The sequence below is a fragment of the Helianthus annuus genome, chromosome 11 (assembly GCF_002127325.2).
Source record: "Helianthus annuus cultivar XRQ/B chromosome 11, HanXRQr2.0-SUNRISE, whole genome shotgun sequence".
Taxonomy (NCBI): domain Eukaryota; kingdom Viridiplantae; phylum Streptophyta; class Magnoliopsida; order Asterales; family Asteraceae; genus Helianthus; species Helianthus annuus.
The window spans coordinates 89,691,215-89,763,303 of record NC_035443.2 but is presented as its reverse complement, the minus strand read 5'-3'; the positions used below and the strand labels follow the sequence as shown (position 1 = coordinate 89,763,303).

At 37.4% G+C, this 72,089-nt stretch overlaps 1 protein-coding gene and 1 long non-coding RNA gene across 2 annotated transcripts; both read right to left on the bottom strand.

Moving 5' to 3' along the window:
- Positions 1-45,891: 45,891 nt before the first annotated feature.
- Positions 45,892-46,737, bottom strand: LOC110870831. The gene is made up of 2 exons (XR_002553280.2): positions 46,581-46,737; positions 45,892-46,042 (listed from the first exon to the last, which is right to left on the bottom strand). It is a non-coding gene; the product is annotated as an uncharacterized LOC110870831 (long non-coding RNA).
- Positions 46,738-51,631: 4,894 nt separating this feature from the next.
- On the bottom strand, positions 51,632-52,408 carry LOC110869566. The gene has a single exon (XM_022118809.1). It carries the CDS (start codon positions 52,406-52,408, stop codon positions 51,632-51,634), a length of 777 nt encoding a protein of 258 aa, XP_021974501.1.
- Between the last annotated feature and the right edge of the window lie 19,681 nt (positions 52,409-72,089).

Here is a 72,089-nt window from a genome sequence, read left to right as displayed (position 1 = left end):
TGGGGGTGATTCATATGTGCCTATTATTATTTTCAAGATTTCAAAACATTATATATATATATATATATAGTACACTTTCAAGTTGTATGAAACTTGATGGTGCGATGAACTCGACAATGGTACATTCATTAACTTTGATCAGGCCGACCGGTAGTAGATTATAGCGCCATAGAATTGACAGTCCCATTTTTGTGACAACTGGCAGAAAATCGGTAATTTTCGTTCAATTTAATTAATACTTGATAACTGCAATTATGTGCTTAAATGTCAACATTGTCTGATTACACATTATACAAGTGAATTCAAGCACGTTTTATACTACAAAATATTGCTTTATGCTAATGAATAGCGTTGCGTCAGAAATACTAGTAAACTCACCAGTAAGACACATTGTGTCAACAAATCTGCAGAAAGTAGTCAGACAATAGAATTGGGGCCTAGGTGTAGGTCCAACGTCAAGAAGACATTAAAACCCAAGAGTACATACAAGGGTTAACATATAGACTTTCCGGAAGCTAAAGTACGCACTAAAAAGCACCCGAAACACACTTTAAATGCTGAATTTCACATATTTCAGCAAAATTCAGCATTATAACAAGATTTTACCATGCAAAAACATGACTAAATGGTCTAGAATACTTCCCTAAGTGAGGGAAATTGAAAGTGTCACAAAAGAGTACATAAAGGACACTAAACGGTGCAATTTAGCACTTTAACGAACCGGTATCTAACCGAACAACCGGACATTACCCGAAACACCAAAATATAGCTAGAAGCATTGTTTCACTTTTTCTGAGCTAGTTATGGTTCCCGAACACTCTAATATACTACATAATACATCTAATACATGAAACACTAGACTTTTACCTTTAACTTCCACTAAATTACCTACTTACCATTTAACTTTACATTTAACCCCATCCCCCCACATATGGTAATCGGCCCAAAGAGTGGCCCCACTCCAAGATTTACATAATCTCCCTTGATCCCCATGAGATCTTGATTAGATATGAGAAGATAGTGTTTGTACTATTAGAAACATTAAGACCTTTGGATAAAACTCTAAGTTGGATTATAAGTAACCTTAATATCTCACCATCTTCACCACTCCATCTCTTCTCCTCCTCCCTCAAAGCTCTCTGCTGAAACCCCCTTCCCCACCATCACCATTTTCGATCATCATTCATACAATCCAAGGTTATCTCAAGGTGTCACAAGGTGTCTAAGGAAGTGTGGAACTCTCGGATCTTGAAGGACCTCCTTTGTTTGCTTTTATCCACTCCATATTCACCATTGTTTCTTCCCTAGCTTGAAGCTAGTAGTAAGCTTCTTGTAACTCTTGTTACTTCATATTTTTAGTGGATAAAAGATATAATATGTTGAAATAACAAGAACACTAAAGACATGAACATAAATCTTAAACATAAGCTAACATATGATGAAATATTGATGAAAGGATGTTGTTTAGGGTATGAATGATGTTTGCTTGTTGTTTACTAGAGATTGTGATGTTGATCATTATATGAAGCTTGCTAGATTGTGATTAAACACATGATCTAGGAAGTGAGAGGATGATTATGTGACATCATAAGCTAATCATCTTCTAGTGTAGACATGAACTTGGAAATAAAATGATTTCTTGAAAAATGATAATCAAGTGGGTTGTTAAACTTATAAATCTAAGACTTATGAATGGTTTTCCTAAAAGAACCAAGTCCAAAAGATGATTTCTAGAAGATCATGGTTTTTACTTAAACCTACACTATCTTTAGTGGAAAAACAAGTGTATAAACACTTATGAAACAAGAAAGATACAAAAGAAATATTTTTAGAAAAATCATCTTACAAGTTGTAAATGACTAAATCTTTTAATAAAGAGTGTTACAAACAAATAACCATGTTTTTAAGGGTAACTAAACCTACTAAATAACATGGTAAGTCATTACAAGTTTTTACAAAAACTTCAAGTTCATGATGTAGTGTAATTTACTTGATCTTGGCTTGTGGTAAGTCTTGATAGTGTTGTTGATGTGATGATGATTTAAAAGAAAATAAACACATGTTTTGAAAACATGGGAAACCTCCATTTTTAGGGGAAGCTATGTCAAAATTTCTATAGAATTTTGACACTTAGAAAAATATAAGTTTCGATGAAATTTATTCCCTAAAAATTTACCTAAAAATATTTACCAAGGTTTCCCTAATTTTTGTGTAACCTCCAAGTTAAGAAATGACGATTTCTTCAAAATAAGAATTGATATTAAGTATGTATACTTTTGAGAAAAATATATATATTTATTGATCACAAAATTTTGTGCTAAGTGTATGTAGTATGTATTATGTGTAAATAGTGTATTAGGACTTGAAAATACACTAAATACTCCTGAGGAGTGAAAATACAAAAATACTCATACAACATGCATAGACAAATACAAGAGAATATATTTATGAAAATATATTTCTTAAAAGATTATGTAACTTGGACAAGTTATAAACTTAAAAGGTGCTTTTGGACAAAATACATAACTTGGGTGAAAAATACAAGATACTTATATTTATTTTTGAGAAAATAATATAAGTAAGATATATAGTTAAAAATATAAATTATTTTTAACACAAGAACACATACATAAAAGATGGTGACTTGTACTTGTGTGATACAAGTCTAGTGACTAACGTTAATAAAACACGTTTAGGTCACGACGCTATATAAGCAAACCCGGTGAAGTTTACGGCGCAAGAAACGCAAAGTTATGAGTTCATGCTCCCCCTTTTCTTTTAACTGTTTTCAGTTTTATAACTTCGGGGGTGAAGTACATGTTACTAAATGTTTACAGAAAAGTGTGTTCGTGTCCCCACTTTTAATCTTTTACATACTTTTTAAACTTGGGGAAAATACATGTGTTATGGTATGTTGGATCCAAGAATTACGGAATGATACTTGAAATCGTGTCACGAATAGGGTACCAGAAGCACCATTAATTAACAATATACCTTGACCGCAGAACAAAAGGTTAGATCTAACGGGTTTTCGGGCAGCCACACTATTGGTGAAAACTAGTACCAAGTAGTGCTTTTGTGTCTCAGTCGTGAATCGACAACTAGAAAAATGCCTATGGTTTGGATGCTTCTTATGTCGTGTCACATGTTAATGGCCTTGCAACCCATTAACAACCTCGATACATATAGAAATACTTGATTTATACAAGATACATACCATGATTTCAAAAAGTATACAAGTGTTCAATACAAAAACTGCATGAATTCACACCAACATTATGTTGACGATTTCCAAAAACTCACATGTATTTGAGGTAACTAAAGTGGATGTGCGCGCGGTCTTACTCTGCTCTTGGATGTCGTTTATGTTTGTCTTTGAATAATGTTCTAAACTTTTCAGACAACGTATTATGATGCAATGTAAACCCCAAACTTAAACTATGTTTTCAGTTATGTAATGTATTTGGCATTTGAAGTTATTTTTACGAGCATGTAGTATGTTTACCATTCGTATGCAATGAGAACCTTTCATGATCACACCTCGTGCTTCCGCCTAAGAAAGGGGTGTGACAATTTTCCCACTTCCTAGGTATGTTTGGAAGTTCCTCTGGGAATGACCGAATCCGAGAAATCCAAAATGATATACCCTTTTTAGGGATTATCCGACAGTCCACACAGGCTTGAATGTACTCACCATGAATTTGACCACAAAACCTATGTTAAGGTTCAAGGCTACAAAGATTTACTTATAAAATCAACTCATGTAGTTGGTTAACCCTTTTTTCAACACAAAACTTGTAGTCATGAATTTGACGACAAAACCTATGTTACTCACCAGCATTCATTGTTAACTTTATTTTCACATATATTTCAGGTGTTAATACGTGCGATGATTATTTAAGTATGCTACACGTAGGAACGGACTCGGGCCTTAGTCTTCTTTAATTTAAAAATAATTACTTGAAATCTTTGTATTGAAAAACAATGTAATATAATGAAACTTTAGTACCATGTGTTATGGGAAATTTGTAACGTAACTCCCCGACGTTTCCGCCGCTGGTTATTTTTACGCGGTTGAGATGTTACAGATTGGTATCACGGCACTGGTTATAGGGAATTAGGTTATTAGAATTCTTTTGAACTAGACTATAACCTTCCTAGGGACCCAAACATGAGTTATCATTAGGATCTCTATCCTAATCCCCATCCTCGTCTTTATCCTTGCCAAAACTATTCTATAACTTCCAAATCATCTAGTCTTAGATGATTTATCTTAAATCTCTAGACTTTAAGCCTCAAAATGTTTTCAAAAAAAGAATCTTATATCGGGTTCTGATAATGTGAACACATGCAATCTGGAAGGGTGAATGCCTGTACTCTGAGTTTTCTGTCTAAGGCTAGAGTGTTCGTACAAATCCACATAATCAGATCACTCACTCTTATCTGGGAACTCTTGGGGTACGTGTCCACTTATAGGCTAAAGCATGTCTTCCCAAAACATTATGAAAACCTATTTACCTTGTTTAGTCAGCCGTTTTCAGAACATTACAACCCTTGTGTCATTGCTTCACCATATTACCTTCTGTAATATGATTTTAACGAAAATCTCCGAAAAGAATTACATGAAGCCTCGCAACTCTTTGTATTCCTATTGTGTTCTCAAGTATACCTCTTTGTTTACTTCTCTCTTATATTTACAAAATTTTTATCGTTTGGACGAAAATTTTAAAACTTTACTATTTACATATATTCTTTATTCAAATAATTCAATTACATAATTTTTAAAGATAAAAGATTTAGAAATTGCACAAATCGTTAACTTGGATTGTATTTTCTCATCCAAAATTAAAGAAAAAAACTCATCTATCAAGCACTCCTTTTTTCAAAACAAATTTGCAACCATGCTTTCCTAAATCCGAAAACAATAGTTTTTTTCTTACTCACAAAAATTAAATTGTTCACTTCATTACCTTATTCTTTTGATACCCCATGAATCTCACTCAATTTCTCTTGAATTTGTCCTTATTCCTTAATATCTTCCTCGACGCAACAGTACTCGAAGTTCTGAATTTGGCTACTATAATCATCCAACAACTAGCTGCGATATCCCCAACTTTTGTGACTCAACTCAATCATGCAAATGCAGGCAATGATAAAAAAAATGTACCCACACCTTGTAATTTCAAACCATTCATTTCTACTAACCCTATCAAATACTTTGGGTCATTTGGCTAACACTTTTCGTTTTTCTTCTACACTACCAAGTCCAACTTTTGCAAATCTTGTTCAGCTTGCCGCACCTCCTCCACATACGTTAACTATCTGTCCCTTCTATCCATATGAAACCTGCTTCAACTGTGGTGATCCTAAACACTTGAAACATGTGACATTTGTGCTTTTCAATCATTACACAATTCCGAACAATTTCGAATTCAATGAAATCTTGTGTTTCATTTCCGGGATTGTATAATAACATGTGACTTTTTCACGTTTTAGTCTTTGTAGAACTTCAAACTCTCAAACCTTTTCTGTAGTGAAATCATAAACTATTACGCAAAACGTAATCAGTTTAACATGATGTACACTCCAGAACAATGGCATAAGCTAAACATACCCTAAATACCCTTTACGTAATTTAGAAATAAATTTGAGGGGTTCGTGTCACACCCCAATTCCCGGTGGGCCCGGATGGGTACAGTCGTGACGGTTAGATACAGTTATCACAATATATTGATATGCAACGGAAGTATTGGGGTAAAATAAAAAAGGCCTGAATATATATAAATGTATTACAATTCTTCGATACAAGCCCACAGGCATGATCTAAATAAACAGAGCTTTAGACATCATAGGCCTTAAGCATCAGGAGTAACAAATTCCTTAGCCTTCATTCTAGCCGACCCGTATTCCCAGCCTCTAATAAGGTTCGGTACCTGCGGTTTAATCTTTTGAAAATACATCAGCCAAATCTGGTAAATACAATTAACTGACTCTTTGGAAAACAGTTTTTCGAAAAGAGTTTTATACATAGAGAAAACCCGTAGGTGATCTTTTAGAATATTTCTTGGGATTTATTCTTATTACCAGATTTACATACTTGATTAACCCATTGGGTCGTCCGGAGACGGTACCACTAACACCCAATCATTTCAATTATCAATTAAAACGGAATAAACCGGATTTTTACATTTTTGCGCAATCATATGCAACTTACTTATGTAATACCCGCTCCAAGTGGTATAATTTCCATCCCAAGCTTAAAGACTAAAATAAGTTAAGAGTATTTACCTTTCTGCTAGCTTCCAATCAATAAGATTATAATTTGGCAAAAAGCTACAAGTCTAAGTACTATTGACCCAAGTCCGATTATCTAGGGGGTATTATAGTCTGGAATGAACAGATTTAATATCTGTTAGATTGTACACTGGCCAAAGGTAGTCCTTTTAGATATGACCTGATACTAAAGAATAGGTTCGCTGGATTAAGCGTATACCAAATAGAATGTGGTTTAAACCCAACACGTACTAGGACTTGTATAATATGGGTAAACAAAGTACATTCTGGATTTTGAAGTGAAAATGATAAGGTTAAACCCGTTTCGGTAAACTTATCTAAACTAGTTATGCAAGTCTAACCGTACACGCAAAAGCGATATCGGGTAACCGGATGAGTTGTGCACAAGTTCCATATGCCAAAAAACTTTAAACAAGTTTTAATATCAGTAGGGAATCAACTTGTATGCCTGTTAAGGTTCTAAAATCAAACTATGCCTCATAAGGGTGTTTTGGTCATATATCGACGTATAAAAGGAACTTACTTATAATTTGATGTTACGGCCATAAACATCTGTGAAAAGAATTCATTTATGATATAATATCAGTAGGATATCAAACATATGTGTGTTTTATAGTTTAAGACCAAACTATGCACCGTAGGGGCATTTTGGTCATTTCACACATAGTTTTAAAAGCTAATTTGGGATTCTGAGTTTATAACATGTACCTACTATAAAAACATTTTAAATAAGTTATAAAATTAGTAGGCAATAAGTCTTGGTTGGTAAATATGGTTAAAAACCATACTACGCGCCGAAAAGGCCTTAAAGTCGTTAAATGATGATATTCATGATGTTTTATGAAAACTGATGTTATGACCAGGTTTATATGATCAAGATATGCTATTTAGTATAACACATCAGTAGGTAAAAGGTTTTATATGAAGATTATGCTTTAAAACCATTTTATGTGCCATAAGGACATTATCGTCATTTAAGAACGTAATACAAGAACTTGTATGTAAACTCAGTTTATATATTGATTGATATCCCAAAATATCCTAATTATGATATTACATCAGTAGGTAATGAGTTTGGTATAAGAAATTACGATTAAAACCGTTTTATGCGCCGAAAGGGCATTTCGGTCACTTTAAGCGTAATTTACGATATTATACGAAAACTTGGTTTATGAACAGATTTGTAACATCAAACAATGATAAACATGTTAACATATCAGTACCTAAGTCATTTGAAAGTTTATTTGTGATGAAAACATTATTTTTACTAAAAAGGGCAAAATAGTCAAAGTATGGCGTATTAACGGAAACTTGCATAAAACTCATATTACTATTATGATCGTGTAATATAACCTCTGAGGATTATGCTACATCATATTACGATTATAACGGAATCTTAAATCAGTAGCATACTAGTCTAATTTGATTCATAATCGAAAGTCAAAGCAGAAGTCAAACTTCGCGACTTTCAGTTGCGAACCGACCTTAAAGCTGGAATTGACGAGCCGAACATGTTTACACATGTTCTAATAATTATTACCAAGTTGTTTATGTGTTAAAAAGTATTTTAGAACATCTTTAAACTCAGATCGTAATTACTTCAAAATCTGACCCGTTGACTTTTTAAAACATTAATATGTTGACTCGTCAATTGACCAAGCAAACGTGATTCTTAGGAGGTGCCCTTTTGAGGGATTAACACCTACTTAATTACGATCACGTAGCCATGTTCGTTGCGAGCAATAGCTGGACCATTAAGGTCTAAACCGAAAGTCAAGGCATTTATCGAAAATGCTCGACTTTCGGCTTTAAAAGCCTATAAAATGAATAAGCCATGAAAGGAAGACTTACAAGTGGTCGTAGGGACTGAATAAAACTCAAAGGAAGTTCCCAATTGCTCAGGATCCTCCACAAGAGAAGTATAGGAAAGAAAGAGGGAAAGGTGCAAGTTTTTCAAAGAAAGCAAGCACATATTTATAGTGTTGGAAGGATTTATGGATGATTTACAGGTGTTGGAGGCTTCCTAGGATCACTACAAGTGTCCTAATACATGTACAATAAAACCTACAAGCCCATAGATTCGATTTGGAGGTTTTAAGTTACTTAGTGTGGCTTCCAAACATAAAATCGATCTGTAGGTCAACCTTACAGACCGTAAGGTCTACCATTTGCGGTCCGCATGGGTTGGTATTCAGCAATACAAATTTTACTTGTTGACACGTTTGGCCCCTAAACTTCCAAACTTTCATGTATGGTCAATTATAGTATAAAAAACCATCCTTGACCAATATTAGGCACACCCAAGAGTATGACTAAGCATCATAAAACTCTCGGTTCGTTAAAAGGTCATTCAGAGGTATAAATTAACATGTTGACGCTTTTAATCCCTTTAACTTGCAAACTTGCGCGTATTATCACTTAATGGCATAAAAGCCCTAAATGGCCAATATTAGGCATTCCCGAGAGTATGATCGAACATCATGAAGCTCTCGGTTCGTTAAAAGGTCACTCAGAGGTAAGAATTTACATGTTGACGCTTTTAACCCATCGTCGCGCAAACTTTCAAACAATTACGCAAACGGTTCCATTAATTTCCATTAATTGTAGTAATTAAATATATATATTTTATCACGTGTCCAATTCCATATAATTTCCATTAATTGTAGTAATTATATATATATATTTCTCTAAATACATATTTGTCCATATACTTGTCCAAGTGTCCAAAGTCCATAAATTCAATGAGGAATATATATACATAAATATATATTTTGGTATTTTTGCCCAAGCACCCATGTATGGGTAATTATGTGTATATTATATATAAATACTTCCTTGTGTATTTTTAAGTGTATTCGGTGTTTATACTCCTTGGGAGTATTTAGTGTATTTTAAATTCCTACATGTAAACTAATATATATTTACACATAATATACACATAGCACCTAATTTTGGTGACCACTAAATATATATATTTTTTCCTAAAAATATCCTTATTTATAGTTGTTTTAATTTTTAAAGAAAATTCTATTTCTTAACTTGTATTTTTGTATAAAAATTCGGGGAAAACCATGTTTAACTTTCTTGAACATTTTTGTAGAAAAAGTCTTGCAAAACTTTAAATTTTCTAACTATCAAAATTTTATAAAAAATTTGACATAGTTTCCCCCTAAAAATGGCGGTTTTCCCATGTTTTCAAACATGTGTTTATTTTCTTTTAATCATCAAAACTCAATCATCAACAATTTTTCAAGTAATAATCACTAAATTCATCCATACTTTTTCATGAAATAAACTTGAAGTTCCACAAACATTTGTAGCAATTTAGATCTATACGTTAAACATGTAGATCTACTTAAATCAAAGATCATTTGTTAATTTTTGTAAACTTTGTTGAAACTTTATTTTGTAAACTTGTTCATCCACCTGATTAATAGGTTTAAGAGCATGAATATTTCATTTTAAAACCACTTACAAGTTCATTTTTAAGATCTTCAAGTTTACTAACATGTTTCATCATGGATCTTTCAAGATCCATGCTTACACTTGTTAGATCTAAGCTTCTAACAAGCTTACATATGATGGATCTTAACAAAATCACAAAATAAATAACAACAACTTCATCACATACTTCAAACAACACTAGAAACACTTTATTTTCTTTAGATTATGTTGTTTCTTTAAATGTTCATCTTTTAAAGTTACGTTTTCTTGATGGTTTAATTTGTACACATGTAACATACTACTAACAAGAAGTAAAATGAAGATGAGAAGGCATACTACTAGCTCCTGTGGCTAGGGAAGTGGCAAGAGAACAAAGAAGATGAAGGTGATGAGAAGAAGGTGGTTAAAAGCTTCCAAGAGAGGTCCTTCAACTTCTTGTGCTTGAAACCTTCTTAACTATGCTTGAGACACCTTTGGATAAGCTTGGAATGCTTTGATGATGATTGAAAATGGAGGTGTTATTGAGGTGGTATGTGGCCGTGAGCAAGGGAAGAAGGAAGGAGAAGAGAAGTTTGAATTTTTGGTGAAATGGTAAAGTGAAAGATGATTGTTGGTGATAAGGTTTTTATAAACTTCAAATAACCATTCCTTCCATCAAATATTCTTATTATCCACCAATACCTTCTCCAATATTGTGAGACAACATGAGAGCATGTGGGGCCCTCATGTTGACCGTCCAAGGCTTAAAGTGTCACACCCTGATATTTCCACACATTACCGGTGGGCCCGGTGGGGAGTATCGTGGCGTAGTTGATATTATCATGATCAAACATACACAGAATAGCACAGCGGAAATCTTGGAATATAAAATATTATTACAAACTCAAATGTCTGAAAATATCAAAGTATTTATTATAGACGAGCCTGTAATATCAAATCCACAGGAGGATCATTACAGAATGTATAAAATGAAGCTTAGCAGACTTTATGGCATTTTTAAGGTTTTGCAAGATCCTCTTTTTCGACACCGAGCAACTCCCAACCTATTACGAGCAGTACCTGCCACTTAGTCTTTTGAAAATACGCCAGTTTTCACTGGTAAATACAATTAACTAACTCTTTTGAAAAAGAGTTTATGAAAATTGATTTAAGTGCACGGGGCACAAATCCTTTTATCACTTGGGACAATTATTTAAAAATAATCTTGTATACAGATTTACTTGTTTGTCATACAATTGAGGCCGGTTGGAAGCCGGTCATGATTAACCGACTCACCACTTATAGAACCCACAAAGGAGTTATCCCTTACATGTGGGTATATATTTTATTTAGCAGTTGCATCTGTCAGGTTTATGCCTACACCCCGTGCATAGGTCGTGGCCATTTTCAAATGAAATGAGCCGAGGATATCCAAGACACGGTCGAATTAACCCCCAATGTTTATGTTATCAAACGAGAAAGATTAAAACGGGTTATGTAAATTTATTAATCACAATCCGATTAAATGATTTCATACCCGACCAAGTGGTATTATTGTAATACCATATCCCAAGCCCGTATAAGGGAAAATAAGTTAAAAGTATTTACCTGAGCTAATACTTGATTCACAGCATAATAACTCAGTCGTATCCAATCTCTCTAAATGCAGTTAGCTTTTACCGGGTGGCTCTAGTCTGGAGTGATGGTAATATATAACCAATTCAGATTGGTAATGGTCTTATTTAAGTCGTAGACTTAGACCGGCTAGCTTAAAGTATCTAATATGGTACGATACACTAGATTAAGCGATGACCGGAATTGAATGTTATTTAGACCCAACAAGTACGAAGACTTGTATAATATGGGTAAACTAAACACATTCTGGATTTTGAGATAAAAATGATAAGGTTAAACCCGTTTCGACAAACTTACGTAAACTAGTTACATAAACCAATCTGAACGCGTAAATGCGTAACGGGCAACCAAATGAACCATATACATGTCCCTTATGTCATTATGCTTAGAATATGTTAATACGTCAGTAGGATGTTAACATATATGCCCAAAAAGTATTTAAAACCAAATTAAGTCCCGTAGGGGCATTTTGGTCATTTTACCCTTTATAAAAGAGGTTTCAAAACAATCTGAGGTTTTGGTCTTTTGTAATCAGTAAAAATATTTATTTTATCACATTACATCAGTAAGATATCATACATATGTGAGGTTTACTATTTATGGCCAAACTATGCCCCGAAAGGATATTTTGGTCATTTCACATATGCTTTTACGGACATTTTTGGAAGTATGAGTTCAAGACTTATACCTACTGTAATAATATTAAAATTTGTTTAAAAATTCAGTAGGTAACAAGTCTTAGGTGTTGATTATGGTTTAAAACCATACTATGCACCTAAATAGCGTAAAAATCGCTAACTGACGATAATTAAGGGGTTTTATGGAAATCTGAGATTTTGATCAAGTTTGAATGCTCAAAATAATTTATTTAATGTATGAAATCAGTAGGAAGAGGTTTGGCATTCAAATCATTTGTTAATCTCATTTTATGCATGAAAAGGGTATTATCGTCATTTATCGTCATCCCTAAAAATAATATCTTAATAGTAGGTAATGAGTTTTGGGTCAAAATCCAAGTTTAAACATGCCTTATGCAAGATATCACAATTTAATTAATAAAAAGCTTCTATTTACGATATCAAGCATAACTCCTGTTTGAGACCAAGAACGGATGTGAAATTTTCGGAACATACTTATATATCAGTAACAAAGATTTTTGTCCACTTACATTTCTAAAAATCTCATTTATATGTCAAAAGGGCAATTATGGCATTTATAAGCATAATAACAGACATGTGCATATAATTCAAACTACTAAGGACCAAGCAATATAACTTTAGGGGGTTATACTACTATATAATACGGTCCTAATGGAAGCTTAAAACATGGAAGAATCAAGCTTAATCGGGCCAGAACTGAAAGTCAAAGCAAAAGTCAAGCTTTTGCGACTTTCGGTTGCGAACCGACCCTAAACTCAAAATTGCCGGGTTGAACATGCTTAGACATGTTCTAACAATAATTACCAAGTTATTAGAGTGTAAAAATATAATTTATAACCCCTGTATCATTAGTTTTAATTATTATTTATAAATATGCCAAGTTTGACTTTTTACTTAAATGGTTTGACCCGACAATTAACTAAGCAAACGAACGAATTAGGAGGTGCCCTTTTAAAGGTTAATCACCTACCTAACTATGGTCACATACCCACATTCATTTCGAACAGTGGCTGGACCATTTGAGTTTAAACCGAAAGTCAAAGTTAATTTACGATAACTTAACTTTTCGATTTTTAAAACATAAAACTAAATTATAGAGAGGGCTAAGACACATACAAATGGTCCTAGCTATCTTTTCTACTAAGAAAAATTCCCAAATCAGATCAGGAGGCTCCAGAATGAGAGAATAGATGAAGGAATGAAAAAGGTGCCATGAAATGAATGAATACTTCATCTATTTATAGGTTTTGGATATGATTTGGATTAAGACAAGTGTTAGATGGATCTTTAGGATCATGGCAAGTGTCACAATAGCTGGTATAATCTCATTGAGGTCCAAGAAAATCGATTTGATTGGCTAGAATGTGATATGAGTGATGAACAACCAATAAAAAAATATATATGTGCAGATACGGGCTACGCGGCCCGCGTAAGGGGGCAGCCCAGGCCTACACGGCCCGCCACAAGGTGTGGCCCAGATTATAAGTTTGGCAGAATGTCAAGATAGGTTCCTTTCTTTCATAAATGCCACTTTTAACTTTCTTTTATGACATTTTTGGCACAAAACTTCCTGTATATTATGTATTATGATAACATAGGGTATAATTATCATAAGTGACTAATCTTAGGCATGTCCGGAAGTACGATAAATCATTGCGGAGTTCCCGGATCCTTTAAAAGACCTTCAAACGCGTAGTTTCACCCGTTGATGCGTTTAGTCCTTTTAACGCGTAAAGTGACGCGTAATAACATTTATCGATATCAAAATCTTCCCAGGCCCATTCTAGGCATTCCCGAGCGTTTGCTCATTTATTACGACGTTCCAGTTCGTATAAAAGATCACTCAAAGGTGTATTATCCGACGTTGACGCTTTTGGTCCCTTTTACGCGTAAACTTGCGCATATCGCCGTTTAATTGCATCAAAGCCCTATGTAGCTCATGTCGAGCATTCTTGAAAGTATGATTGTACATCATAATGCTTCGGGTTCGTTAAAAGGTCATTCATAGGTGTAATTAAACATGTTGACGCTTTTAACCCCTCTAACTTACAAACTTGCGCGCAGCTTCACTTATTGGCATAAAAGCCTTGCATAGCCAATATTAGGCATTCCCGAGAATATGATGAAACACAATGAAGCTCTCGGTTTGTTAAAAGGTTACTCAGAGGTAAGAATTAACATGTTTTAACCCTTCATCACGCAAACTTTCAAATAATTACGCAAACGGCTCCTCTCTTCCAACAAGTGGCTCGTTTGAGAATACGGACACCGTATAAGGTCACACGGAGGCCTAGTTTAGGCATTTTGACACTTTCAGTCCTTCTATAATCCAGGTTTTCGATTTTTGACGAAATTAGTCCCTCTTAGTCAACGTTTGACTTTATTAGGGTTCATTACACGTGTCAACACATCATTGGACACGATTTTTGCAAGGTGTTACATCCTCACCCCCTTAAAAGAAATCTCAACCCTGAGATTTGCTCAAAAAGATGGAAGTAATTTCTGTCGTATAATGGACTTAACTTCCGCGGTATATTGGGGACCTCTACGGGTATCCCAATTGACCTGTTCAATTGGTACATGCTTCTCTTTGGAGCTTCTTACCCTGTCGATCCCTGATCGATATAGGTCCTTCAATAAACCTCAGGCTTTCATCAATCAATATATCTTTATGAGACATTGCTAGCGATTTATCAGCTAGGCATTTTCTTTAAATTAAAGATGTGGAACACATTGTGACTTCCACTAAGCTCCTTAGGCAAATTTAGCCTATAAGCTATGCTGCCGACACATTCGATGATCTCGAATGATTTTATATATCCAGGGCTTAACTTGCCCTTTATACCGACACGTATGGTACTCTTTCATATTGATATTTTCAATGGAGTCTTGTTCCCTATTGGGAACTTTAAAAGATTTCTGCCTCTTGTTCGCATTGCTCCTCTGCCGATTACTGGCAGCTTTCAAACAATTACGGATTCATAATATCTTATCCGTCGTCTTTTAAGACAAATCTCAGATCCTGATATTTGGGCTTTCCCAATTTCCTGCCCAACAAATGGGCGTTGGCTATTTTTCCCAAACAAGGTCTCCAAAGGAGCAGCCTTGATGCTTATATAATGATATTAGTTATAGAAGAACTTAATTAGGCTGAGCTGTTATTCCAACTATTACCCGAATCAATCTTAAGGAATTAACTACCCTCATGGTTAGTTGAACCAATTGATGATCCTGGGCAGCTGATAATGATTCTTAATCATTTCCTAGTTAGGTTGCAGTAATCAATGCATAAGCGTATTGCATCGTGCTTTCCTTTATCAACCATAATCAGAGCTCTTAAGATGATGAGCTAGGCTGTACAAGCCTTTCTTTAAAAACTCATCTGGTCAGCTCTCAGTTCTTCCATTTCCGTTGATGCTAACCGATATAGAGCTTTTTGTAATAGATACAGCTCTTAATAGGATGTAAATCCTAATTCCATCTTGCCCCTCAAGAGGTAAAACAAGGTAGTTCTACTGAGATGAGATCAAGTTATCCAAATATGATAGAGGTAGCTTCAATCTTTGACCTTGGTCCACTTACCGTCGCTTGTGCCATGCAAATGACACATCTGTCTTACGAGTGCATGGATGCCTTAAGTAGAGACGCCTACTTAGGCATTTGTATTATGGATATCTTCTTTGAATACCACTAGCTGACTTTAGTACAATATGACTATTGGTATATCTTAGTGGTTCCATGCATTAAACCTCCATACTGATCAGGCATGGAAGTAATCTAAGGGACCCACTAGGTTACGCCAATCCTCATATGGCGCTTTTATCAAACATAGTTGGCACTCGCAGTTGATAAAATCAATGAGGAAAATAATTAAAATAATATATATTGTACTCTATTCAAAGAAAGAGTACTCTTAGATTTTACAGAAGGATTCATCACCGATAATAGAAGAATCGGTTACTATGTTTTCCTTGGTAAGTCATATCTTATGCTTAGCCTCTGAAGCTCTTATGAGTATCATCATAAGTTTGCCAAGCTTATGGTCTATGAAAGACTTGTTATTGCCTGTATTAAAAACAGGACACTTAGCAGAAATTATCATTGATAAATGATAAGGAATGTACTTGACGACATCATGCACTGCCTCTTAGCATTCATCAGGTGAGTTCAGGCATTTCCTTCCTTAGCCTTTCCAGACTTAGCTGCACCTTCTTTGGCAGCTTTATGGCATCTAGTTCTGATGTGGCCCTTCTCACCACAGCCGTAACAGACTGCATTCTTTATGTCCCTACATTCATGGGACTGATGACCAGTTCCTTTGCAGATGCCACACTGCTTTGGTCTTTGTTCTATTCGACACTCTCCCCGGTGTCTTTTATAACAGGTCTTATATACAGGCTTCTTACTGAACTTATGTTGGTTCTTATTAAGCCCGTATTTGCTCTTTTTCTTAGATCTCTGGGAGTATCCTCCTTCTTTGGTTCAGCCTTCACATTCGAAGTGTAAACATAGCTCTTTTCATGAGCAATTGAATGTGGTTTTGAAATTTTGAGCGAGTAGCATTTGGCTCTTTGAACTGTTTCATGACCCTTTTCCATGGCCTTTCCAACTGCTGCGTCAACCACAACTTGGAGATTAACTCCATTAATATTGAGGTTTATGTTTGTAGCATTATTAGCTTTTGTCGCATTGATATTATCGCGACTGTTGTCTACCTCATCTGAGTTTGCCATACTCGAAGCTTGGTACTAACCACCAAACTAAAAAATTGTTAGTCATCATCCTGATGACCTGTCATGGATTAGCCACGGCATCCATAAACCGTATAGGCTATTATGTTCCGAACATTCCTAATGAATGTTATTTGAATGTATATCCATTACATATTGCCCAGGTCACAAAAGGACCATTAATGGTATTTAAGGTTTGGAGCGAGTCCATTACCTGTTTGACAGGGGATCACAATGTCACAACTGTCTTTGTCACAAGGACGATTATGAATAGCTCGAAAGCTAGCCTTACATGACTTTTATTATATATATATAATATGTCATAGAAGTCCATCGCGAGGGACATAGAAAGATATGGCATAAAGCCTAGTCATGTAGGATATAAATGATCATATGGCACGAAGGCCGTGTCGCAAAGGACATTTAAATATGACAAAAATGGCCTTGTCACAAGGACATTATAAGATATGGCACCAAGGCCTGTCACGGAAGACATTATAAAATCTGACACAAGAGGCCTGTCATCAGGGATGTTAACATTTAGTATGTTAACTTATCACGAACGACAATTTATAGCACATTGGCTTGTCATGAATGACTTGAAAACATAACTTGTTGATTTGTCACCAAGGACATCAATTTATAAGCCGCAATCTTATTGGATTAGGGGCTTCTAGGTTTGAACATAGTTCTTCACTTTTGGACAGAGAGTCATTGACTACAACTGTCATTGTCTTGGAAGACGATTCATTCGGCACAAAGGTAAACCAATTGACATCACTAAAGGATGTTCATATATCATCATCGTACTTGATGATATTAGTCATGATCACATTGATCATATGGACTATTAGGGTTAGGTATAACCCACCACTTTGAACAGGGGATCACAAAGACCACCTCTATCTTTGTCTTATTGACAATAGAATAAAGTATAGCCCGTAGGCATTTCATCACTAGGGATGTTAATATTATGATCATCATACTGATGATACTAGTCAGGATCGCAATGATCATATAAACTATGGGATTTGAGCATAGCTCACCCCCTTGGGCAAAGAATCACAAAAGATTACAATTGCCTTGTCTCAATTGGACAATATAATATAGCCCTTAGGCAAAACATCATTAAGGATGTTAAATTTAATCATCGTACTGGTGATTTTAGTCATGATCGCATTGATCATATAGACTATTAGGCTTGAGCACAGCTCACTACCTTGAACAGGGGATCATAAAGATCACAATGTCTTTGTCACAAATGGACAATATAATATGGCCCGTAGGCGAAACATCACTAATGGATGTTTATAATAGGTTCATCATATTAAATGATATAAGTCATGATTGCATTAATCATATTGACTCTTTGGCTTGAGCATAGCTCACCACCTTAGACAAGGAATCATAAAGATCACAATGTCAATGTCTCAAATGGACAATATATTATAGCCCGTAGGCAAAACATCACTAAAGGATGTTAAATAATATGATCATCGTATTAGATGATATTAGTCATGATCGCATTGATCATATAGACTGTTATGTATGGACATAGTCCAACATTTGTAGACAGGGGTCATAGACCACAACTGTCATTGTCTTATTAGACAACAAGTATAGCCCGTAGGCACTTCACCACTAATGGATGTTTATGATATGATCATCACATTGATGATACTTGCCATGATCTACCCTGATCATATAGGCTATAAGGCTTGGACGTAATCCAATACCTTGACGGCTGGTGTGGTTTCTCACGCCACACTGCCAGGAGTGTTAACATGTTCTCAGATGTTAACAAAGATTAATTATCTTAAGAGGGTTTTTACCATCATAGCCATGTTCATAAACATATAGGCTAGGTTATACCATTTAGAGGATCTTTTGAAAATTTTCGGCTGAACGATAAAGTTCGAGTAAAATTCAGAACTATCGTTGGATAAAGGACGAAATGAATACCTACACAAATGTTGGTGCATACATCTGTCGTCTTCGTCTTATGTCGAGTCTTAGTTTCGGTGCGGATCTGAACAAGTGTGACATCATCAATATGACATCACAAGTGACATCATATTGATGACATCACAAATTGTCATCATTACAAAATGCACGTGAAGTCAAAATGGATTGCATGAAATATGAAGTAATATTGACTTCCGTTTGAAGACCCAACCGTTTGAATTAGATATCGTTTGAATTATCATGTCCGTTTGAAAGGGTTCCGTTTGAAGGGTGGCATGTCACCTTCAAACGGAAGGGTTGGCCTATAAATACCCTTCAAACTGTCATCAATTGTAACGGTCTTGTTTCCGACGGCGAAGCTCTGTCGAAGTGTCTCCGTGACTGTATTTGCTTTATAATCAATACAAGAGACAGTTAATAGTGAATCCAAGCTAAACGAAGACCAAATCAATGTATTCCGCCTCTGATTAGGTCTGAGCACTCTTCTAACCGACTCGTTAGGTCGTTTCACGATCCTACATGTGGTATCAGAGCTCAGGAGGAAGAGTTCTTACCGTTTAGCTCGTTTTCGCTAGCAAATTCTAATTTTCTACATCTTCTTTCACAAAATTGATACTTTTCACGGTTAAAAACGGCTGATTTTCACATATAATATACATAACAGTGTTTTAATCAACCCTTGAAAATATCAGATCAAAACTCGACGTAAAACTGGTAAAAATGACTTGAAAATTGGTGACCGTTTGAACGAAACTACCATTCCGTTTGAAATATCGTTTGAATATTGGCACTTCCGTTTGAAAATCATGATTTCCATTTGAAAACCGACCGTTCCGTTTGAAAGCATCGTTTGAAATTGACCTTGTCCGTTTGAAAACTGATCTTGTCCGTTTGAAATTGACCTTGTCCGTTTGAAAATTGAACTTGCCCGTTTGAAATTGACCTTGTCAGTTTGAAACATGGTTACCGTTTGAAAGTATTTTAGTATTTCACGTGATAGTGCATTGAGTAGTGTGAACCTATTGAAAGTGCATCGAGTGTGTGAAATATTAAATGAGGGTGTCAGTGCATGTGATTTTATCATTTCGGGTCTCGTGCTTGTATTGATAAAAATTGTCGAACATTGAGTATTTTTTAATATTGAATCATTAATTGTGTAAACAGATTGCATGTGATATACATTCTCGGCCCATGTGACTTTGTTTTTGGAGGCCCAATCACAAAATTATATTCTAAAAGTTGTCAACTTAGTGATTGTTGGGGTCCAATTGCAATAGTTTCGGTCTAATCAACATTTAAAAAAAAACAATATTGCATGTGTTGTTGATTAATGTTGTCGACATAGATTTATGGGAAACATCATTCATGTCATATGTAATAAATCGGTCCAATCAACTGATTAGTGGGGTGTGTGCATATCAACCTATTAATGGGGAGCATGTGAAGTAACATAAGTCCACTAATTCAACCGATCATATTTTGTGTTAAAAAGTAACGGTTCAATCAAGTGTCAGTTTAGTGGGGTGTGCATAATTTGTCAGGTTAGTGGTTGCGGCCTAATCAAAGCTTAGTTCATAATTGGTCCAATCATATTTGAGCTGAGAATTTAGTTGTTGGCCATTTGATATATTCACAAGAATTAAGTCAAACTGGGCTTTTGAAGTTGGTGAAACTGGTGGGTCAAGATCAAAAAGTTTGAGTTTGAGTTTGGTAGTTTTTTTTGGGTTGTATACTAAGTTTGTTTTGAGCCGTGAACGTGTTAAAGATGTTTGAATAGTTTGTGTTGGAAAGATGGCAATGGTTTTTGATGAAAATGAAAACTATGATCTTGAAAGTTTAAATAGGGGTTATGGTTGGTTTAAAATGAGCACATATGAACAAAATGATGAGAAGATTTAGATGCTTGGATTTAAAAATTTTGCATGCCAAAAAGATGAGACAGTGAAAGAGATGGAAAGGAGATTTGATTACTTGATAGACAAATTAAACATGTTTGAGATAAAATTGACAGAAGCTGAAAAGATATCAAAATTTGCAGATGCTTTACCTGCCGAATGGGATGATGTTTTAAAAAAATTAAAACAAGAGCCTAAATTTTCAAAATTACATTCATCTGATTTCATCAATAAACTTCAAACACACAGTTATGAAAATTCTGATAAGAAGAAAATATTGATGAATAAAATCAAAGGAAATCTAGATAAACTGAATTTGGGAAATCTAGACAAAATCAGTTTGGATGTAATTACTGAAATTGATAAAAGAATATGTATGTGTTTCGTTGCAAAAAAGAACATGAAATATGACTTTAAAAGGGGGTGTTACATTGATACAAATTTAAAACCTCTTGATTTTGTTAAAATTGTTTGTGTAGGAACATACAAGACAGAGACAAAGGAAATGTCAAAGAATGAAGAATCTGTGAAGAATGAATCTTCAAGTTCTGAATCAGAGTGCTCCAAATGTGACAACTTTAAGACTAACACTGACAAACTTTTGAAGGATGCAGAAAGTTTGGCATTGGAAGTCAAGAAGTTGAGCAATGAGAAGCAAGCTGATATTAAACAGATTCTGGATTTACAGGGAAATTGTGAGAATTTGAAATCTGATAATGTTAAACTGTTAAATGACTTAAACAGTTTAATATCAGAAAACAAGGTTTTGAAAGAAAAAGAAAAAGACTTTGAAAGCAAAAAGAAATCTTCAGAAAATGAAGATTTCTGGATAAAACTGGAGAACAAAAATTTGAAAGCAAATGAAACAAAATTTCAAGAACAGCTAAAAGTTTTGGAAAATGAAAAAACTGTTCTTGAAAACATGAAGAATGAGAATGAAAAAACAATCAAGTTTCATCTTGAAAGAATATCCCAGCTTGAAAATGAAGCTGAGAATTGAAGAAACAAGATTGATGAACTTGAAAAGAAATTGAAAGGTTTTGTGACATCATCTGAATCTTTGAATATTCCCTGTCCAAAGCCGATCAATTCCATTCCAATAAGTGACAGTGTCACAAACTTTGACAATGTCAAAGTTGAAGATTGTGATGAAAAATCTGATGATGAAAAAGAAAAAATTGAAAAACAAAAATTGTTTTTAAAATTAAAAGAAAAATTTCAGAAAACTGTTCTACAATCGACTGAAAAGGGAGAATGCTCTAAGCAAAAACCTTTGAAGAAGAAAGTGGAACAGAAACAAAAAATTAAAAATTTGAAAAATGTTCAAAAAGATAATAAAAGCTCATCAGATCGATCATACAATCAAAATCAAAAATCACAAAAATTGAAAAATGAAAATTCAAAAACTGTTGGCAATAAGTGGTGCAGGTCGGACCACAGTGCTCAAAAGCCAAATCCAGCAAACATGAGGAAGGAATATCACCAAGCCAGACAATGCTATGATCTGAGTGTCTGGTGTGAACATGGTACATGGTACGATAACAGAGTGTGTTACCGATGCGGTTATCAAGGACACATTGCTGTTAACTGCCAAAGTTGGAATTATAAGATGAGAAGATGCTTTAACTGCAACATCAAAGGTCACATTGCCAGAGATTGCCCAAGGAGATCGAATGACAAATTGAGGGCTAAGTCTCAGAAATTGGCAAAGATTCCAGTCAATGTCAAGCCCCATGAACAGATGGTTCTAAAACCTAAAGTTCAAGAACAGACAATTCAAGAAAAGAAAGTTAAACTTTCACAGGGGCAGAAAGACAGACTGAAGAAGAAGAGGAAGAAGGCGAGAGAGTATCTTGAGAAGATCTTGTCCTCAGGTTCATCTGTTGGTAAAAATAAGAGTTCTGATGAATCGACTTCTTCGAGTACAAAGTCAAGTAAGACGAATTCGTCAGATATAAATCTGAGGACGAAAGAAGAAAAGAAGAAGATGAAAGTTGGTAGCGATGAATCTGACGTGTCAAAGTCAGACAAGCCACCTTCTGGCGATAAATCTGACAGATCAAAGTCAGACAAGCCATGTGCAGGCAATGATTTTGGTTCGTCAAAGCCAGAAGAGCCTGGTGTTGAGGTAAAAAAGGAGAATTCGGGTTTAACAATGGATGATGCAAACTTTCCACCATTGTTGAACAAGAAATCGAAATCACCCAAGGACCGTCAGGCTTGGGTGAATCTGTTTAAATAGAAAAACCTGACTTGCCGGAGATCTCAAGTTGGTAATCGTGGATCAAGAATCGGCATCATTCTTTATCATGTTTGTATAATGTGTTTGAGAAGTTTTGCAGGACTTGCCGGAACTCCCAGGTTTGTAAGAGTGGAGTAGGAATCGGCACCTTCAGAATTCAACCAACAGATGGTAATTGGTTGAAAAACAGGTTTGAGTTGTATGTTTGTGATTGTTATAAGTGGTTCAAAATGTGAACCAGGGTGTTCTTACAAGTGGTTGATCAAGGTCATTAAGTTAAACTTGATGTAATCCATATTCAAGTGATTAAAAATGGGGATCAATTCATTATAAAAAGTAAAAAAAAACAAAGTGATGATCTTGCCCCAATTTTACAAGTGGTAAAATCAATAAAACTTATTTTCTGGAAAAACCATTCTTATTAAAACAAACTTGAGTGTTTTGAAATCATTATGGGAAAATAGTTTGTTATGAGGGGGAGTTCTGATTGTTTAAGCCAAACGGATGGAGAATTGAAGCGATTCGATATAAGTTATCATGTTCTGTACAGTTTGTCTTCAATTTTCATTAGATGTATTTGAATTTTAGGGGGAGTAAGAAATTTTAGAAAATCCAAAAACATCTGAAAATTTGAAAAAGCCAAAAACATGATAAAACTGAAAAATGAGTTTTTGTTGCATAAAAGAGGAAATGATAGTACATCAGTAGACTGGCACAGTACGCTAAAGATTTGTAATGTATAAATGCAATTAAGCAGTCTCGCTAAAGATGTGCCGATAGGTTTTCATAGATTTAGTAGATCAGTTTAGGATATAAACAATAAGTTTCACTTGCGTCTACATGGGGAACACCTCCAGGATATATAGGTAACCCCTGAAATCCTGTTTGAAGGGTCCCATATTCTGAGATACTAGGTCTTTATGCTCAGTGATATCTGGGGTATTATCCCGGGACTTCTGCTGTATGGAAGTACTGACCTAGTCCCCGGATAATACTTTCTGCAAAAAGCTTTGAAATATAAGCTCGCCCTCAGCATGCTAATGGAACAATAAAATTGATAGTCGTTGCTGTTGTAAATAAAAGATCCTCTAAAGGGGACACACCTTAAAGTAGAAGCCGTCATCTCTCTGCGTATACGGAAGTATCAACCTGAGCTCTCACGGCCCTCGCATCTACCCCTTAACAGATATCAGCTGTGGTATACTCACCTGTAAGACTGAATATTGGGGTCTGGATATGGGAGTATATACTGAGGTGGGACACATGTAGATGTTTAAGTTCTAAAACAATAATTCAGTATCCCGAACAGGTTGAAAGTTTTGTGAGAATTTAAGTGGATCAGTATATCGGCAATCAACGCGAGCTGTTTAAAAGCTTAAAATGAAATAACAGCTTAACGGTGCTAGTGTTTAGTTGGCAGCTGATATGATCCTCTTGCACGAACTCACAAAAATATGTTTGTACATATTTCATTTTTGCATTTATGTTTCATATTTTGAAAATTCCAAAAAGAGTTTCGACAAATGATGTTGGAGAGCTGATATTCAAAATCTCAAAGGCTAAACATGATGAACAGATGGTTTGGTTAAGTGTTTTGAAATGTTGAATCAGAGTTTGAAATGTTTCAAATTGTGATAAATTTTAAATGTGAAAAATTCTCGAATGTTTAGTTGATTCATTAAGTTGAATCACAACTTTGTTGGTTTGTAATAGAGTGTTTGAGATGTGTAGGTTTCTGATCCTGCTGATACGGAAAGTCAGGAGATACATCAGAACCTGAGAAGAGCTTAAACAGAGATAAAGCTAGGATTTGATCTCAAGGTGATAGCAAATTCCAGTTAGCGATCCCATCATGATGAAAGGGGGAGTCTGACGAGGCTAGAGCCAAAGAGAAGATCCTGGTATATGCTAAGAAAGAAAAGAGACTGATAAAGACTGAAGATGCAAAGACTCGACACTTAAGACTCGTCAACATCTGAGGGGGAGTCTGTTGGTGCATACATCTGTCGTCTTCGTCTTATGTCGAGTCTCAGTTTCGGTGCGGATCTGAACAAGTGTGACATCATCAATATGACATCATAAGTGACATCATATTGATGACATCACAAATTGTCATCATTACAAAATGCACGTGAAGTCAAAATGGATTGCATGAAATATGAAGTAATGTTGACTTCCGTTTGAAGACCCAACCGTTTGAATTAGATATCGTTTGAATTATCATGTCCGTTTGAAAGGGTTCCGTTTGAAGGGTGACATGTCACCTTCAAACGGAAGGGTTGGCCTATAAATATCCTTCAAACTGTCATCAGTTGTAACGGTCTTGTTTCCGACGGCGAAGCTCCGTCGAAGTGTCTCCGTGACTGTATTTGCTTTATAATCAATACAAGAGACAGTTAATAGTGAATCCAAGCTAAACGAAGACCAAATCAATGTATTCCGCCTCTGATTCGGTCTGAGCACTCTTCTGATCGACTCGTTAGGTCGTTTCACGATCCTACAACAAAATTTTCAAAACTTTCCTAAATCATTAGGAATTTACAATAGTGCCTTAATCAGGACTTTTAGTAATATATTTGTCCACAGAGGACTAAGAGGAAAAATTATAAGTCCGTATAAGGACTATAAAATATTACAAATCTATATAAGGGTTATAATGAAATATCAATGTCCTCAAAGGGACTATTTCGAAATAGCGTATTCCCAAAGGGATTTTAATGAAATAACATGTCCATAAGAGGACTATATTGGTACAGCGTGCGCACAAAAGGGCTTGGCTGTATTAATGTCCTCACAGGGACTTTAAGCAACTCTAGTCCACGCAGGGACTAAAAGGAAATATAAGTCCATAAAGGGACTATGAGATATGTTCGCATAGGGATTAATATGATATAACATGTCCATGAAGGGACGTTAATAAACAATTGTCCTCGTAGGGACTTTATGTCAAAAGACACGTCCTCACTGGGACTTACTAATGAAACAATACGTCCTTAAAGGGACTTATGAAAAAATATCATGTCCATAAGGGATCTTAATGTAATAATTTGTCCATAAAAGGGACTTTGATGAATCAGCATCTCCATGAAGGGACTATGATGAAATAATATTTCCTTGAAAGGACGATGATGAATTATTATGTCCGCCAGGGGACTTTGATAAAATAATATGTCTACGAAAAGACTTTTAATGAAATACTATGCCCATGAAAGGACTACGATGAAGTATAATGTCCATGAGAGGACTATATTGAAATATCAAGTCCACGAGAGGACTATTTTAAAATAGTGTATCCACAAAAGGGATTTTTAATAAAAACACACGTCCATGAAAGGACTATATTGAAATTGTATGTCCTCCGAAGGACTTTATTGGAATATAATGTCCACAAGGGACTATATTGAAATATAATGTCCATGAAAGGACTAAATAGCAAATGCCCATATAGGGTCTTAAGTCAAAAGGTATGTCCACTCAGGGACTAAATAGAAGAGATAGGTCCTTATAAGGACTTAAAAGACAAAGAATATTATGACAGAAGGATTTTCTAATGCCTTCCTTGCTCCATTTCGATTGTTTCTCTTCTTTGTTTACCATATACGGTAGGGATACTGAAGACCTTAGTGAATAAGGTAAGTATTTCAATCAGGATCCGTTATAGAAGTAGAATTCAAGGATTCAATGGTTAAGGAATGATATGGATCACGGATTGGGTTTTGACTGATATAATCCAAGTCTGGGATTCCAAAATTTAGAGGTAAGAAATAAGGATCATCAGCATTTACTAGCATTATTTTCAAAATGGGAGCCTCAGGGACCACCTGGTATGGACTCCACTGGCACAGACTTTAAAATTTGAGCCTCAGGGACCTCCAGTATGGACTCTAAAGTCTGATTGCAATTCAATAGATTTGGTTTTAGGAATGAGTCCATGAAGGTCTTTCTTCTACACTAGTCGCACGCTTATTCTAGCCGTATTATGAAGCTTGCCATTCCTTGGCTTCGGATGAGGAGAAATTCCATCAACGGCTTCCTTGCTTGGCGACTTATTTAAAATACATAAAATCGAAAACAATGCTTACTTAATAGGGATGAGAGCATTCCTATGTTAAGTCTAGACTCAAAAGGTCTAAGGAATATGCTACTGTGTCATTGAGATTAAACACAAAAGATTAGTGTTTAATTCACTCAATGTTGGCTCTGATACCAACCTGTCACACCCCAATATTTCCACACATTACCGGTGGGCCCGGTGGGGAGTATCGTGACGTAGTTGATATCATCATGGTCAAACATACACAGAATAGCACAGCGGAAATCTTGGAATATAAAATATTATTACAAACTCAAATGTCTGAAAATATCAAAGTATTTATTATAGACGAGCCTTTAATATCAAATCCACAGGAGGATCATTACGGAATGTATAAAATGAAGCTTAGCAGACTTTATGGCATCTTTAAGGATTTGTAAGATCCTCTTTTTCGACACCGAGCAACTCCCAGCCTATTACGAGTAGTACGTGCCACTTAGTCTTTTGAAAATACGTCAGTTTTCACTGGTAAATACAATTAACTGACTCTTTTGGAAAAGAGTTTATGAAAATTGATTTACGTGCACAGGGCACAAAACCTTTTATAACTTGGGACAATTATATAAAAATAATCTTGTATACAGATTTACATGTTTGTCATACAATTGGGGCCGGTTGGATGCCGGTCATGATTAACCGACTCACCACTTATAGAACCCACAAAGAAGTTATCACCAACATGTGGATTTATATTTTATTTAGCATTTGCATCTGTCAGGTGTATGCCTACACCCCGTGCATAGGTCGTGGCCATTTTCAAACGAAATGAGCCGAGGATATCCAAGACACGGTCGAATTAACCCCCAATGTTTATGGAATCAAACAAGACAGATTAAAACGGGTTATGTAAATTTATTAATCACAATCCGATTAAATGATTTCATACCCGACCAAGTGGTATTATTATAATACCATATTCCCAGCCCGTAAAGGGAAAATAAGTTAAAAGTATTTACCTGAGCTAATACTTGATTCACAGCATAATAACTCAGTCGTATCCAATCTATCGAAATGCAGGTAGCTTTTACGGGGTGGCTCTATCTGGAGTGATGGTAATATATAGCCAATTCAGAATACTAATGGTCTTATTTAAGTCGTAGACTTAGACCGGCTAACTTAAAGTATCTAATACGGTACGATACGCTAGATTAAGCGATGGCCGGAATAGAATGTTCTTTAGACCCAACAAGTATGAAGACTTGTATAATATGGGTAAACTAAACACATTCTAGATTTTGAGATAAAAATGATAAGGTTAAACCCGTTTCGGCAAACTAACGTAAACTAGTTACATAAACCGATCCGAACGCGTAAATGCGTAACGGGTAACCAAATGAACCATATACAAGTCCCTTATGTCATTATGCTTAGAATATGTTAATACATCAGTAGGATGTTAACATATATGCCCAAAAAGTATTTAAAACCAAATTAAGTCCCGTAGGGGCATTTTGGTCATTTTACCCTTTATAAAAGAGGTTTCAAAACAATCTGAGGTTCTGGTCTAGGTAATCAGTAAAAATATTTATTTTATCACATTACATAAGGTATAATTATCATAAGTGACTAATCTTAGGCATGTCCGGAAGTACGATCAATCATTTCGGAGTTCCCGGTTCTTTTAAAAGACCTTCAAACGCATAGTTTCACCCGTTGATGCGTATGCGTTTAGTCCTTTTAACGCGTAAAGTGACGCGTAATAACATTTATCGATATCAAAATCTTCCCTGGCCTATTCTAGGCATTCCCGAGCGTATGCTGATTTATTACGATGTTCCAGTTCGCATAAATGATCACTCAAAGGTGTATTATCCTATGTTGACGCTTTTTGTCCCTTTAACGCGTAAACTTGCGCATATCGTCATTTAATAGCATGAAAGCCCTATGTAGCTCATGTCGAGCATTCTTGAAAGTATGATTTTACATCAGCTTCGGGTTCGTTAAAAGGTCATTCAGAGGTGTAATTAAACATGTTGACGCTTTTAACCCCTCTAACTTACAAACTTGCGCGCAACTTCACTTATTGGCATAAAAGCCTTGCATAGCCAATATTAGGCATTCCGAGAATATGATGAAACATAATGAAGCTCTCAGTTTGTTTAAAGGTCACTCAGAGGTAAGAATTAACAGGTTGACACTTTTAACCCTTCATCGCGCAAACTTTCAAATAATTACGCAAACGGCTCCTCTCGTCCAACAAGTGGCTCGTTTGAGAATACGGACACCGTATAAGGTCACCTAGAGGCCTAGTTTTGGCATGGTGACACTTTTAGTCCTTGTATAATCAAGGTTTTCGATTCTTGACGAAATTAGTCCCTCTTAGTCAACGTTTGACTTTATTAGGGTTCATTACAAGTGTCAACACATCATTGGACACGATTTTTGTGAGGTGTTACATAAAGGGGGGGTAATTTCTTAAGTTTTGAAGTTAGGGGGCTAGGTGTAAGTTTGATGTTTAATTATGTATTATATGTGTTTAAGTGTTTCTAGGTGTTTTAATATGTTATATGACCATAACTAGTTTTAAAACATTGAAACAATGCTTCTAGTTCATTTTTGGTGGTTTTTGGTAGTGTCCGGATAATTGTTCGGTTTTCGGTTTGTTAAGATGCTAACTTGTGTAATTTTTACGGTATGATGTACCTTTTGTGCCATGGTTTCATCCTTGACACTTTTCAAGTTATTCTGGATGTTTAACATTACTTCTGAATGCTATTTTAGCTATTAAATGCTAAATTTTTGCTGAAAATGCTGAATTTATTATTTATAGTCCGTTTCGGACAGTTTTTACGGCTTGATTATGTTTCCGAAAAGTGTTAATATAAACCCCTGTTCTCCCACTTGGGATTTAATATATTTTTTTTTATGTCGGACTTGCATCTAAGTTCTAAATCTATCATTTAACTGAGTACTGAGGCTGTGCTGACACAACTTGTCTAATCGGTGAGTTTACTAATTGTTTCGACGCAAGGCTTAAATTGTTTCACAATGCGATAAATGAAATGTGTAACATTCATGATTTAAATATGACAACTGTCAAATTTGCATGCATCCGTACATTTAATTAATATTGATTTATGCTTAATGACTGTGCTTAATTACAACTGTTGATTATACTGCTTTTTGATTTCTGTTACATACATACACATGCATCACATTCATACTGTCACTCCATTTATTACACACAAACTTTAGTGACAAACTTGATGCACAGAGAACAATTAGCACAGTGAGCGGATAATCCAGAGACATGCTGACAATGCCAGCACCTAAACAGACATTGTTTTTGAGGCTAGTGTGAGCCAGGAATAGAATACTACACTAGTAGAAAGTGTAGGGAAGTGAGGATCATAAAACTGTGTCACTAGGTGATAGTTATAGTGCCCGGAAGTGCCTAAAACATACTTTAAGTGCAGAATTATGCACTAAATAACCAAAATTCAACATTTAACAATGCTAGTAAAGTGTAAAAACTTGGCAAAATAGTCCTAGATATTTTCCAAAGTGTTGGGAATTAAATGTGTTACTAAAAGTAATATAAAAGACACTTAAAAGATTAATTTAGCACTTTAACGGATCAACATCCAACCGAACAACCGGACTTTACCCGGAACATAAAAATATTGCCAAACACATTGTTTTTACTTTTCTGAGCTAGTTAGGGTCCCCGAACACCCTAACACACTTTATATTATATAACACACAATAAACTACTAAATTAACCTTAACCTCCTAACTAGTTAGTAACTAGATCAATTGAAACCCAACCCCATACCCCCCCCCTCCTTCTACGGTTATGTGGGGTGGGACACCCCCCACAATTCTTTACAATATTTTATTAAGTTGCTAGTGGATTAAGGATCATGTTGTATGGTGGTTAAAGATGAATTTGGGTTATAAATAAATACAAAGGACATGGTCCCTCATTCACAAACATCACAACACTTGCAAACAACTCTCTCTTCCTCCTCTTTGGGTTCGGCCGCCACCACCACACCACCATACCACCACCATCAAGCTTCCTTCAAGCATTTCATACATACCCAAAGGTGCAAGAGACACTACAACTAAGCTTGGTGTGTTCGGAAGCTCAAGGACCGCTCTCGTTTTCTTTTATCCATCACGTTTACGCTTTGAAACTCCCCTAGCCTTGTGCTAGTAGTAAGTGCCTTAGATCTTCATCTTGTACATATTTTTGGTGTTTAATAGTGAAAAGGATGATGAAATGTTAAGAACCCTAAAGAACATAATCAAGGTCTTGAAGTATAAACTAACTAAAGATGAAATATGATTAAAGTAGTGATGAAATCATGTTGATCTTATGTTATTATGCTTGTTGAATGTTGTTTGTTAGATAGAATGATACGGTTCATCACATAGACTTGCTAGATCATGTTTAAAGACATGAACTAGCAAGATGTGAAGGTTAAAAATGTTGTGGATGATGAAATCATCCACACATAAGCTATGAACTTGATTGCATACATGTTTTCTTGAAAAATGAAGATCAAAACGGGTTGTAAACTTGTAGATCTAAAGATCTACGAGTGATTTTTCGAAAGAACCAAGTGAAAAGAAAGATTTTTGTGAAAACTTGGGTCTTACATAAACTAATCGCATTTTTAGTGGATAAACAAGTGTAGGACCACTTGTGTAAAAAGAAAATTTCACAAAGAAATATTTTTAGAAATTTTGACTATAAGTTGTGAAAATACAAATTCTTTAAAAATAAAGTTTTTAACGAACCAATTACGTTTTTAAAGGTAAGAAGACTTACTAAGTATGTTAGTAAGTTACTACACGTTTTTATAAATTTTTCAAGTTCATAAGTTTATGATTTATGCTTTGGTAATTAGAAATTTTATATTGTTGGATGTTAATTGTTTGAATGATTTTACAAAAGAAAATGATATGCTAGTAAGCGTGGACGCCTCCATTTACAAAGAAAACTCTGGCTAAATTTTTCTAAAATTTCAACACTTAGAAATATTTTTCTAACAAGAGTTTGCAAATATATTTTTAACTTTATTTTTCTAAATAAACTTCGCCATCATTTTTATTTCAAAATTACCAAGTACCGGAGGTGGATTTTCGTAAATATGATTTGATAAATATATATTTAGAATATATATTTTATACTAAAACGCTTGTGTGATTGTTTTTTATTCTGTGCACTAGATATATTATTTTAAGGGTAAAAATAATATAAAAAAAACCATGAAATTACGACTCCAATATAATACCAACGCTCTCACAAAATAAATATTTAAGTTACACAAGTATTGTTGCTTTACGACACGCTAAAACGTAACTTATGTATATTTCGGAAAATACTCTCATACGTATATTTTGATAAAGTATTATTTTGGAAAATGTATGAGGTAAAATATAATATTTTTGGGAAAAATATATATATTTTGAAATTAAAATGTTTTAGACAAGTGATTAAAATATATTTTCTAAGTGGGACTTAAAATATATTTTTCGAAATTATAAAGCGTACATGTATAAATACCCCCACCCTTGGGAAGGAAATACGAAGTTAAAATACTTGAGAAGTAGGAATACGAAATATTGATTAACGATTATTCCAAACGTTAACTATAATTTAAAGTTAAAATAAATATTTTAACTAATAAATATAACGTGGAATAATTTTGGAAACACAAGAAGCGTAACTCAAAAACCTTCATTCTAAGCAAAGGCACGGCCCGTTTGTCTAATAGACGTTAGTACGCTGTAGGTAGTTGTGTTGGCTGAGGAGACTTGGGTTACACATACTGAAGACGCAATACTGTGAGTTCATGTTTCCCCCTTTTCTCTTTACTGTTTTCAGTTTTATACTTCGGGGGTGAAATACATGCGACAAATATTACAAACATTTATTACATGGTATGGTTAGCGTAGGGAGGGTTTATACTACTTAGATCATGTGAGTGGGTAGGTAGAACTTAAGGCCATTAATCCTCGTTGTAGGACCGAGGGACATGAGTGATAGATCTATTCGGGTGTAGCGAGCCCCACTCCTGAGTCCGCCGAGTGGACCATGAGGTGACTATGTGCCTGACGCCAAAATCTGCTAGGTTTGAGTCTTCCTGCATCACTTCACCCATATCAATGGCCTTGCAAACCATTGGTGATCTCTTTTTCCTTATTGCTACGTACCAGGGACTTACATACATACTTACAACATTTTCAAAGGTTTATACATACACACAAACAAACACATGAACTCGCTCAACTTTTGTTGATGTTTTTCAAACTACATGTATTTCAGGAAATTTTAAATGGATCTGACGGGCGTTGGAAGTTTTTATGCTACATTAACAATAAAGATGTCATCCATGGTCTCTGAGGTTGGACGGTGTGTCTTATTCCTAGACGAGACATGTTTTTCCAAACCTTGGTATTATTTAATAGCTTTTGGAAAGTCTTTAATGAACTTATAAACATTTTATACGATTTGTAAAAAAAAAACTAGAATTTGTAGTCTACTTTTTAAAACGATGTTGTTATGTTTTAAACTTATTTAATGGATGACAATCCTATGGTTTTTATCATATAGTTGATGTTATGATTGAATGCAATGATATTAAGAAAGTCACACCATAATCACGCTTCCGCAAAAGTCAGGGTGTGACAGCTTGGTATCAGAGCTTCGATCGTAGCGAACTAGGATTCTTTCTCGAGTCTAGACTACGATCGTAAGGGCTCTCACGAAAATGTTTTCACGACTTATTTTTCATTGCATACACAAAACGTCCAGATCCAGGGAACAAACATTTTTACAAACAAAAGGCATAAATACACATTTCAAAATTCATATTTATAATTCAGTCTTAGAGACTGAGGGAGGTTCAGTCTTAGAGACTGAGGGAGGTTCAGTCTGTGAGACTGGGGGAGGTTCAGTCTTAGAGACTGAGGGGAGTTCAGTCTTAGAGGCTGAGGGAGGATTAGCCTTAGAGGCTGGGGATAATTAGTCTTAGAGACTGGGAGTTGGTCTTAGAGACCAGGGAATTAGTCTTAGAGACTGGGAGTTGGTCTTAGAGACCAGGGAATTAGTCTTAGAGACAGGGAAGGTTTGGTCTTAGAGGCCAGGGAGTTAGTCTTAGAGACTAGGGAGTTCAGTCTTAGAGACTGGGGAGGTTTAGTCTGAGAGACGGGATGTGTTAGTCTTATAGACTGGGGAGGTTTAATCTAAGAGACGGGATGTGTTAGTCTTAGAGACTGGGGAGGTTTGGTCTGAGAGCGGGATGTGTTAGTGTGAGAGACTGGGTGGTTTAGTCTGAGAGACTGGGAGATTTGTCTGAGAGACTAGGAAAGATAATGTGAATACCTTACTACGTGATAAAGTACTCTTATTTGTATACGTTGATTGCTAATAATTATTATGGATATACGTGTTATGACTACTATGTATCGGCACACACGTCACCTTTCTCAGGGAACGAATTGTCAAATAATGATGACCCTACGGCCACCACCAGGGATGATGAGACTGTACCTGCGCCGGAGATATTTACGACAGACACTGAGAGCGACCCTGACATGCTGACCAAGGACGAGGACGACTTCTAACCGTCCGTGCTGCCAGACTTTGGTGAAGAATTACCCTTGCTGATGGTTTGCTTAACGAGAATCTTCCTGTCACTCTTGATTCGGTCCACGACCGCCTTACCATTTGGATACTTCGGTGGAGAGCACCTCTTGACTCCAATCCTCGACAATGCGCCTCCTGTGGACATTCCTTCTGAAGGTTGGCTGCTCAACGAATAATTGATGATGACATTGGCATGTTATTTATGGCCCTTCTGATAACACCTATAATGATGGAAAGATTGACGAGCACGTTGTTACTAAGTTCACCTTTTGAGATCCCTGTTAACAAGCTATCCTCTGATTCTAGCATACATTCGATTTCAGACCCCTTTTTGAGCCTGTGACATCCGCAGCCTTACAGACAGCCAGATTACAGCTTTCTACTACTGACTCAGACGACGACGCCACTCGAGGCACCACACCGTCACACGACCCAGAACCTGCTTCAGAGACAACACTGTTTCTTATGCGGTCAGCCTGATGTTGTACCTGCTAAACCTGCACCCTTACTTGATCATGACCCTACTTCTTTTGATTTACCAGACAATGCATCCCTTATACCCGACCTAGTACCTGCACCTAATGATCTTCCTATCGGTTGAGACGTTTGTACCTGCACCTTCACCCGCTGATGTTGCTCTCGTGAAGACCGACGTCCAATGCGCCAACATGCCTATCGCTTTCTTTCAAGATATACCCACACCCTGGGAAGGTACTCCAGGTCAGCACCTGCACAACGATCCATTTTACTACAACAGCATTTTCTATGACCTCACAGGCCGCACCGTCTGATGCATTCATCTCTACATCGCTGGACGAACCGTTTCGATGGTTCCTGTAACACACTATACTGATTTTAGACCCTTACCATCCCTCACTTTATGGAGGCCACACACGGGATGAGTACACCTGTCACATCAGCTGTAGTTTGAGGATACAAGTCGCAGAATGTTGGAGCTTGAGCTGACACCACGTCCTCCACCCTGTCTATTTCCAGTATACTTTCATCAAGGTTCCTTTTGCGCTCTCACCTGTTGCTATTACACCTTTCCCAGGTTTTGATGCTCGCATCTTTACTGCCAAGCAACAGAGCAGTTACCACTTCGACGTATATACAAGCTCGAGGAGGAATTCACGCATGTCGACAATTTACTTCTCTTTCTTCCTCCACCTCAGTCACCAGTATAGTTGGTTTCTGGATTATGTGAATTACATTACATTTGGGTAGGACATTAATGATGACCCGATATTGTGGAGACTTTTGAAGACCTCATCGGACTACGTAATTTTGATACACTAACATATTTAATGGACAAGGGTAGGGTGACGCTGTGTCCTTGTTGATGTGATACATTTTGGAAGACAACACAATCGTGGCCAGGGAATAATGAGAAGCCAATCATCATTAAGCATGCGAAATACTTGGTGACCAATGACCAACGAAAGCTCAGTCGCTATGTCTTCGTTAAGCGCGTTATTGACCTATATATGTGTGCTATAATTATAATGCTACATGCTTACTTGCTATAAATATAATTACCAAGTTGCTTGGTTATACTATGATTATACTATTGCTTGATTGGTTGGTATGATAACCTATTATGTGTATATGCATCTGATCTCTAAAAACAACCATATGCACTTCCTAAACAAATAAGACTTGACCTAACCAATCTTCTTCTTAGAAGATGCCAATACAAGGGAACGTCGATATCAACAACACTCTGCCAACGACAGGAGAGTCGGGACTGCAAGGACGCATCTCGCAAGCCATCGCTTAACTCGAGGCCCTTCGCTCCGAACACAGTGGAGGTACCTCAGGAAATAACCCACCCAGCGGTTGCACCTATGAGCAGTTCTTGAACCACAAACCTCGAGGATTCGATGGCACTGGGGGTGCCTTAGCCTTCGTGCGCTAGGTTGAGAAGACAGATTCTGTCTTACAATTGAGCAAATGTGCCCCAAAACATCAGGTCACGTACGTAGCTGGGCTATTAATAGATGGGGCTTTGTCATTGTGGAACCTTCAAGTTCAAACGATGGGCGAGACTACTACATATGCTTTGACGTGGGACAAACTGAAGGAACTAATGCGCAAGAGATATTGCTCTAGGGCGGAAGTCCAGAAGTTGGAAACTGAATTGTGGAACCTGAAAATTGAAGTTCCAAAGATAGCTGAATATGTGTAGAGATTTGGTGAATTATCACAAGTTGCATTACGTTTGGTGGAACTAGAATCTAGGAAGATCGAACGTTTCATCGGGGGACTGGCACCTCAGATTCTAAGCCTGGTAACAACATCTAAACCTTCAACGATCACCGAGGCTATCAGCATAAGTGTGGCGCTCACTGGAGAAGCGATTAGGCAAGGAAAATTTTCCACTCCGGAAGAGAAAAAATGAGACTCCTGTAGAGTCATCTAGGAATAACAAGAGAAAGCTCGTAAATTTCAAGAAGGTTACTCGGGTAAGTAACAAGAAGAAGGCCAAGAAGGGAAAAGACTACATGGGTATCCTACCTAAATGCGATAATTGTTTACGTTATCATGTCGGGCGATGTAAATATGGAAAATATGATAACTGTGGTAAGAGGGGGCATCCCAAGGAGACTTGTAGGAAAGGTATTGAACGTGGAAATAAAGACCAAGATGATAGCAAGAATCACGGAGGAAACAACGACAACGACAAAGGCAGGACGAGTGACAAACAAAAACATGCTCGAGGTTGTCTTAACTGTGGAAGCAAGAAGCACTTTAGAAAATACTGTCCTAAGAAGAATCGGGCACAAGGATAAAAGCTCAGTAGCAGAGCTAGGGGAGCTCGCCAGGAATCCAAGCGTGGATATCGGTACGTCCCATATTACTCAACGATATGCATCCGTGCTGTTAGATACTGTCGCGAATTTAGTTTCGCATTTCTAAAGGTTGAAAGTATGATTGGTTTAGTAGTAAGTAAGTTAGGTAACCCGCACTTGATAGAACTAGCTAATGGGAAGCTAGTAGAAGCCAACGAAGTAAATGGGACATGGCAAGATAGGACCCGGAGAGTGTGAGCTCACGCTTGATCTACTGCCAGTGAATTGGGAGACTTCAACAAGGTAGTTGGATGGATTGGATCAATAGGAGATTGATATCCGCACCGCGATGGCAAACGAAGAAACAATCTTGACTCATGAAGCGGGATACGCCTTTACAAATTACTAATTGCTTGAAGGAACGAAGGGTGTTGCGTAAAGAATGTGTTGTTTTCTTGGCTCATGTCGGGGACAGGAGGAGCCAAAGAACCAAAGCACGAAGATATTCCTATGATAAGGAAATATCCTAAGGTCTTCCTCGAAGATTTGCCAGAAATACCTCCTCCACGACAAGTCGAATTTCACATCGATTGATTCCAGGCGCCGCATCTGTGGTAAATGCACTCCAGAGACTTGCACCTTCGGAAATGCAAGGATTGACAATGTAGTTTCAGAAGTGGATAGAGAAGGAAGATAACAGACCAAAATTGCCGATTTGGGTTACCCCAGTTCTGCTCGTCAAAAGAAAGGACGATGACTTTCAAATGAACATCAAAACTACCAGGAGTCGGACGAGCTAGCCAACAAGAGTCAGCGACTCTTGCTAAGGATTGACGAACTACTTATTGGACTAACTGCGAGGATCCAACCCGTATTTCCCGACCGATCAATGATCGAACAGCTGTAACTTCAGGAAGAAAGTATACCGGGGGAAAATTGTGGGACAATAACTTGTTTTAAGCGTACATAAGAATGGCGTTTCCTACACGATGTACCGAACGATTCTACACCGAATACGAAACTCTGAGAGTCTAGGAAACATGTAATTAGGACCATCGGGAGCCAGGTCCAAATTCACAAAAGTCGTTACTTAGAAACCACGTCCGTTAACTCGAGCAGACACCATCAACCTGACATATATGCCAGTTCCGTTGACCAAACCGAAAGTACTTGAAAATTCTTTTACTTCTAGCGAGAAGACGTTTGCACCTCTACTCCCCTTGATGTTAGTTACATCTCGTTGATTTTCATCGCAAAAAGCGAACACACATTTGTTTCGATACTTGGTCATTTCTTCATTTTAGCAAGTACTCATTGTTTCAGTACTCGGAAACTTTCATGACATACATGCATCATTTGCTACGCATGTGGTTTCGCTTCGGACAAACACTTCTTTGAAATTTAAATATTATTTTGCTAAACCTAATTACTGACTCATATTTCGAATAACCTACATTATTGTTATTGTTGGCTCTTTTGATACCAAGTCAACACATTTTCTTGAAACTGCTTCCTTTCAAGTTACGTTCATAGTTCATCATCGTAACCATGCTGGGATTCCCTAGTTGGTGCATACGTTTATTATCGGATTACGCCGGAACCAAGTTCAATTGCTTGAACTTATTCATTTCGCACATTCAGTTTAAGACGTCATATGATGTGTTGAGAGCATCATATTCAAACATTATTGCAAAAATTCTTTTGTTTCAAGTCGTAGTAGACTTGTTTAGTCTACGACTTCACTAAATCATTTGTTGGTTACGACACCTTGTTGGGATACTTTCACAAAACTGAAGCTTGCACTTATTTGGTTACTCACTTCGTACACGGATTTAATTGATTATTTGATAATTTTCCCTAAATCCGTCTTATTATCACAATGAAATCGGTCTCAACACAGTTGTGTGTTGAGGCAAAGGTACATAAATTCATTTCATATCACAGTGCACCTCCTAACAATTCTTTTTGATCGGTCGAATGTCTTGCGGTACTCATTGCTTTCTCACTTTCGACCGAAAACAGTGGCTCTTTGATGTTCCATATTCGACTAAAAACACTAGGACATTGTGTAAATCAAATCTTCAGGCTTGTTCGGTGCACTTTTATTTGATTTCCAACACGGTGAATTTGTTCAGTCACCACTATATTTAAATTATGTCATTACGACACCTCGTGGTGTCCTTACAAACTTGTAGCTTGTGCTAATCATGGTCAACCGTTTCACCCAAAACTGCATATACTTTCGTTTGACCTGTCATTTAAACATTTCTGATGCAACTACGAATCACGAAAATGATACACCAGATTCGCTTGTATTGCATTCGATGTACTTTCAAAATTTAAGAATGTCAACACACTAAACCTTACCATCCATTTGCTCGGTAGTTAGCAGACCATTTTACTATTACATTTGAGTTACCGATTTTGAAATCTCATAGCAGATGCTACGGTTCGAGAATCTTATTAGCCAAAACTCCTCTTTTGCGAAACCCCCCCCCCCACTAGCTGGATTACACTAGACTATACGTCAAATACGCCTTGCGCCTTTGACATCAAATGCTAAAGGCACACACCTTTTATATATTCTTGGACTTGCCTGATGTGAGTAAGGTTTGATTCGGTTTAGTGATTATTTACCTCGGTATTATTCATATACACACGCGTGTGACGTGTACATAAGGAGTTAAGGTAGTACAAATTTCGAGGACGAAATTTTCTTAACAGGGGAGAATGTGACAACTGTCAAATTCGCATGCATCCGTACATTTAATTAGTATTGATTTATGCTTAATGACTGTGCTTAATTACAACTGTTGATTATACTGCTTTCTGATTTCTGTTACATACATACACATGCATCACATTCATACTGTCAATCCATTTATTACATACAAACTTTAGTGACAAACTTGATGCACAAAGCACAGTTAGCATAGTGAGCGGATAATCCAGAGACATGCTGACAATGCCAGCACCTAAACAGACATTGTTTTTGAGGCCAGTGTGAGCCAGGAATAGAATACTACACTAGTAGAAAGTGTAGGGAAGTGAGGATCATAAAACTGCGTCACTAAGTGATAGTTATAGTGCCCGGAAGTGCCTAAAACATACTTGAAGTGCAGAATTCTACACTGAATAACCAAAATTCAGCATTTAACAATGCTAGTAAAGTGTAAAAACTTGACAAAATAGTCCTAGATATTTTCCAAAGTGTTGGGAATTAAATGTGTCACTAAAAGTATTATAAAAGACACTTAAAAGATTAATTTAGCACTTTAACGGATCAACATCCAACCGAACAACCGGACTTTACCCGGAACATAAAAATATTGCCAAACACATTGTTTTTACTTTTCTGAGCCAGTTAGGGTCCCCGAACACCCTAACACACTTTATATTATTTAACACACAATAAACTACTAAATTAACCTTAACCTCCTAACTAGTTAGTAACTAGATCAATTGAAACCCAAACCCAACCCCATAACCCCCCCCCCCTTCTACGGTTATGTGGGGTGGGACACCCCCCACAATTCCTTACAATATTTTATTAAGTTGCTAGTGGTTTAAGGAACATGTTGTATGGTGGTTAAAGATGAATTTGGGTTATAAATAAACACAAAGGTCATGGTCCCTCATTCACAAACATCACAACATTTGCAAACAACTCTCTCTTCCTCCTCTTTGGGTTCGGCCGCCACCACCACACCACCATAACACCACTATCAAGCTTCCTTCAAGCATTTCATACATACCCAAAGGTGCAAGAGACGCTACAATTAAGCTTGGTGTGTTCGGAAGCTCAAGGACCGCTCTCATTTTCTTTTATCCATCATTTTTACGCTTTGAAACTCCCCTAGCCTTGTGCTAGTAGTAAGTGCCTTAGATCTTCATCTTGTACATATTTTTGGTGGTTAATAGTGAAAAGGGTGATGAAATGTTAAGAACCCTAAAGAACATAATCAAATTCTTGAAGTATAAACTAACTAAAGATGAAATATGATTAAAGTAGTGATGAAATCATGTTGATCTTATGTTATTATGCTTGTTGAATGTTGTTTGTTAGATAGAATGATACGGTTCATCACCTAGACTTGCTAGATCATGTTTAAAGACATGAACTAGCAAGATGTGAAGGTTAAAAATGTTGTGGATGATGAAATCATCCACACATAAGCTATGAACTTGATTGCATACATGTTTTCTTGAAAAATGAAGATCAAAACGGGTTGTAAACTTGTAGATCTAAAGATCTACGAGTGATTTTTCGAAAGAACCAAGTGAAAAGAAAGAGTTTTGTTAAAACTTGGGTCTTACATAAACTAATCGCATTTTTAGTGGATAAACAAGTGTAGGACCACTTGTGTAAAAAGAAACTTTCACAAAGAAATATTTTTAGAAATTTTGACTATAAGTTGTGAAAATACAAATTCTTTAAAAATAAAGTTTTTAACGAACCAATCACATTTTTAAAGGTAACAAGACTTACTAAGTATGTTAGTAAGTTACTACACGTTTTTATAAATTTTTCAAGTTCATAAGTTTATGATTTATGCTTTGGTAATTAGAAATTGTATATTGTTGGTTGTTAATTGTTTGAATGATTTTACAAAAGAAAATGATATGCTAGTAAGCATGGACGCCTCCATTTACAAAGAAAACTCTGGCGAAATTTTTCTAAAATTTCAACACTTAGAAATATTTTTCTAACAAGTGTTTGCAAATATATCTTTAACTTTATTTTTCTAAATAAACTTCGCCATCATTTTTGTTTCAAAATTACCAAGTACCGGAGGTGGATTTTCGTAAATAAGATTTGATAAATATATATTTAGAATATATATTTTATACTAAAACGCTTGTGTGATTGTTTGTTATTCTGTGCACTAGATATATTATTTTTAGGGTTAAAATAATATAAAAATACCATGAAATTACGACTCCAAAATAATACCAACGCTCTCACAAAATAAATATTTAAGTTACACAAGTATTGTTGCTTTACGACACGCTAAAACGTAACTTATGTATATTTTGGGAAAAATATATATATTTTGAAATTAAAATGTTTTAGGCAAGTGATTAAAATATATTTTCTAAGTGGGACTTAAAATATATTTTTCGAAATTATAAAGCGTACATGTATAAATACCCCCATCCTTGGGAAGGAAATACGAAGTTAAAATACTTGAGAAGTAGGAATACGAAATATTGATTAACGATTATTCCAAACGTTAACTATAATTTAAAGTTAAAATAAATATTTTAACTAATAAATATAACCTGGAATAATTTTGGAAACACAAGAAGCGTAACTCAAAAACCTTCATTCTAAGCAAAGGCACGGCCCGTTCGTCTAATAGACGTTAGTACGCTGTAGGTAGTTGTGTTGGCTGAGGAGACTTGGGTTACACATACTGAAGACGCAATAATGTGAGTTCATGTTTCCCCCTTTTCTCTTTACTGTTTTCAGTTTTATACTTCGGGGGTGAAATACATGCGACAAATATTACAAACATTTATTACATGGTATGGTTAGCGTAGGGAGGGTTTATACTACTTAGATCATGTGAGTGGGTAGGTAGAACTTAAGGTCATTAATCCTTGTTGTAGGACCGAGGGACATGAGTGATAGATCTATTCGGGTGTATCGAGCCCCACTCCTGAGTCCGCCGAGTGGACCATGAGGTGACTATGTGCCTGATGCCAAAATCTGCTAGGTTTGAGTCTTCCTGCGTCACTTTACACATATCAATGACCTTGCAAACCATTGGTGATCTCTTTTTCCTTATTGCTACATACCAGGGACTTACATACATACTTACAACATTTTCAAAGGTTTATACATACACACAAACAAACACATGAACTCGCTCAACTTTTGTTGATGTTTTTCAAACTACATGTATTTCAGGAAATTTTAAATGGATCTGGCGGGCGTTGGAAGTTTTTATGCTGCATTAACAATAAAGATGTCATCCATGGTCTCTGAGGTTGGACAGTGTGTCTTATTCCTAGACGAGACATGTTTTTCCAAACCTAGATATTCAATAGCATTTCGCAAGTCTTTAATGAACTCATAAACATTTTGTACGATTTATAAAAAAACTAGAATTTGTAGTCTACGTTTTAAAATGATGTTGTTATGTTTTAGACTTATTTAATGGATGACAATCCTATGGTTTTTATCATATAGTTGATGTTATGATTGAATGCAATGATATTAAGAAAGTCACACCATAATCACGCTTCCGCAAAAGTCAGGGTGTGACATTAAATGTATGACATGCAAGCATATAATGTTGACGTTAAAACACATAATTGCAGACAACAAAATATTATTAAAATAGTACGAAAGTTACCGGATTTGTGCCTTTTGTCACAATACACACGATATTTGTGGTCCATTATACGTGTTGTTGGGCGGGATTTGTCTGGTACTACACTTGTCGGTGTAGAGACATTAGCAGTATGATGATGTGTCACGTGTTGACGTTAGGTTCCGATGATATTGGAGGGTACAAAGTCATGGTGAAATAATATGATTAATAACTCGTGTATATTCATGAACTCACCAGTAATAGCTTACGTCTTTTAAGCATGTGTGACAAGTAATAAGGCATGACCGTGAACTATAGTCCTTGCTTGTATCAGTGTGAAGGAATAGTATATCTTCAGACTCTTAATAGTGGATAGAACTATATATCCTAGATTGTGTAATCTCGTGGAAGTTTTGTAATATCATACTAGGCTTAGTATGGTCAGATGCTATATTTTGATTTTTAGACCGTGTAATGTACGCTGTTAACACTAAAATAAGCACTTTTTGTATCAGCTATGTCATAAAGCATCCTTATCGGGTGAGGTGTTACAGTTGGTATCAGAGCCAAAGGTTTTAGAGAATTAGGTATTCGATAGGGATATCTAGGCTTCAACCTTTGAGATTAGGCATGCTTACAACAAGTTACATACTTTCATAAGTAGTTTACATAGAGGGATGCATAATTAGGAGGCACTATTGATAGTGATAACTACAACCTTAGTTAATCACCTTTCTGCACCCACCACCCTCAATAACAATTACCCATAAATCATGTCCTGTTAAAAAGCAACACATTCCTGTTTCAATGTGATATATTTGGAAAATTGGTTGTATTATGTGTACTATGTTAGATAATTATTGTAACTGCATGTTGACGAATAAAAACACCAACCACAACCATAACCAAGTACCCCATGTGGCTATGCCTAACACATCATAGCTCGTTATGAATATGTGCGACCGCGTGTTTGCGCAAACGGCATACAACCTTGTATTCAGTGCGGTCTAGGCTTGTCAACCCAAATAGTATTCATCGGCATTGTATAACTTGCTTGTGGGGATTTAAGCATGTTAGGTGTCTACTCAGATAAATAGTATCAAAATAGTTTGCACGTGCACGAGTATGTTAATCAAATGGACCCTCTATGGAAACAGTAAAACATGTATTAAAAAGAGAGGGTTAGTGAAACTCACAGTGGCACAACAATTTATCCTACAGAAATCGGCGAATCCACACCTAACACTAGTATTATACGATTAATGTCTGTAGACTTGGTTGGACTATGTTTAAATGTCTAAGAACAGACTAGGATCATTAGAACATGGAATCGGACATGGTCGGCATTTTGAAATTAGCTTTGGACGCCGGACACCGTTTACGGTGCCGGACAAAGTTGTTTGTTCGAGGTATTTAGGAAATGATATGTTTATACAAAGTGTACCATTTTATAGTATATGAAAAATGATTAGTTTTATATTAAGGGAGTTTGGGCGTTTGAAGGTCTAGGTCGCCCAAATAAGCGTTTCCGTATTTAGAGTCGTGTAATTACCAGATAAGTGTGTAATATACCTGTTTTAACCGAATATAGTCTAGAAGGGTTGGGATTTATTCCCGACCTTAAAATTATTGCCAAATAAAACCTGAGTGGTATAAAAACTTTGGCGGGTTCGTTATGCGTTTAAATTTGTCGGTTATTATTTAGAAATAATAATTAAAACGTGAATTTTAGAAAAATAAACCTGTAATGTATAAATTTCCAATATTTTTTGTAGAAATTATTTCTAATGTAAATTTTCTAGAAAAAATATTTTTATAATTTTAAACAGTATTCATTAATTTTTAATAAATATATTTTATAACGTATATAAACCGTTTAATTTGCGAACCGACCATCCGTACTCTAAAAATTCCAAAATTTTACTGAACACTCTTAATATGTACATAAACCCCCAGTAAAATTTGAAGTTCATCCGAATTTTTTAAACCGGTTTTAAAATAATGAAAACCTCGTAAAGTGTGCTATATTAAAACCGTAGCTCAGGTTATCCCAAATTTTCGTACGAAACTTACCATAATATATGATCATTCTGAAAAAATTCGAAATTTATTGAAATAATTAACTATTTTTGCTGATTTAATTGTTTTTAAACGAAATAAATTTGCCAAACATTCCTCGTTTGTCCGAAAATTCCCAAATTTTTCCAAGATCATTTTCTACTGTCCTATACCATGTCATAAAATCTCATGATCAAATAATATCCCACATCAAAATCTGTTGGCAAAACAATTTCTATATTTTTAGTTTTTCGACTAAATATTATACATTTCCGCGTATCCCTCGTCAGGCCTAGATTCCGAGATCCGTTTTCACCGAGTTTCTGGTTATAGTACCTACATAACATGTACAGCACAACCATACAATTGAAATCATCAATCATGCCCGTTTAGTGTTCTTTTCCATCCCGTTAGGCGATTTAAGTGTCGAATAAATGCCGTTTTTGATCCAAAACTCATCATTTTTCAATAAAACTGATTGAAAAACTTCATGGGACAATAACATGACTTAAAAACAAATTACATGGCCATGGGTTTGGCCTTGTTTGGATCAAAATAGACATGGTTTTGCTAGTTTAAAGTTAAAAAGAAAAGAATGAGAAAAAGATGCGTACTAGTGAATCCTTATGATTTTTGGCAGCATTTTAGTGTTCTTTTCCATTCTTTTTCGTTAGGCGATTTAAGTGTCGAATAAATGCCCTTTTTGATCCAAAACTCATCATTTTTCAATAAAACTGATTGAAAAACTTCATGGGACAATAACCTGACTTAAAAACAAATTACATGGCCAAGGGTTTGGCCTTGTTTGGATCAAAATAGACATGGTTTTGCTAGTTTAAAGTTAAAAAGAAAAGAATGAGAAAAAGATGCATACTCGTGAATCCTTATGATTTTTGGCTGAACTCTTTGAAGCAAATGATCAGCAGTGAAGTTATCAAAATACGTATTGTAGAATTTGTGGTCAAAAAGTGGCCTTGTAAGGTGTGTGGTGGTGTTGTTGTTGTTGTCACCATAAAAGAAAAACAAGGAAAAAGGCCAAGTGGCCATTATTTGGCCAAGCATACAACCAACCACCACTATATAAAATCTGAGTTTTTTTTTTTTTTTTGTGTTTAGGTTAGTTATCGGGTATTAAACGCTCCCGTGGTTCGGTAAAAAAGGCGAAAAATGAAGCGGGCGTTTTTGCGTTTAAAAATAAAACAAACCCAACCGACACAAAAGCTCGAACACTTGGGCATTTGTACTCAAAACATCTTATATTTATGTTATATTAGTCTTTTGGGGCTTAACTGATGAAAAAAAACATGTTTGGATTATTCAGTACACGTTAAAATTTAAGGCGTTCCGTTAAACGATAGTTGCTTGGTTTAACGCGTTTTCTACCCAATAAAGCATTCCTGATAATATGTTATAGTCTACGGATCATGTATAAGCATTCCTGTACTCGTAGGTTCGCTTATGGCACCTATGATAGTTTTATGAATTCAATTGCCCCAACTCAGCTGTTTTTTTTTTTTCATATGTTATGCATAACATTCCCTCGGACTCATCCGCGACATAATCAGTATCGGTTTGTTAATCGTGTAAGCTGGATAATTCAAATTAGGATTTACCTGGTTTTGTGGCGAATGTCACAAAACACTATAACAATAAGCAGCTCGAATTAAAGAGAATGAAATGCTCGTTAATATGGTGTAATTTAAAAAAAAAATATTAATGTATGAAAAAGTTATAGCCGTTTGAAAATCAATGAGGAAACTAGTTAAAATGAGAAAAGACCATCATACCCTTCCCTCTTTAAATTAAGAAAAATAAATGTGTGATCATGATGATTCTCTTCTACGCTTCGTGCAAAATTCCTCTCTTATACATGATCTCTTATCTAAATATTAAACACAAATACATCGATCAAATATAGAGTTAATATTCTAATAGCTAATATAGAGTTAATATTTTGAATAGCTAATAAGGGTGATGATCAAACAGGAAGTTTATTTTGGCTAAGAAGGATAGGAAGCAATAGGATTATGACATGTGGCAAAATTTAAAACAAAGAGGAAGGGTATTTTAGTCAATGTTACCCAATCTTCTCCCTTCTTCTTCTTCTCTCTGTAACTTCAAAACCACCATTTTCAAAACCCACCATCTTCAACCTTTTCTTCACTTTCTATCTCAATAATCACTACATTATCGTGCGATTTTCGTCACCAATCAATGATTCAAACACCAAATCAACGTGTTCTTCAACTTTATTGAAGAAACCCAGTATAATTTCATACAATATCTCATTTTTTCCTGTGATTTTGAAGCGAATCACTCGATTTGTTTGATTCGTTCGATTCAAATTTTGTCAATCGGTGAAGAAATCTGAAGAACCAGCTTCGATCTATGTAAGAAATTTTTTTGAATTGCATTTTTAAGATCTGGGTTTTTGAATTGAGTCATTGTGTTTTACGATCTTGGCGGGGGTCCGGGGCAGCACCCCTAGGAGCAGGGTCCAAGGGGCAGAGCCCCTGGCTGGGGTCGAAATTTCTTTTTGATTAAATTGCTTTAATAAAACTGCATCAGAAAATTTAATTTTCTGGAAATTGCCTCATTTCCGTAGACAGTTTTTGAAGTGTTTTTAGTCAGTGCGTTCTAGGTAAAACACATTTTATGTGTTTTCAGTCCTTTGCGTTTTAGAGAGATCACTTTCTTTTATGTTTTTAGGCCATTGCGTTTTAGAAATAAGACATTTTTATGTGGTTTCTGGCCATTGCGTTTTAGAAAAACACATTTTTGAAGTGTTTTTAGTCCATTGCGTTTTAGGTAAAACACATTTTATGTGTTTTCAGTCCATTGCGTTTTAGAGAGAACACTTTCTTTTGTGTTTTTAGGCCACTGCGTTTTAGAAATAACACATTTTTATGTGTTTTCTGGCCATTGGTTTTATAAGAACACATTTTTGAAGTGTTTTTAGCCCATTGCGTTTTAGGTAAAACACATTTTTATGTGTTTTCAATCCATTGCGTTTTAGAAAAAGACATTTTTAACTGTTTTCTGGCCATTGCGTTTTAGAAATAAGACGTTTCTTTGTGTTTTTGGTGCATTGCGTTTTAGGTAAAACACATTTTTAAGTGTTTTCAGTCCATTGTGTTTTAGAAAGTACACTTTCTTTGGTGTTTTTAGCCTATTGGGTTTTAGAAAAAAGACATTTTTAAGTGTTTTCTGGCATTGCGTTTTAGAAATAAGAGATTTCTTTGTGTTTTTGGTGCATTGCGTTTTAGAAAAAAAGTCATTTTTTACGTTTTTTTCCATTGCGTTTTACGCAACTGGGTTTTCGAAAAAAAATCAAAAATATAGCAATAGTATACTCGTTTTAAAGATTAAAAAAACGCTCGTTTTTTGGTACACTTTTTATAAAAAAATAATGTCATATGAAAAAGTTATTAACGTTTAAAAATGGGGGGAATTGGAGGAGAGAGAAACTATTGTCCTGGATTGACTACAATGCCCTTATGTAACACCCCCAAAACGGGTTTGGTAATCAAACCACGTTAATATTAATGACGGGTAAAATACCGTTAGTGGTGAAAATTAACCCGGTAAATATTAGGATTTAAATAATTAAACCTAATATTAATTAAATGGTGAATAATCATTTTGAGAAAACAAAGTAATAAAAGGCCCGAGTTAACGGGACTTAAAGTAAAACGGGTTATAAACCCCCGAATCTACTAAGTTAACTAGAAATAATTAACTTATTTATTAATGGGTAATTAAGTGAATGAATAAAAATAAAAATCAAGACTTATAACCTCTAAACACGAGGGGCTAAATGTGGGTAACTAGGAAAGTGTTTTAATTAAAACATTTATATAAAAAAATTAAAACACACACATGTGTGTGTGTTCGATCGACCAGGAGCCAGGAGAAAAGGGTTATAAACCCTAGCTCAACAATATCTTCAATTGGAGGATCAATCGAAGGCCAAATTCAGATATGAATATATATAAACGATCACCAAGTCAAGGGGATCGTAAGGTATGTCGAAACTTATATTTTGGTGATATTTTGAAATTTTGACAATCATGCATGAATGAAATTCTTGTATGAAAGTTGAATGTTTTAGTGAAATTGATGTGAGTTTAAGTCTAGAAACGAACCCTTGAATGATGATGGTAGAAACTTGTCATGATTGAATGTTAGGGTTAAATGCACATATGGGTATAAGTGGGTTTTGATGAAAAAGGTTGAGTTCATGAAATTTAAAGAGTTAAATGAGCATATGAACTCATAACAAACTGAAATGTGACGTTAAAATGCCCATGATGAACATACCTACTTGTTGAATTGAGAATTCGTGGTTAGGAATTTACTAAGATTTGATGTAACATAATGGATTGTAAATCATACCCACAAGGTGTTTGATAAATGTCCTAAGTGAAAACATAAAGCTATAGAAGTATGATAAAACTTGAAAAGAATCATATGCAATGATTCTTGACAAAATTGGATGATATCGATTCTTTAAAGTGGCAATTTAACAATTAGCCGGGTTGTTCACTATAGGCGACTCAAGCGAGAAGGCGGGAGATAAAGCCGGGAGCGATACGAGGCTTAAAGGGAAGATCTAAGGTACACGACTTGTCATCCCATTACATTTATGTAGACAAGCTTAGTTAAAATATGTGTAATGTTGATATAGCGAAAATGGTTGTGTTTGGTATGTCATTGAAGTTATGGAATTCACTCGACAACCAAATGGTTCAAATTAATAGTTAAAATAATAGAGATCAAAATAAAGACACCATTTGGTAAAAGTTATAATGGGTCGAACAATTTAAGAATAATGTCTTTTAAGTAATAAGAACTCACGGCGCGAACGGTATAGGTTCAAGGGGCATGATGGTATTAATATACCATCATACGTTGATAAATGGTCATGTTGACTAAACGGGTCAAATGGTGTGTTAATACCATTTGACAATAATAACTGACGACTACTTGTTGAGTTTTGTGATCACAGGAAATAACATATGTTTGCGGTGCTTTAACCAGAAAATTTAAAGAAAAAAGTATGTTGATTATCTGCATCTTTATATCAGTTTATGTCATTAAATCACATGTTTTATATCACTTTAAGTCTTTTACACCAAACTGAGTTAAATTACTCAGTTAGGTTTATTTAATGCAAGGGTATTATTGGTATTTTAGTTTTTTACTTTATTACTCACCCCTTTATATCCCCTCTTATTTGCATCTTCTTCCTCAATTAGGGTTTCAAGGTTGATTATCTGCATCTTCTTCCTCAATTAGGGTTTCAAGGTTGATAAAATGGTGCTTTGTGGGTGTGGAAAGGAAGCAGCGATTCCTCTCCCCCTCTCTCTCTAGAACACCACCATCACTGTCACAACCACCTCACATCACCATCACCACTTCGCCGGTAACAAACAGCCCCACTGCGATATTGTTTTCTCCAATTTCCGGCACCGACGGTTGCCCCTAACATCTAGGAACCAACTTCAATCATCATCCTCTGCTTCACATTCATAACCTCCAACCTTTAATTTTTGTTCAAAACTTTAAACCTGCAACTTAGAAATCCTATTTCCATTCAAAGCTTTCAACATGTAATTTTAGTCACATATTTATTTGATGAACTGTTTTTTTTTTTTTGGGGGTAAAGGGTTACCTCGGTGATTCTATTAAAACAAACCGCAATTAAGTACAAGTAGTGAGGATGTATTCCACACTAGTTCATATACAGGACATGCCCCATATATGTAAAACAAACAAAACAAAACACCTATGACACCCCATATCCTAGCCTACTATACATCAGTAGACAAAACAAAACAAAAACAAAAATTAAGCCCTCATCCGCCATTATCAAAAATGAAATTGCCACAAACTGGCAACCCCTTCACACGAACCAATAAGAGTCTATCCATTGGAGAACTTTGTGGAAGAGGTGCCTGCCTTTGCTCTCGAAGATAAAGAATGGGTACCCGGAGTCATAAATTCACTAGTTTCATTATAGACTTCAACAACCTCCTCCTCATCTGATTCCTGCTTGTCACTAGTCGACTGCGTAGCCTTCTTTTCCACTCGACCCACAGTGATACCTCCTTGATTTCCATCATCGTCCTTAAGAATATTAAACGGGTTAGACGTTGAAACCTGGTTATTCATCGGACTCCTCAAGGACGATTTTGGTTTAGGCTTGACAATTGGTCTGTAAACTAACTTAGGCTTCTGATTTTTCATATGGAGGCCCTGGTTATTAACTTTCTTCTTCTTGGCACCCACAACCCGGAAATCATCAATATTCTTTTCAGAATCCCCACTTGAAGTTACCTGAGGGTTCTTTGGGCACGAGCTATCATCATGACCAAAGACACAGCAAGAGGAGCACCTTAAAGGCTCCCAATCATATTCAATTTTGACCTCCACCATTGAGTGACCATTCCCATCCAAAGCTGGGATTGCAACAGTAACACTCTTCTTTAACTCGGTCCCCGCCTGAACTTCAATAAGCGCTCTAGCATAGCTGCTTCTTCCCCAAGACTCAGCACACATCGTGGCAGTATACGAATCCAACATCTTAGGGATCCCAATCTTAGAAGCAACCAAGCTAAGACCATCCTCGGTAAATGCCGCTAACGGCACATCATGCAATCTGACCCAGACTGGCACAACTTTAATATCCTCTTTTTCCATCTTGATAGAAGCCGACCACTCCTTCAAAATAATCGGTACACTTCTGATCATCCAAGGCCCATCCTCTAACATTTGATTCATCCCTTCCTTAGTTTTAAACTAAAAGAAAAAGAACCCATTTGCATTCATCATTAGCCGTGAAAGACCATATTTAACCCAGCTGTTTTTTGCAAAGTAATCGACCACAGGAAATGCCAGACGTTTACCCAGAAAATATCCATACAAAGTGTTAGCATACATGTCCGTAACTTGTTTAACCGATGACAATGGAATAATAACATCTGCTCCATCAACAACCTCATTAGATTCCATCGCCCTAAAGTTCACCTTAACATCCGCCTTAGTGTTCTTCACTACTTTAGCAAACGAAATAGGTTCCGCAGCCCCATTCGATCCTGTTTTCCTTTGACCAGCTGACGAATTCTCTTGATCCAAACCTGAAGATGGTGATGTGCACAAAATGCAACATATAAATTACATCAATTGTGGCATAAAACTAACCCTTTTTTAGTACTAATGTTGGAAAAAGTGTGTTTTTGTCTTCCTTTTGTATTTTCAGAATTAAATGAGCTCAAATGAATAAAAGAAGCAAAAAGGCAGCTAAATCTAACATAAATACAAGAAAAGGAACAAACGTGGCATGCCCGACCTCCCGACAGCATCTTCCCAAGCAAAACAAGAGAACAGAAGGCTGAACATGCCCCGTGCTCAGTGAGCACGGGGGCGTGCCCAAGTGTCAGCAGAAAAGACAAAGATGTAGAAGCTTCTATCACCCACCACGGGGGCGTGCCCACCAGACACGGGGCCGTGGTCAACTCTAAGATTCGTAGAATCTAGGGAAATCTTGATAGTACAGATACGCTTCTTCACACGGGGTCGTGCCCAGCGGACACGGGGGCGTGGTCAACTAATGCAGACAAACTGCAATTAATGAAGAAAGAGAAGGAGGATGGACACGGGGTCGTGCCCAATGGACAGGGGGCCGTGCCCGAGCTGCTGTTCAGGCTATAAACAGGGGTGCTTGGCTCATTTGCAAACCATCCCTTGGCACACCACCTCTCTCACACTTCACCCACCCACCACCACCATCACAACACCATCATCCACCACCATCATCCATCATCCATCATAGAGTGTGTGAGTCGTCTCGGGATCCAAGATTGATCGTAAGAGTTCTTGACAATCAAAGGCCATGTTTGCCTAAGTCTCTTACATCACTTGGTGAAGACAAGTGTCTAGTGTAATACTTTTTATTTTTAATCTTTTCACACTTTTTATTTGGTTATGTATTAATGACTTTAATAACTAGTTTTTATGTTGAAGGTGATTCTTCCTTATCGTTTGTCCGTGGTGTCTTGGCATTATTTTACTGTCGATATAAAATAAAAGATTTTCACCATTCATATCTCCACGGTCTATAGGAGATATGTTGGCTACCTGGTCGGGGGTTAAGGGAACGGTTTGGTAAGAGTCTTGCCTTGTTCAGTGTATAGATCCTGCAAGGACCTAGGTCAAATTTAGTAGGACCTCCTTCAATACCCACCGGTATTGGATGGCGGGGGTCCAAACTCTTTGATCCCCTCATATGTAAGCTACTATTAAAACTTTAACCCAGCTACTTAGGACTGTATCCCTGCTGACTCAGACTACTTAGCCGAGGGTAACGTCACCTTCAAAAGAGGGGCCTACCACATTATGCATTAATAACTTAATTAATTATCTTTTAATAATCCGACCCTTTAGGATTGTATCCTTGCTGACTCAAGCTACTGGGTTGAGGGTAACGTCACCTTCAAAAGAGGGGCCTACTACAATAACTAAGATAATCTCTTAAAAAGTGCAAAAGTGCGGAAATAATCAAAGGTTACACTACACACGAGTCGGATCCAAGTGATTCATCTTGTCTATCTGTTTTTACTTTTATTTTATTTTTCAGCATTTTAGTTAACTTTATTAGTCTAGTTTAAAAACCTTTTTTCTAACTTTTGATTTGATTAGACGTTGAGGATAAACCGGTAATAAAAGCTCTTGTGTCCTTGGACGACCTCGGTATCTTACCAACACTATACTACGTTCACGATGGGTGCACTTGCCCATATGTGTGTTTAGTGTTAGTAAATATCGTGTTCTATAAATTTAAAACTTGGCTAAAAAGTGTAAAAGGGCTTAAAATATACATAAAAATAGCACACTTCACGCACATCAAGTTTTTGGCGCCGTTTCCGGGGACACAAGGATTTTAAGAAAGCTTAAAATCGATTGCCTAATCAGTTTTTCAAAACCTTTTTAAAACGCGCGCACATTTTTCTGCATTTTAGATAGTTTTGCATTTACAGTAGGTTGAACACGGGCCGTGCTCACTGAACACGGGGCCGTGCTGCATATTTAAAAAAAAAACACCCTGATACAGAGTCTGAACACGGGGTCATGCTCACTGAACACGCCCCCGTGCTGCTAAAACCAGTAACCTTTAATTCAAACGCCCAGATACAGACCCGGAACACGGGCCGTGCTCACTGAACATGGGGCCGTGTCCAGCTTCTGTTTCCGTTTTTATTTTCATTTTCTTGTCTCGAGACTCTGTTGTGGTCTGCTGAGTGATTCTTATGGATCAATACTCAGGAGGCTACAACTACACCTATGGGGAGGATGATTATAGGGAAGACTATTGCACCAATTGTAGTAACCCGCACTCGGTACAATATTATGACTCATTTCAACCATCCACTTCATATACCTATTATAAGGAGCCCAGGTACGAGCCATCAACTTCATACACATCCTATGAAGACCAAAGGTATGAACCTTCTCCCTCATACTCATATTTTGATGAACCAAGGTATGAGCCTTCATACTCATACTTTGAGGAACCAAGATATGAGCCACCACCTTCATATGCTTATTATGAGTAACCGTGGCGTGAACAACCCACCTCATATGAGTATTATGAAGAACAAAATTACGACCTTTTATCCATCATATACTTACAATGAAGAACAATGGTATGAACCATCTACTTCATATGAGTACTATGAGGAACCAAGGATCGAACACCGGATTCAAGCTTTGAAAATCCCAATCCTTACTCTATCGCCGACGTAACCGATAGGATATTAGAACACCTTAAAACTATTGAGCGATACATAAAAGAATCTCGCGCAAGGGAAGAGGAGTCACGCGCAAGAGAAGAATTAACTTGTAATAAAAAAGAGATAGTTGAAGAGGTAAAAATGGAAGAACAAATAAGTGAAAAACCGACACATGAGTTAAACAACGAAAAAGGTGAGTCCGTTAACGTTAAAATTCAAGAAGAGTCTAATTTTGAAGAAATTAATCTCTTGTCACCTTCTTTTGAAAATCATTATTTAGTACCCTCTTATGCTAAGTTTTTAAAAGAGTTAAACACTAACACTAAAATTGACGAAACGGTAAGTATTAAGTTAACTAACGATCAAACTTCGCTAATAAAAGAAGACCCATTTGAAATCAACATTACACCGGTTCCATGTTTTTTTCAAAATTCCTTTATTAGTAATGTCACGGTTGATAAAGATCTTTGTGTTAACATAATGCCTAATTACATTTTCGAAAAATTAAGTATTAATGATTTTTCTCCACTTCAAATACCAATTTTCTATCCAATCGGAAAGTAATAAAATCAGTCGGTGTAGTTGAGCTCAAAGAACTTCTGAAAGGTTTGGAATATTGTTAGTGCATTATCTGTCTATCGCCTCCGTCAATCTATTCCGTAGCGGAATCCAAAGAATTCTAAGCTTTTAGTGTTATATCTAGTTAGAAAGGCAAGGTGGCAATTGTGTAAAGAAGGAGACTTCTCATTATAACCTTATGCCTATAAATAGGGAGCTATAGTGTTTCATTTAAGACTTTTGGCTCATTTTGGAGATTTAGAGATTTATTCTAGAGAGAGAAAGTCTAGAGAGAGAAAGTCTCTCTACGTGATTCACGGCTTTGTACACGACATCATATCAATAGAATCACGTCATTAGTACGTTATTGTGTGTTCGGTCACGCACGTTCACGGATTCCGCACGTTGAACGTTCGTTACGCAATCGAACGATATCAAAACCGGTCCTACAAGTGGTATCAGAGCTAGGAGCTCGATTGCACGATCAAACGCATTGATTCGTACCAGATTTCAGCATTATCATATCCGAATTTCATCATTTCTTCATCTTTTTCACGTTTTTTACTGAAAAACGTCAAATTGAATGGGTTTTTACGGTCCAAATCATCTGAATTTTCGATATATTGTGTGAAAATCTTTGATTTACAACCCTACCAAGTTTCAGATTGAAACTCCTAGCCGTTTAGGAGAAATCGAAGTTTTTCGGTTGTCAAAAATTCAGGTAGTTTCGCTTGTAATGTTCGCTTATTCGTCCAGTGAGTTTCCGCTTGAAAAACCTTGAGGTTCCGCTTGAAAGATCGTCAAGTTTCGCTTATTCGGTTATAATCAAGTTTCGCTTAAAAGTTAAAAAAAAAGGGTTCCGCTTGAACAATCAGTTCAGATTTCGCTTATATGAATCTTGAGGTTCCGCTTATTAGTCATCGTTTAGAACTGTCATAGTCATCATATTGTCTGAACATTGATTGTCGGCCAAGTTAAAAAATAGAATCAAAGTGCATGTGCTGTCATCGGTTCAATAAAATTAACTTGGGTAATGGTGTGTCAGCCACTTTAAAGTAAAGGTCCAATCGTATTATTATGATCATTAAACCTTGTCGGCCCTTGAGAAATTGTTGTCGGATCCTTAAAGGAATTAAAATTGTCGGCCACTTGATTAATTCACAAAATAAAGTCAAGTATTGGTGACATTTGTTTGGTCCAATCAGCGAGAATTGACGGCTCTATTGAATTCAAGATTAATTGTGTTAGTGGATGAGTGTGGTCCAATTAGAAATAAGAAGTTGTCGAGTGTTAATGGCTGCAATTGATAATACAATTCATTGGTCCAATCAAATCGTATTATGTTTTAAAGATTGTTGACTATCTTAAAATTGCATGTAAATTGTCAGAACCAAGTGCATTTGTTTGTCAAACAATTGAAGGCCCAATCATATTTTTTTTTTTAAATATCGGTTTAGTAGAAGTGAGGCCCAATCAAAGCCTTTGCATGTGAATGAACTACAATTAATAGGCCCAATCAAGTTTTGGTTTAGTGGATTTGTTGTTCCAAGTGTAAAAGCTTACGGTCCAATCAGTGAAGGCCCAAGTTCATTCATTTAGAGATTTCTTCCGAACAACATTTATTCGCGAACTTTTGACAACGAATCTTAGATTGGCTTCACAAACACAATTTCACGTATTCAGTTCAGTTTAAACTGATTGTTTGATTGTTGGTTTGCAGGTGACACGAGGCAATTTACAAGGTATTTCACAAATATAAGTTCATGGCGACAAACGATGAACCTATTCCGTGGAAAGATGATCGTACTGAAGAGCAGAAGTATTGCTATCGGAAAATGATTGCTGAAAACAGAATCATTAGAATTTCTCGTATCTTTCTGGAAGCAAGAAGAGCGGGAAGATGGGATCCGAAAAGGGAGTGTTATCTGGATGAATATGGAAACATTGCAATTGATGACAAAACGCTCGATCTGGAGGCTATCATCAAGGAGATAAAAGAAGATGATGAGTATTGGCAACACAAATGGTGGGGAACTCCATCTGAGAAAATGATAGAAGAAGAGAAAGAGAAGAAAGAAAAAGAAGAGAAAAAGATGAATGGAAAATGCTTGAAATGCGAAAAATCAGAAACAGACAATGTCAAACTTCTGAAGGATGTGGAGAGTTTGACATTGGAAAACAAAACTTTGAAGATCGAGAAGAAGGCTGATGAAGAACAGATTTTGAGTTTGCGGCTGAACAGCGAAAAATTGAGATCTGATAATGACAAACTTTTAAAGATTGTTGAGAGTTTATCATCAGAAAACAAAATTTTGAAAGGAAATAAAAAAGGTTTTGAAAGTAAAAGAAAATCTTCAGAAGATGAAGATTTCTGGATAAAACTGGAAAACAAAAATCTAAAAGAAAATGAAACAAGATTTCAAGAACAATTAAAAGGTTTAGAAAATGAAAAATTTGTTCTTGAAAATCTTAAAATTGAAAATGAAAATTCATTCAGGTTCTATCTTGAAAGAATTTCTCAGCTTGAAAAAGAAGCTGAGAATTCAAGAAACAAGATTGATGAACTTGAAAAGAAATTGAAAGGTTTTGTGACTGCATCAAATAGTTTGAATTTTCCCTGTCCAAAACCGATCAATTCTGTTCCAATAAGTGACAAGGTCACAAATTTTGACAAGGTCAAAATTGAAGATTGTGATGAAATATCTGATGATGAAAAAGAAAAAGGAATGAAAAGAAAAATATTTTTAGATTTACAAGAAAAATTTAAAAATATTGTTTTACATTCTACTGAAATAGGTGAATGCTCAAAGCAAAAGCCTGTTAAGAAGAATGCAGAACAGAAACAAAAAGATAAAAATTTGAAAAATGTTCAAAAAGATAATAAAAGCTCATCAGATCGGTCATCCAATCAAAATCAAAAATCACAAAAATTTAAAAATCAAAACTCAAAAATAGTTGGTAATCAGTGGTGCAGGTTTGACCACAGTTCTCAAAAGCCAAATCCAGCTTACAGGAGAAGATGGGATGAAGATTCTTCAAGGATAAATCATTACAATGATAGAAAACAGAGAAATGGTGATTACCACAAGGCAACTCAATGCTATGATCTAAGTGTGTGGTATGAAAATGGTGTACGGTATGAAAGACAGGAGATGTATGATAACAGAGTGTGTTATTCTTATGGCTATCAAGGACACATTGCTGTTAACTGCAAAGCCAGAGATTTGAAATAAGAAGGTGTTATGAATGTCATATCAGAGGACACATTGCCAGAGATTGCCCGAGGAGATCGATGGGAAGATCGAGGGTTGAATATCATAGAACAGTAAAGAAACAAGTCAACATCAAGCCCAAAGAACAGAAGGTTTAAGAACCTAAAGTTCAGGAAACAAAAGTAAAACTTTCTCAGGGGCAAAAAGACAGACTGCGAAAGAAGAGGAAGAAGGCCAGAGAGTATCTGGAAAGGATTTTGTCCTCGGATACAACAAGTAAATCAGATAAGAGTTCTGATAAATCGTCTTGCTCTCCAAAGAATGACGAATCAAGCAAGATGAATTCATCAGATACAAATCTGAGGACAGAATGGAGTGTTAAGAAAGAAAAAGTTCCTGGCGATGAATTTGTTTCTTCAGAAGCAAAGGAGCCACGTGTTGGTGATGAATCTGACTCATCAAAGTCAGACAAGCTATGTGACAACTCGTATTTTGAACCTAACCTAGTATGACTCGCTTGAACCTTATGTGAATATTTAAACTGATTGTGTGAACTTGAATGTTATGTGATTATGATTTTTGTGACATTGTGCATCGGATATAACCGGACCAAACTCCAACCCACTTGCCTACACAACTAATTCGGTCCATGTGGTTGGACTCGAAACCGTGAGGACGGCCCAAGTGGGGGTCGGCCCACCTTTCTTAAACATGTAAACACTTAGGGGAAAGTTTTGTTCTCTCATTGTTACAACAACACAAACACACACAAACCCTAAAGAACTCTCTCTCCCTCTCGGCTACTTGGAACCCGGCGACACACCCACACCCTACAACCGAGGATCATTCTTGTCTCTTCTTTAATTCGGTTAGTGATTGTTATGTTTATTGATGGTTTGAATATTGTTGAGGAATTGGTTGTTATATGAAAGTTCTTGTGAGTGTTGTTGCATGATAATATGTTTGATTATGATGATTAACTGTTAATGTTCATGAATCGGCCATGTTTGTGTCTAATTGGATATGATGCTTGTTAACCGGTTGTGATGTTATGAGTTGGGAACATGATTTAGGTTGCTTGATAGTTATGAAATCGATTGTCACATGATCCGATCCACTGTTCTTGATGATGATAGTATGAACATGCATGAATCTTGACTAAAAACTGTTGTTTGATCCGTATGAATGCTATTGAAAAACTGTTAATTGATCATGATTGAATTGCCAAATTTGTGCATAATCAGTTACGGAAATTATGAGCTGTAAATCAGGAAATCAGTTACACATCCGGTTGCGACAGGAGGTTGCGAGTCGGGATCTCCCATTGCGACTCGAAACCACACACGGTTGCGAGTCGAAACCAACACACACACCGACACGAACAGCATAAACCGAAACCACGGTTGCGAGTCCTGTTGCGACTCGTAACCGGACCATGACAAGCCGAGACCACAGTTGCGAGTCCCGTTGCGACTCGTAACCGCCTTTGGTTGCGACTCGAGATCGTTGGTTGCGACTCGGGACCTTTCCTCGTTGCGACTCGAGACCATGAAACCTTACACGCTGATATTGGGCCTGCACACTATCATAAGCCCAACTGATTGGGCTGAACACTTGGACTTTGCTTGTTTACGTGACTGTTTACGTTGATAGGGTGTTGAATACTTGTACAACTTGTTACAATACGTGTAGAACCTACGTGCAGTATTTGAATACGAATCTGATTGGTATGATAACTTGGTAGGACGTGGTTGATTGCTTATTAACTTAATTGAACTGTGTGAATCATACCGAGCAACCCCAGGTGAGTTCATTGCATTTTCTCAAGCATGCGTCCCGGTGGTTTGGGACATCTGATAAACATTTGGAAGGGAAACTTGGGGTAAACAACTGAAACATAGAAACAATCATTTACCGGATTGCCTGTAAGGCAATGGGGTAATTAGTTGATAGCGCTATTAGGTTTGGCACCCTCACACCGGGCCGTAAGGACGGGCGTGAACTAATTACTGGGACAACTTGTAACGCGGATATAAGACCTCCTATAGTTTGTCAAGGTTGTTTGATACCTTGACTTGACCAATGCCTGTAGGGCATTGGAGTTAGGCATTCCCATCATTGACGCTACATACGGTACAACAAACGAATTAACAACGATATCAGAAACATACAACGAGTTGATTTATCTAATATCTGGTAACTCCCCACGTAAGCAATACCTTGAACTCACCAGCGTAGTCTGACACACTTGTTGCATGCTTGTAGGTCGTTAACTGTGGAGCGTGGACTTGCTATCTGGGAGTGCTGGAGTTGTCATGGATCGAAGCTATGAGATTACTAGTATTGACACTTTGGTTTTGAGTTATTATGAAACGATTACAAAATAGTTTATTATATGCTTCCGCTACTCGACATTATTGGTTTGATAACATGTTTTATTAAGTATTTTCTATTGGTTCAATGTGATTGGTGGCTCAGACTCTGATGTGTAACACGCCTCGCGGGGGTTTCCGCAGGTGGTATTTTGGGGGTGTTACAGTTTGGTATCAGAGCCACTGGTTATAGTGAACTAGGTTTTAAAACGTTTTGTAAAACCAGACTATAACCGAACAACTTCGACAATCGATCATGACACTCAGCACCAGATTGCAAGGTTCGCTTCTCTCTCACTTTATACATTACTTGCTTAGCAGTCACACACCCACAACGTATATGAACTGAAACATTAAACACCGTAGTGACTTGACAGTGTGACACTACTCTTCGACTCATGTGAACCATAGAACTATGATATCAGCTGTTGTGTTATTTGAACGGGGGAAACTTCGAGCGCAAGCTAAGAGGCTCTGAGATGAACATGCAAATTGCCTTATTATTATGGGTGCACACTTAATAATAACGCGGGGTGCATGCAAGTCCCAGTGAGGCTTATCGAGCGTGAGAAGGGTTCTGCCTTACTATATGCAAACTTGGTAGTATATAGATATCTGTATGACACCGGACTTCCATCTTGTTTCGATTTCTAAATCGGTTTATTCCCAACTATAGAAACATGAGTGGACGAGGACACGGACGTGGCAACATCAACATGACTCAGGCTGAGTTGACTGACCTAATCAATACCCGCGTGGCTGAGGCTCTAGCAGCCTATCAAGCTGGTACGGAATGTACCAAGTACTCCTTATTCTTATACCACATACACGTCATTTCATTCCTATAATGTGTTTCCTCCCGTTATTTAGGTCAACAAGCGCAACCCCAACCTAACCAGCCTGTGTGTACCTTCAAAATGTTTATGGACTGCAAGCCACAGACCTTCACCGGGACTGAAGGGGCTGTGGGACTCCTAAGATGGTTCGAAAAAGCAGAGTCCGTGTTTGCTATCTGTAACTGTCCCGCTGGGGACAGGGTGAAGTATGCTGCGGGTACCTTGGCTGATGGTGCCCTAACATGGTGGAACGCCCAAGTGCAGTTGTTGGGCATTGAGGCAGCAAATGCCACAACTTGGGAAGATTTTAAAGAACTGATCAGGGAGGAGTACTGTCCTCGGGATGAAATCGAGAAACTGGAAAACGAGTACTACAACCTGAAGATGGTTGGGTCTGAAGTTGAAGCGTATGTGAAGCGACAATACGAACTGGCCGACATGTGCCCAAACTTGTCCCGGCCTATGCCTAGGAGAATTGAGTTATTCATCAGAGGGTTACCTCCGCGTGTGAAGAGCTTGGTCACTGCAGCCCATCTCAATGATTTGACACAGATCGTTCGTCTGACTCACAAGATTGTGGATCAAGAGGTGGAGAGCGGATCGTTACCTCCGCGCATTTCAGCCACTGCTGCTGCTACACCCACTGCCACTGCGTCTGCTAATGATAACAAGCGGAAGTGGAGTGATTATGACAAGGCATCCAGTGCTGGCCAAAATCAGAAAAGGCCAGACAACAGCAACCGCAACATCAGCCAGTCGTCGTCCGTCAATCAAGGCCAGGGTAGTGGTCAAAGTCAGGGCTCGTATGCAGGAAAGAAACCACAGTGTAATAAGTGTGGCTACCATCATTTCGGGCCATGTAGTCGCACGTGTCGCAGGTGCGGTAAAGTGGGCCATGAGGCCAAGGATTGCAGGGCTTCACAGCCCAGGCACCAGCAGCAACAGAACCAGCAGAATCAAAGACAACAGGGACAACCACCCCAGCAGAACCAGGGTTTCAGGAAGGGGTGCTTTCAATGTGGGGATGAGGGCCACTTTAAACGGGATTGCCCTCAGTTAAACCAGAACGCCAACGACAACAACAACCGCCCAAATAACAACAATGCTGGAAACAACAACAACAACAACGGCAACAACGGGGGTAATGGTGCTCGGGGCAGAGTGTTTCAGCTTGGAGCAGGGGATGCCAGGAATGACGGCAACGTTGTAACTGGTACGTTTCCTGTTAATGATCGTATTGCTTCTGTATTATTTGATTCGGGTGCCGATTGGAGTTACGTGTCCCTAGAGTTTAGTCAACGATTAGGGGTAACCCCAACACCTTTAGAGGTTAGACAAGTAGTGGAACTAGCAGATGGTAAAACTATAGAAGCCACGAACGTTCTCTTTGGATGCAAACTAGATCTGGTGGGTCAGGTGTTTGATATTGACCTCCTTCCCGTTACGCTCGGTAGTTTTGACATAGTGGTAGGCATGGATTGGTTGTCTAAGCACCAGGCAGAAATTCTATGTAAGGAGAAGATTGTGCGTATTCCTCTCCCTGATGGAGAATCACTGTTAGTTCAAGGACATCGTAGTGGGACGATGGTTGGGATTATCACGGCCATGCGTGCACAACAGTATCTACAAAAGGGGTATCCTGCACTGTTAGCATTAGTTACCAACGCTCAGTCTGAAGAGAGTAAGATCGAGGATCTACCAGTGGTGCGAGAATTCGCTGATGTTTTCCCAGAGGAGCTACCAGGGTTACCTCCTCACCGTCAAGTAGAATTTCAGATTGACCTTGCACCGGGAGCAGCTCCAATTGCTCGAGCTCCTTACCGGTTAGCACCAGGAGAGTTACAAGAACTGTCTAATCAACTGCAGGAGTTGTTGGACAGGGGCTTTATTCGACCCAGTTCGTCGCCTTGGGGAGCCCCAGTTTTGTTCGTAAAGAAGAAAGACGGGTCATTCCGTATGTGTATCGACTATCGAGAGCTCAACAAGGTGACCACTAAGAACCGCTATCCGTTACCACGTATCGACGACTTGTTCGACCAGTTGCAAGGGTCGAGTTTCTATTCAAAGATCGACTTAAGGTCGGGTTATCACCAGGTAAGGGTTAGGGAAGAGGATGTTCCCAAGACAGCCTTTCGAACGCGCTACGGGCACTATGAGTTTTTGGTCATGCCGTTTGGATTGACCAATGCACCAGCAGTTTTCATGGATCTTATGAACCGCGTGTGCAAGCCATATCTCGACGAGTTTGTTATAGTGTTTATTGACGACATCTTAGTCTACTCGAAGAACAAGGAGGATCACGAGCGTCACTTACGTCTCATCTTGGAACTCTTGAGAAGGGAACAACTGTATGCGAAGTTTTCTAAGTGTGACTTTTGGATTCGGGAAGTGCATTTCCTTGGGCATGTTGTTAACGAGAAAGGGATACATGTGGATCCTGCGAAGGTGGATGCGGTAAAGAATTGGGCGGCACCAAAGACTCCGTCTGAGGTGCGTCAATTTCTTGGTCTCGCAGGGTATTATCGAAGGTTCATTAAAGACTTCTCGAAAATCGCGCAACCTCTCACCTCACTGACACAGAAGCACACGGCGTATTCGTGGGGAACGAAGCAGGAAGAGGCCTTCCAGTTGTTAAAACAGAAACTTTGCAGTGCACCGATCTTGTCTTTGCCAGAGGGCACCGAAGATTTTGTGGTTTATTGTGACGCGTCAATTCAGGGTCTCGGTTGCGTGTTGATGCAACGCGAGAAGGTAATCGCTTATGCTTCTCGACAACTGAAGGTGCACGAGAAGAACTACACGACACACGACTTGGAGTTAGGAGCGGTAGTGTTTGCGTTGAAGATTTGGAGGCACTATCTGTACGGTACCAAATGCACCATCTACACCGACCATAGAAGTCTCCAGCACATCTTCGACCAGAAAGAGTTGAATATGCGACAACGACGATGGGTGGAGTTATTGAACGATTATGAATGTGCCATCAAGTATCATCCGGGCAAGGCGAACGTTGTAGCTGACGCCCTCAGCAGAAAGGATAATGCACCTAGGCGTGTGCGAGCATTACAACTAACGATTCAGTCCAACCTCCCTTCCCAGATACGAGACGCTCAGTTGGAAGCGTTGAAACCAGAGAATGTTCGAGCTGAAGCTTTACGTGGCTCGAGACAGCGACTAGAACAAAAGGGAGACGGCGCTTACTACGTGACTGGACGCATTTGGGTCCCACTCTTTGGCAACTTACGGGAACTTGTGATGGAAGAGGCACACAAATCACGTTACTCTGTACATCCTGGATCAGATAAGATGTACCATGACCTGAAAACTACTTACTGGTGGCCCAGCATGAAGGCCCATATAGCAACCTACGTCAGCAAATGTTTGACTTGTGCTAAAGTCAAAGCAGAACATCAAAAGCCCTCAGGTCTACTGCAGCAACCAGAGATACCCACATGGAAGTGGGAACAGATCGCTATGGATTTCGTGACAGGACTACCAAGAACTCAGGCTGGGAATGACACTATTTGGGTGATTGTTGATCGCCTCACGAAATCAGCACACTTCCTAGCAATCAAGGAAACGGACAAGTTTTCCCAGCTGGCAGCAGTGTATCTCAAGGAAGTGGTTGCTAGGCATGGAGTGCCAACTTCTATCATTTCAGACCGTGATCCGCGTTTCACTTCAGAGTTATGGCAGTCAATGCATAAATCGTTTGGTTCCCAACTCGATATGAGTACCGCTTATCACCCGCAGACGGATGGTCAAAGCGAGCGCACCATCCAAACACTTGAAGATATGCTTCGAGCATGCGTACTCGACTTTGGAAAAGGATGGGAGAAACACCTACCATTGATAGAATTCTCCTACAACAACAGCTACCATTCAAGTATTAAGGCAGCTCCGTTCGAAGCACTGTACGGACGGAAATGTCGTTCACCTCTCTGTTGGCATGAGGTAGGAGATAGTCAGATCACAGGACCTGAGTTTGTCCTTGAAGCATCAGAAAGCATCGTGCAGATCAGAAATCGTATGGCCGCAGCTCGCGATCGTCAGAAAAGCTACGCTGACAAGCGTAGTAAGCCGTTGGAATTCGAAGTTAATGACCGCGTTATGTTAAAGGTTTCACCCTGGAAGGGTGTGGTGCGTTTTGGGAAACGCGGCAAGCTAAACCCTCGTTATGTAGGACCATTCAAAATTTTAGAACGGATTGGAAAGGTGGCCTACAGGTTGGAATTACCTGCTGAGTTGGGTAATGTCCATGATGTATTTCATGTATCACAGCTAAAGAAGTGTTTGGTTGACGAAACACTAGTAGTACCATTCCAAGAGCTAAAGATAGACGACAAATTGCAGTTTGTCGAAGAACCAATTGAAATTATGGATCGGGAAGTCAAAGTTCGTAAGCACAGCCGCATACCGATTGTCAGAGTTCGTTGGAACTCGAAACGGGGTCCAGAGTTCACGTGGGAACGCGAGGACCAGATGAAACTTAAGTATCCACATTTGTTCCCCACAGATCAGGCAGAACCTAGTGAACCTGGTGTTGAGGCAACTAGCAAATTTCGGGACGAAATTCCCATTCAAGTTGGGGAGGATGTGACACCCCAGGAAAACCAGCAAACGATGTAACCTACCTAGCTTTAACTTGTATAGCTTACGTTAGTGAGTGCGTACCAAATTTCGGGACGAAATTTCCTTTTAGTTGGGGATACTGTGACAACTCGTATTTTGAACCTAACCTAGTATGACTCGCTTGAACCTTATGTGAATATTTAAACTGATTGTGTGAACTTGAATGTTATGTGATTATGATTTTTGTGACATTGTGCATCGGATATAACCGGACCAAACTCCAACCCACTTGCCTACACAACTAATTCGGTCCATGTGGTTGGACTCGAAACCGTGAGGACGGCCCAAGTGGGGGTCGGCCCACCTTTCTTAAACATGTAAACACTTAGGGGAAAGTTTTGTTCTCTCATTGTTACAACAACACAAACACACACAAACCCTAAAGAACTCTCTCTCCCTCTCGGCTACTTGGAACCCGGCGACACACCCACACCCTACAACCGAGGATCATTCTTGTCTCTTCTTTAATTCGGTTAGTGATTGTTATGTTTATTGATGGTTTGAATATTGTTGAGGAATTGGTTGTTATATGAAAGTTCTTGTGAGTGTTGTTGCATGATAATATGTTTGATTATGATGATTAACTGTTAATGTTCATGAATCGGCCATGTTTGTGTCTAATTGGATATGATGCTTGTTAACCGGTTGTGATGTTATGAGTTGGGAACATGATTTAGGTTGCTTGATAGTTATGAAATCGATTGTCACATGATCCGATCCACTGTTCTTGATGATGATAGTATGAACATGCATGAATCTTGACTAAAAACTGTTGTTTGATCCGTATGAATGCTATTGAAAAACTGTTAATTGATCATGATTGAATTGCCAAATTTGTGCATAATCAGTTACGGAAATTATGAGCTGTAAATCAGGAAATCAGTTACACATCCGGTTGCGACAGGAGGTTGCGAGTCGGGATCTCCCATTGCGACTCGAAACCACACACGGTTGCGAGTCGAAACCAACACACACACCGACACGAACAGCATAAACCGAAACCACGGTTGCGAGTCCTGTTGCGACTCGTAACCGGACCATGACAAGCCGAGACCACAGTTGCGAGTCCCGTTGCGACTCGTAACCGCCTTTGGTTGCGACTCGAGATCGTTGGTTGCGACTCGGGACCTTTCCTCGTTGCGACTCGAGACCATGAAACCTTACACGCTGATATTGGGCCTGCACACTATCATAAGCCCAACTGATTGGGCTGAACACTTGGACTTTGCTTGTTTACGTGACTGTTTACGTTGATAGGGTGTTGAATACTTGTACAACTTGTTACAATACGTGTAGAACCTACGTGCAGTATTTGAATAGGAATCTGATTGGTATGATAACTTGGTAGGACGTGGTTGATTGCTTATTAACTTAATTGAACTGTGTGAATCATACCGAGCAACCCCAGGTGAGTTCATTGCATTTTCTCAAGCATGCGTCCCGGTGGTTTGGGACATCTGATAAACATTTGGAAGGGAAACTTGGGGTAAACAACTGAAACATAGAAACAATCATTTACCGGATTGCCTGTAAGGCAATGGGGTAATTAGTTGATAGCGCTATTAGGTTTGGCACCCTCACACCGGGCCGTAAGGACGGGCGTGAACTAATTACTGGGACAACTTGTAACGCGGATATAAGACCTCCTACAGTTTGTCAAGGTTGTTTGATACCTTGACTTGACCAATGCCTGTAGGGCATTGGAGTTAGGCATTCCCATCATTGACGCTACATACGGTACAACAAACGAATTAACAACGATATCAGAAACATACAACGAGTTGATTTATCTAATATCTGGTAACTCCCCACGTAAGCAATACCTTGAACTCACCAGCGTAGTCTGACACACTTGTTGCATGCTTGTAGGTCGTTAACTGTGGAGCGTGGACTTGCTATCTGGGAGTGCTGGAGTTGTCATGGATCGAAGCTATGAGATTACTAGTATTGACACTTTGGTTTTGAGTTATTATGAAACGATTACAAAATAGTTTATTATATGCTTCCGCTACTCGACATTATTGGTTTGATAACATGTTTTATTAAGTATTTTCTATTGGTTCAATGTGATTGGTGGCTCAGACTCTGATGTGTAACACGCCTCGCGGGGGTTTCCGCAGGTGGTATTTTGGGGGTGTTACAAGCTACATTCAGGCAATGATTCTGGTTCGTCAAAACCAGAAGAGCCTTTTGTTGAGGTAAAAACTGTCAAACCCAAGGCTGGCCAGGCTTGGGTAGATCTTTTCAAATGAAAAACCCTGACTTACTGGAGTTTCCAGGTTGGTAAGTGTGGAACAGGTATCGGCATCTTTCTTGAGAAATTCACAGGTTGGTAACTGTGATATTTCGAATTACAAAAGACTAATCAAGGACATTAAGTTGTACTTGATTTCTCTTTCCGTCAAGTGATTAAAGGAAAACAATGTGATGAAATAACCCCGAATTTGTGAAATGACACACAAAACTAATTTTCCGAAAAAAAAAACCATTTTGATTAAAACAAACTTAAGTGTTTTGAAATCTAAATGGGAAAATAGTTTGTTGTCAGGGGGAGTTCTAATTGTTTATGCCAAATGAATGGCGAATTGAAGTGATTCGATACCGGTTTGTCATTTATTTGTACAGTTTTCAAATTTTCCCTGAAAATCAAAATTGAAACATATTTTGATTTTAGGGGGAGAAAAATTTTTAAAAAAAATTAGAAAATTTGAAAATACCAAAAACATTGAAAAAGCAAAAATGAGTTTTGTTGAGAAAAGAGGAAATGATAGTACATCAGTGGACTATCACAGCACGCTAAAGAAATGTAATGTCAAATGTGATAAACGGTCTCACTGATGATGTGTCGATAGGTTTTTGCACATTTAGTAGATTTATTCGGGATATAAACCTAAAATTTCAAACTTGTGAAATTCGTGGGGAACACTACTTGGATATATAGGTAACCCCTGAAATCTCGTTTGAAAGGTCTCATATTCTGATATACTAGGTTTTTATACTTAATGATGTCTGGGGTATTATTCCGGGACTTCTGTTGAACGGAAGTTCTGACCTAGTCCTTGAATAATGCTTTGCCTGAAATGCTTGAAACATAGCATAAAGCCCTCAGCTGATTAGACAATAAAATTGATAATCATCTGTTGTAGCTGAAAAGATCCTCTAAAGGGGACATACTGCAAAGTCGAAACTGATATCTCTCTGCGCATACGGAAGTATCGACCTGAGATCCCTCAGTTCTCGCATTTAACCCCTAAATTATGTACAAATATCATTGTAGTATACTCACCTGTAAGACTGAATATTGAGATTCTGGATACGGGAGTATATTCAAGAGGTGGGACACATGAATGAGTTAAGTTCCTAAAACATCTAAATCGTATCCTGAATAGATTGAAAATTGTGTGAAAATTTAAGAGGACAACTATATCGTCAATCTACGTGAATCGTTTAGAACTTAAAATGATTAAAGCTTAACGGTGCTAGTGATTTGTCTCATGAACTGATATGATCCTCTTACACAAACTCACAAAAATATTATCTGTATATATTTGTTTACTATATTTCTTTCAAAAACAAAAATACAAAAAGATTTTCGGAGTGTTTTAGCATAAAATTTTGAAAAGTCAAAAAGATTTTCGACAACTGATATTGAAGAGCTGATATTCAAAATTCGAGTGCTAAACATGATGAACAGGTTTGGGAGAATATGTTGAAAACTTTGAATGTCATTTACAAATGTTTTGAAAGGTTGTGTGCTTAGTTAATCAAGGTCATTCATTTGAACTTGATGTAACTATACAGATTGATGAATTAATGATTTCTACCAGTAAGTTTCTTAAATCTAACTGTTATAAATTTGTGAAACTTATGTTGAGGTAGAGGATGTGCAGGTTAACCAGGTTTCAAATCCTGAGGAGATGCAGAACAAAGCCAGGAATTGATCCTGAACTTGTGAAACGATGAAAGCCAGACTACGATCCCGATAGCTGAGTCTTGTTGGTGCGGTTGTCTGTCGACTACATCTTAGTTCGAGTCTTAGGCTAGGGCTGATTGTAGAGTGATCGGAAATCAAGAAACACATAAGTTTAGTTAGGTTCGCTTTTATGTCAAAGGTGAGGTCCGCTTATGTGTCACTTGAATAGGTCAGCTTTTATGTCAGGTCCGCTTATATGGACATAGGAAGTCAGCTTTTATGTCAGGTCCGCTTATATGGACATGGAGGTCAGCTTTTATGTCAGGTCCGCTTATACGGACATGGTAGGTCCGCTTTTATGTCAGGTCCGCTTATACGGACATGTCCATAAAAGCGAACCCATATGTCTATATATAGGGGTGTCATATGAGCGGATCAATAGTGTGTTTTTGAAGGTGTAACGGCGAAGCCCTGCCCGTTTGTCTCTGAATCTTGTATATTTGTCAGATTATCAATAAAGGAGACGTTAAATAGTGAAATCAAGCTTTACGAAGACTGAATCAATGAATTCCGCCTCTGATTCTGTCTAAGCACTCTTCTGATCGACTCGTCAGGTCGCAAAAACGTTCCTACAAGTGGTATCAGATCTCAGGAGGAAGAGTTCTTACCGTTTAGCTCGATTTTCGCTCAAAATTCTGATCTCTACACCTTCTTTCATCAATTTAGGGAATTTTACCGGACAAAATTGGACCAAAAGTTCACAGATTGTGTATTATTGAACAAAGATAAACCCTTGAAAGTTTTGGACTGAAATACGGACTAAAAATGGGTCAAAATGTGTTCCGAATAAGGTCCGCTTTTACGGCATAGACATAATCTGGTCCGCTTTTAAGACACAGTCTGGTCCGCTTTTAAGACAATAACTGGTCCGCTCGAACGAACCAATCTGGTCAGCTTTTAAGACATAATCTGGTCCGCTTTTAAGACACATTCTGGTCCGCTTTTACGGACAAGTTCTGGTCCGCTTTTACGGACAAATTCTGGTCCGCTTTTACGGACAAATTCTGGT

Bases quoted from the DNA above. Each gene is read 5' to 3' on its own strand.
- LOC110869566 (XM_022118809.1), bottom strand. From the start codon at position 52,408: ATGGAAAAAGAGGATATTAAAGTTGTGCCAGTCTGGGTCAGATTGCAT.